The sequence below is a fragment of the Sciurus carolinensis genome, chromosome 2 (genome assembly GCF_902686445.1).
Source record: "Sciurus carolinensis chromosome 2, mSciCar1.2, whole genome shotgun sequence".
NCBI lineage: Eukaryota > Metazoa > Chordata > Mammalia > Rodentia > Sciuridae > Sciurus > Sciurus carolinensis.
The window spans coordinates 160,103,525-160,175,613 of NC_062214.1; the positions used below are offsets into that span (position 1 = coordinate 160,103,525).

At 36.0% G+C, this 72,089-nt stretch overlaps 2 protein-coding genes across 2 annotated transcripts; one reads left to right on the forward strand and one right to left on the reverse strand.

Annotated features, from left to right (window-relative positions):
- Positions 1 to 5,619: 5,619 nt before the first annotated feature.
- C2H14orf39 (chromosome 2 C14orf39 homolog) lies at positions 5,620 to 39,022 on the reverse strand. Its single transcript, XM_047542390.1, has 17 exons — positions 38,974 to 39,022; positions 38,831 to 38,887; positions 37,710 to 37,836; positions 34,731 to 34,820; positions 29,808 to 29,995; positions 29,679 to 29,721; positions 27,892 to 28,012; positions 26,790 to 26,881; positions 24,164 to 24,294; positions 23,286 to 23,362; positions 21,290 to 21,375; positions 21,045 to 21,103; positions 18,182 to 18,243; positions 17,538 to 17,716; positions 15,659 to 15,791; positions 11,530 to 11,587; positions 5,620 to 5,813 (listed from the first exon to the last, which is right to left on the reverse strand). Exons 1-17 carry the CDS (start codon positions 39,020 to 39,022, stop codon positions 5,620 to 5,622), a joined length of 1,746 nt encoding a protein of 581 aa, XP_047398346.1.
- Positions 39,023 to 65,012: 25,990 nt separating this feature from the next.
- Six6 (SIX homeobox 6) lies at positions 65,013 to 66,901 on the forward strand. Its single transcript, XM_047542200.1, has 2 exons — positions 65,013 to 65,644; positions 66,733 to 66,901. Exons 1-2 carry the CDS (start codon positions 65,073 to 65,075, stop codon positions 66,899 to 66,901), a joined length of 741 nt encoding a protein of 246 aa, XP_047398156.1. The 5' UTR covers positions 65,013 to 65,072.
- Positions 66,902 to 72,089: the final 5,188 nt, after the last annotated feature.

The window sequence follows — 72,089 nt, forward strand, 5'->3', positions numbered from 1 at the left end:
GGGGGCATTGTTTTGGCCTCTGATGAGGCTGGCAGATAGTGGCACATAATGGCAGGAACACATTTAGGAGCAAATGGTCACATCTCTAACAGGAACAGAGAGGGAAAGAGAAAAAAAGTCTCTCAATCCCTTTTCAGGGCATGTTCCCAATGACATAAGAATGTCCCACTCTCTTTACTTCCCTTCCTTCCCTTCCCTCCCTCCCTCCTCCTTCTCCTCCCCTCCCTTCCTTCCCTTCCCCTCCCTTCCCTTCCCTTTCTTTCCATTTTTTTTCTTTCTTTTCTTTTTCTTTTTTCTTTTTTATCTTTCCCTTCCTCCCTCTCTCCCTTCCTTCCTTCTTTTCTCTCTTTTCTCTCTTCTCTTCTTTCTCTCTCTTCTCTCTCTCTCTCTCTCTCTCTCTCTCTCTCTCTCTTACCAGGGATTGAACCCAGGGGCACTTAACCACTGAGCTATATCTCCAGCCCTTCATAATTTTTCTTTTGAGGCAGGGTCTCACTAACTTGCTTAGGACGTCCCTAAGTTGCCAAGGCTGTCTTCAAACTCACTATCCTCCTGCCTCAGTCTCCTGACCCACTGGGATTACAGGCATGTGCCACCATACCTGGCAAGAACCTCCCACTTTTAAAAGTTCCATCATATTAGTACTACACTGGGAACCAAGTCTTTAACATATGAACATTTGTTAAATGTTCAGCTAAACCATAGCATAAATGAATCTCATGTTGCTGGAGTTATCAGCATAAATTCATGTTTTGTTTCATTTTTATCAGATAGATAAAAGGCAGACATGTGTATTTATACATAGATAAGTATGCATACATATATCTCCTAGCTCTGTCCACTGAGAAGCAGTGATACCCCAGGAGCTATTGCATGCTCAGACATATACTTCCCTTGAGAATAAATCAATCTTAATTGATTTTGGAGTATTTCTCTTATATTCTTAGTTTTTTTCTAATCATATAGAGACAAAATTAGTCTAATATTAAAATACCTTATTTCCTTAAACATAAACAGCATACAGCGTTGATTTTTCTTCTACATGCTTTAGGGGGCACTGGGACTAGATCACATATTTTGAAATCTTATAAAAGTGGAGATAAATTCCTATTTTGAAAATGATAGCAGATTTGATTTGCTTTTAGAGGAATACTTCTTTTTAAATTATCTTTAGAAGGCTATTTGATTACAAAAAGTTATTTTTGTAATTTGTATTAGGAATATTGCATGTGCCCCCATTAGCTGAATGACCTATTATATTCAAACACAACTAAACAACTCTGATTCCTTTCTACTTTTACCTTATACCCATATAGTATTCTATAAAATACATTTCTTTAAGATATAATTTTCCAGTTTTAGGTATCAGTAGTTTCAAACTGCAAAAAGACCAATTATCACCTGGAACGTACCACCACAGACCTGGGCCATTGTAACTGACTCCAAATTCATTTATCTAACTCTAATTTCTCCTATCTTCAACTATATTATCAGTGTAATCTTCCTTAGCTATTCCTTTTCTCTTGCAAATCTGGCATTTAATATTTAAGTTCCTTTTTGGCCTCAAAAATCAATACACTTCAAGATCCTCACTAAATCAATCCTATCAGCTATATTAAACTCAATTTCCTATTATCCTCTACTCCAGCTACGTCTGTTCTTTAATTTCCTCCACACATAAGAAATTTGATTCCATTTCTCTTTTGCTCTTAGTATTTTACTTACCTAGAAAGCTCTGTTTGTCGTTTTTACCAATTCAGTTCAATTCTACTAAGTCAACAAATGTTTAATGAAATCCTACCAAATATTAGCCATTAGAGTTCAGCAATAAAAAAGTGCAAAGTTAAGAAGACATCAATTCAGGACTGGGGGAACAGTTCAGTGATAGAGCATGTACTTAGTATGTACAAGGCCCTGGGCTCAATGCCCAGTATCACAATAAAAGAAAAAGAGTCTACAAAAATGCTTCAGCATTTCGTTTAAGAATTTTACAATCTACGTATGTTAATGTACTTTTAAAGTCCCAATTAAAATTCTACCTCTTTAGTGAATCCTTCCAGACACTTTCCAGTTCACAATGATCTTTCTAATTCTTAGAGCAATTGGTCTCTTCTCTACCACAGATAAAGTTACAAACCACAGAATTTAATTACAACCTCATTGTAATGTGTTTTTGTTGTTTCTTGAGTTTTGTCTCAACCAAGTTCTAGGTTACGTGAATGTAAGACTGTTTTCTAGACATTTGATATTCTCCCAAGTTGCCATGTGCACCACAGACATTTTCCAAGTATTTATTTTAGGGGTTGTGGTTGTAGCTCAGTGGCAGAACACTTGCCTAGCATGTGCAAGGCTCAGCATTGCAAAACAAAAAAGAAAAATACTTATTTTCTCTCATTTACTGATGCATAATTTAACTATTCTGGTGTGCTAGACATTACTTTGAAGTAAAAATAAACCATGGAATCCCTGGGTCACTCAAGGCTAAAACCAGTTTTTTTTAAATTAATTTATTTTAAAAAACTTTTTACATCAAAAAGTACACAAAAATTGAAGTCTTTAAAAAAGAAAAAACAATAGGATTTTGAGTGTTGGCTAAAAAGAAAAAAATACTATGAGATGTAACATGCCAAGTACCCTGATCATTTTACATTGTGTGTATATATACGTGTATTGAAATATCACACTATACACCATAAATATGTAAAATTATATATCAATTAAAACGTTTTAAATCAAATAATAAAAAAATGCAGTTCATCAAAAATAAGGAGAAGAAAAAAGAAAGTGAACTATGTTGTATAAGAAATCTTTTAACAACAAAAAAGAAATTATGGGTCTCTTCACATACTTGTATCGCATTTACTTGTTTACAATGCTGGAAAGAACATCCTTACTTTTTGTTAACTTCAAGTGTACCCCTCATGGTTGTAAACAGCTTTGACTTGAAAAGGAGTTTGGGGCCAGTTGTTGAGAAGTCCTAACACGACTATACCTTACTTCATGGACCAGGCATGACTGTCCATGCTCACCAAGAGTTCTCTGGCTTCTTTTCTCTTCTCCGACTCAACCCATACAGTCCACCTTTCTCTCCAGTGTTGACCTAAACACTGTTTCTACCACATGATGCTGCCAGTGTCAATAGCTATTGTCTGCTCCCCCAAGTTGCAGGAGTGAGTACACAGGACTTGGTTCTGGTTGTTATAGGGAGGCAGGAGTAAAGAAAGTCTCAGAGCAAAAGGTCTTCAAACTTAAGACTTGTTCTTTAGAAAATATATAGATTGTAGCATTAACTGACTGCTATCTAAAATGCTTCTTGAAAGCCTCATATTTTGGTAAACCTATGATGCTTACTTTAAAAGACATATAAGCAATAGTTTTGTTGCTTTTCTAAGAGAAGTCCAGCAGGGCAAGGCACAGTGGCCCATGCCTGTAATCCCAGCAACCTGGGAGGCTATCATACGTGTATATAGTGTAGTAATGTCTGTTTCTTTCTACCTTCCTTCCCATCCCCACCACCCCACTCCTCCCCATATTCTCCTCTGCATAATCCAAAGTTCATCTTTCCTAACTACCCCATCCCCCCCGACTATGGATCACCATCTGTTTATCAGAGAAAACATTTGGCCTTTGGTTTTGGGAGATTGACTTACTTCACTTAGCATGATATTCTCTAGTTCCATTCATTTACCTGCAAATGCCATAATTTAATTCTTCTTTAAGGTTGAGTAATATTCCATTGTGAATATGTACCACATTTTCCTTATCCATTCCTCTGTTAAAGGGTTCCTAGGTTGGTTCCATAGTTTAGCTATTCTGAATTGAGCTGCTATAAACATTGATGTGACTGTGTCACTGTAGTATGCTGATTTTAAGTTCTTTGGGTATAAACTGAGGAGTGAAATAGCTGGGTCAAATGGTGGTAAAACAAGTTGTGAATTTCTTAATAACAACAAATAAACCAATTCTAACTTTTTTCTCCTTTCTCATACATCGTCAATATCTTTATTATATCAAAACCACCAATTAATTCAATCATGGGGTCATAAAATAAATACCTGATATGAGAACAAAAGCTTCAGCTTTTAAAAAAAATTTTTTTTGTAGCTGTAGATGGACAGAATGCCTTTATTTTATTGTTTATTTTTATGTGATGGTAAGGATCAAAACCAGTGCCTCACACAAGTTAAGCAAGCACTCTGCTACTGAGGTACAGTACAGCCCCAGTTCCAAACTTCAGTTTTTTAACTAGAATTTTAATCCTTGAACCAGTTGAAGATTTGTATTTTTTTTTAACAGTCTCAAGTTTTTTAAAAATCCTATCATTAGTTAGATTAGTCTTTTAAAAAGCCTTTTGGAAGGTTTATTTTAACACAATTGTGATGTTTTGGATAGCTGATGAAACAGGATAGACCCTCACCCAAAATGTGATTTGCATATTGAGACAGATGATGCCACACATCCCTACTCCAATAGGATATGAAAAGATTTTCTACTCACATAATAAGGTTTTCTGGGGCTGGGGAGGACAGGTATCCATACTGATACTAAAAATAGCTTAAGAAAGGAGACTGGCTCATGTGTTTTTATGGTGGTTGGGGTGAAGATGGGATGAGGGTTCTTGTATACTTCCTACTGACACCAAAGGAGAGAGCCCCTAGGTTTTCTTATCAGTTTGACCAGATGTGGGACCGTAAGGGAATCAGAAGGAATAAGGTTTAAAAATCTGTCAGCAGTTACACATCAAATACGGACTTATACTCTTTATTACTTGATATGACAACAAATTTAACAAGCACAAAATACAAAGATACTGTCCAATGTTTATATAATTTCATCAAATTTTAACTATCTTAATTTAAGTTATATATAATTAATCGAAAATACTGAATATAAAATATAAGTATGAAATTGTTTTCTGTTGAAGACAGGAAACAAACTTTTAAATGTTATTCAAAAAAGATTTAAACAAAAAGCAGGACCACCATTGATAACAACAATCCAATTTTCAGAAATCAGTCTTTCTCATTTAATTTTCTTCCATTAAAGATACTAACATAACTGATAAAATTAAAAACTTACTATTTGTTTTATTTAAAAGAAAACAACACCGATTTTATTCACTGTCAATAATAAATTCTCTGAAATGATTATTAGATACCGTTTGCATCCTGGAATACTGAAGCATAAGTGAAACACAGCAATTTGTGAAAAAATTTTTTTACACCTGAGCACTAATCCTAAACAATTGCCACTAAAAAGTCTTCTGATGGTCTGAGGAGTTCTTCCCATGAAAACAACTAAAATACAATAAGAACGAAATTTGGATTCCAGGGAGAAACGGGTTTAACATTTATAATAAAGAATAATGGAAAAAGTATAAAATTTTATTCAGATTAACAAAAGTTCTGCTTGGGTATGGCTTGCAAAATCGAAATAAATGACTAGCTAATGTCATAAATTAAAATATTCAATATTTAAATATTAAAATTAGTATAATCAAATAATATAACTATGGTAACCCATCTTATTTTAATTACCAGAAAAGAGTATCTTCGTGTTTTCAGTAATAATGTAAAGCTATTACAAAACGTTCAAATAATTAAAAAATTAATAACTAGTTCAAAAAAAAGTAAATTGTGTTGTATCTTGTGAAGATGTAAAACCTTTTAATGAAGAAGAAGGTATTGTTTGATCCTGTTCAAAAGAAAATGGAAAACTAAAATCATCTTTTCCAGTGCCAAATGTATGAGCTGAAGTGTCTGATGAAAAAGAAAATGTAAAGGTGTCTTCTTCCGGTTTCCCAAATAAGTTTCCTGAGAAAGACAAATATTACAAGATCATGCTCTTCATGTTATATAAAATGCATATAATCCAGAGTATTATAGTACAATGTATATAATACAGTACCACTGAATTGTTTATCTGTTTAACAGGCATTTAAATGTATTCCTCTCACATGCAAGGCACTGCCCTTGGCACTATGGAAGGATAAACAGAAATATAAGCCCAATTTGTAAGTAATTTGAACTCAAGTAAATAAAGAACTATTATATGTGGTAGAAGGTGGAGTAAAACACTTCAAATTAAGAGAACAGCACAGAGGCCCAGAAATAGGCATAGGAAGTATGGAGGGCAACAGAAATTAGTTCAACTTGGCAGGATACTGAGAAATAATAAAGATATATTAAGCAGGAATTAATGGAGATGAGCTTGGAAAGGCAGTTGAGTGTTCCACTGGAGAATTCAGGCTTTATGTAGTAGATAACAGGAAACCATTAAGCATTTTCAAGCACAATACGACATTATTTAAATTGTATAATAAAGATTCCTCAGGAGAGATGTGTAGAAAGGCTGGAACAGAACAGTCTAGATGTGGGGAAAACCAAAAGGAAAAAAAACTCTATTGTCCAGCAAAGAGATGGTGAAAATTGACCTTACCTATACCATCATAGCAATGGAATTGGAGGCAAAAAAAACTAGATCTGAGATACTGCATAAGTCAAACTTATCCAACCATTATTTATTGAGCAACTATAATATTTACTTGTAGCATTGTTCAAAAGAAGTTGACATAATAGTAATAGTTTTATAGTTTTAAAAATAAGTTTAAAATCAATTTTATATATAGACTTATTTAGTTTTTGACTCCATGAATCACCAGTAAAGAAAAATATTGTCTTTCACTTATTACATTATTTAAAACTATAAATATTTTTTCAACATCTTAAATTTAAAATCAATTATTATTAAATCTACAATTGAAAGACTTACCTAAAACAAGTCTTTGAAAGCACTTATATTTTTTTCCATAGAGAACTAATCAACTAGTTCATTAAGCAAAAGAAATGACTTTGCACCACTTTGAAATTTTCTTATATTCTTTAACATCTCAGTTACTCTAAATAAGCCAACTAGCAATTGAAGTGGCTAGCTGGCTGGATGAACTGATTACCAGACAGTTGTGTTTTGCTTCTCTCCCTTTCTCATTTTATTCTACTGACTTCAGCACACATCTATAAATCTTAAAGAGAAAATTTAGACATAGATCCAGAAAGAACTAAAATCTCGAATCTCCCTTTGCATAAATAAATTTGATTTTTTAAATTTCAGATGATCATATGTGGGCTTCATAAAACTATGCTCACTGTAAATATAGATTGCTGTGCAAGGCAGTATTATAGGTGCTGTGAGGAATTCAAAAGTGAATATAACCGGTCTCTACCCTTAAAGAACCAATAATCCAGAGGGTATCTTCTACATATATATTCACAAATAATTAATAATAGAAAGTAGAATATTAAAAAATATAAAAAAAAAAGAGATATTCACAAAAGTGAGGAAGAGATCTTTCTGGAATGCAAGGTTGAGGGAAAAATAAAAGATTTTTTTTTTTTTTTTTTTTTTTGCAGTGCTGGGGATCGAACCCATGGCCTTGTGCTTGCAAGGCAAGCCCTCTACCGACTGAGCTATCTCCCCAGCCCAAAATAAAAGGTTTTATGGAAGAGAACTTAGTCTTGAAAATAAGGCATATTTGGCACTTCAGTCGAGCCAAAGCACAGGTAATTCTTACAAAAGAAAAGACTTGAAAGCTATGTTGGAGCTATGTTAGAAATGTAGGAAAAAAATTTGAGTTAATGGAGAGCCACTGAAGGTATCTGACTAGTGCAGTTACAAAATTAACATTAGGCATAAGGAAGATTATTTAAGCTGTGATTTATAGGTAAGCTAAGAAGATGAAAAGACCAATTAGGATATCTTTGAAGCAGCATCATGATTGGTTATAAGAGTTTGAAATACAAGTTTCAATTTATATAGAAAAAAGGAAATAAATAATTCAGAAGAAGAACTGATAAAACTTGACAAGCTGAATTTAGTCACAGTCACAAGGAGAAGTTAAAGTTATCACTGAATTTTGGCCACCAGAATAATGGAGATAACATTAGGGACATTAGAAGGAGAACAAGTTTGATTTCATATATGGTGAGTTTTTAAGGTCAAGAGATATCTTAGATATAAAAGACTTCCATTACATGATCAGAAATAAGGTCCTAGAGTTTAAAGGCAGAACAGAAATTATCTGAAAGCACTGAAGTGAATATGAGTGTCAAATGAGTAACAGTGTCCAAAGAAGAGAGTATAAATAGATTTGAATTTTAAATGGTAGACATTGAATGGATGTCTACAACTGGTAGATTCATTCTGGTCTTACAATATTAAATATAATCTATAACCATTTCAAAAATCTATATTTTAATTCATTGAATTCCAAATCCATATGTACAATTTCCTACTTTATTTTTACTTAGATATCAAATAAATAGGTTTTTCAACTGTAACACTTTCAAAACTAAGCCCCCAGATCCCCCCAACTTCTTCTTTTATAAAGCCAAACACATTTCAATAAATGGCAATTCTGTTCTTTTTTTAAAATATTTTTTAGTTGTCAATGAACCTTTATTTTATTTATATGTAGTGCTGGGACTCGAACCCAGTGCCTCAAACATGCTAGGCAAGCGCTCTACCACTGAGCCACAGCCCCAGCCCACATGGCAACTCCATTCTTACAGTTTATTGTTGTCAAGATCTTGGCATCATCCTTGTTTCTTTCTCATCTTTACAGCTGATAAGCAAACTCTTCCAGATCTATCTTCAGAAAAATTTATAACCCAAATCCAATTCTTTCTTACCACTTCTACTGTCATTATCTTAGCCATCACCAATTCTTACTTGTATTATTTTAACAGCTTCCTAATCTGTTCCTTATTTCCATAATTTGTTCTCCATATAGCACAGTAATCCTTTAAAAACCTTTGATCATTTCAGTCCTCTACTCAAAACCCTCCAATGGTTTCCCATCTCAGAAAAACATCCAAAGATCTGAACATTCTAAGGTCCCATATGATTTGCTCCCTCTCCAGCCTCTCTGATTTAATCTTCCTCATGATTCTTCCTTCCTCATTCCATTCCAGTCATACCAATTTACCTGCTGTTCAGTGAACACATTGAGTATGTGTGCACCTCAACTTGTCATCCTTCACCTGGAATGCTTTCCCCAGTAGCTTGTACTGCACCTCCTTCATGTCTCTGCTCAACTGTCACCTCTTGGTGATGCCTTCCCTGACTCCCTTGTAACACAGCAACTACCTTCTCAATCCAAATACTTCTTATTCCCCTCGCTCTGCTTTACCTTTCTTTATATTAATTATTACCACCAGTAAGTACAGAGTTAACCTCAAGCTTAGATTGAGTCAGGCCTACTTGGAAGAATGATCTTGGAGTCTGATTTCTCACAGCACTGTCTCCTTAGAAAATACAGAATTAAGGTCGATGCAGAATGCTGAGTCTATCTAGTTCTGTGTGAGACTATACTTGAATTAGAGGAGTTGTATAGGCGTTGGGTCTCATAACTAGAGTGCTAAAAAAGCCCAGGAAAAACTGAGGCTGCAGCTTTTGTATGTCAAGGTAACCTAAATGCAACATGATTCATCCATAGCAGCCTGACATTCCACATGAATGAGGTGGCATAAGTAGGAGTATTACTTAGGTATTTGGTGAGCCTCACAATGAGAAAAGATGCTGTACCTACTGATATTTCCTATTCTTTCTCTTATAAAGCCATCTACATTTCAATAAATTCTTACAGTTATTGTTGTCAAAACCTTGATATCATCCTTGTAAGATATTGAGTTTAAAATGACTGATGTGATTCTACAGTATGTATAATCAGAAAAATGAGAGATTACATTCCATTTATGTATGATCTATCAAAATGTATAAATGCATTCTACTGTCATGTATAACAAATTAGAACAAATTAAAAATTAATTTTTTTTTTCACATAAGAGGGTTTATTAAGCAACAGAGTGTCTCCCTGCAGGGTAAGAGAGAAAATGAGAGGAAAAGAGAGAGTGTGAAAAGTGAGGAGAGAGAAAGAATGAATGTGAGGAGAAGAGAGAGAAAGATGGCAGGGAGCTATCCTTAAGCAGTCAAATTCCTCGGGTTAATGGGACCAATAATGGAGAAGGATACTTGCAAGCTGACTGATGAACCAATAGCTAGCTAGGATGTTCACAGACTGACAAGAAATTGGGAGGTGGGGAAATGACTGCAGTGTAAAGGGCAGGGGAGCAGCTTTATATTATATTCCCCTGTTTCTGTTTTTATAAGAAAATCTTTTGTTCTCCAGTTCTTTCCCGCCTTATCTCTCCTTCCTGCTTATGTAACTAGACCTGGTTTTGCAGGTGAGATGTAAAAAGTCCATTCTCCCAGGGGCATTCTTCAACTTCCAGACTTCCAGAGGCAGATGGCTTTCATGGACTTCATTTCCTTGATTTCACTGATACCCTATTTCTGCACTAACTGCCTGTCCCCAATTCTGGCTTCATTTCCCCCTCTAGCTTTAGGAACTCCTTTACTGCTGTAGGGAAAGGGGGATGATGACCACTCTGGCTTCTTCGAGCTGGAAGGGGGCAGCGTGGGGCAAGCAGTTTGGAGTTCCCTTTTTAGAAATCAGGTCAATTGAGGGGTCCATGGTAGAAGTCTGGTTGGGGAAGAGAAGGTTGTAAAGGCAACTGGGGATGGGTGCTTCAATCTGAAGTCCAGTGATGGATGCAGAGCAGAGCAGAGTGTTCAGGTGAATGGAAGTGAGGCTGTGTCCGGGGGGCACTGGGGCATCAGATGGGGTTCCACTTGCTTAAGAGACAGTGGAAGAGCCCATCTGAGTCATGGCACCAAGGTTAGAACCCAGAAACCACTCCAGACATGGGAATTCACATAAGAGGGTTTATTAAGCAAACAGAGTATCTCCCTGCAGGGTAAGAGAGAAAATGAGAGGAAAAGAGAGAGAGTACATGCAAGAGAGAGTGTGAAAAGCGAGGAGGAGAGAGAAAGAATGAATGTGAGAAGAGAGCAAAAATTCAAATTTTTTTAAAAGACAAAAAATTAAAAAATTGCAACATAAGATTGTTTGCCAATCGAACTCATAAAAATTGTTTAATGTACTACTTGCTATATTATATATTGATTTGTCTTCAGTCTCTCCCATCAGAAGATAAACCCTATGAGAATTTTGCAAGCTTGTTCACTGTTCAATTAAAACCAAAGCAATAACTGATAAAAATATAATATATACATATACATATTTATATTTTGAACAAATTAATCAAAGGATAAAAGAAGAAAATCCAATAATGAATTAAGCATAGAGTTAGGAAGAAATCCAAAAAGTCCAGAAAGAAGATGGGAACAGTCAACTCTATCAAATGCTGCAAATGGATTGAATACGATAAACAATGTAAGATATTAATAATGTTTGAAAATTGAGAAGTTATTTGTAATCTTGGAGAAGGCCAGTGTTGTCAAAGCAGTGAAAAAAGCAAGCTAAATTGCTAAAAATAAAACCAGTGAGTAGTATAGAAGTAAGAGTAATTTTTTAAAAGAATAAACTGATGCCTAAGAAAATGAATTAGAAACCAACTAAAATACCAAGGGGGAAAGTCAGTATATTTTTATAAGTAATAAATTACTTACCAATTCCTTGTTGTGATGAGGGAGGATTTAGATTGACTGCAGAATAATGTTCATTAAACTGGAAAATAGTTGCCATTAAATATTACTTGTCAAACCAGTAGAAAAACATACATAGTATTTATATATGAATCTAAAATCTGGTACTTCTAAATATGTAGGATTAGAGTAAGCATATAGTAATTTTCCATATAGCACACTACTACACTTTAAAAAGTTGTATTTTTAGGCTGGGGATGGAGAGAGAGAGAGAGAGAGAGAGAGAGAGAGAGAGAGAGAGACTTCTGTCTTCAAAAACTATCATTTACTTATTAAAATAAGGCCTACTGATTTTATTACACCAATAGATAAAGAATTAGGAGGCAACATATATTGCACTAAGGATAATTCCTACTTTAGAATCTTACAATGACATAAAATTTGAGTAAACTTTTGCTTTATTCTAAAGGCCTTTAACAAATCAGGGTCTTAGTATTACTCTTTTGACTATAAACGTAAAAGGATGCAGACAGTTGCATGTCCATTCAGATCAAATTCTGCTGCCAAAACGTCTATTTTCTCAGATGGGCTTTTAAAAATGGTATCCTGATGGCTTAGTTTTTTGTCCTTTTTTTCCCCATAATATCACCATATGAGCCTTTTCCATGTTGCTGTTCTTCTAAAACTTGACTCTTTCTGGCAGTATAATATTCCTCCACATAGACATACCATACTATTTCAATTATTCATTTTGAAAATTTGGATTGTTTTGATTTTTCTCATTATAAACATCACACTTAAAACACTTAAGCACAGAATCACATTTCTTTAACAATAACAAAAACTGTTTTACCATAAATTATGTCATTTAATTTTTTTTTTTCAGTGGACCATCTATTCACCAAATGGATTTTGCCCATTTCTATATTGAGGGAGTAATTTAAGTTCTTTATATAATAAAGATATTAATTACTTGTCATATTATTATAAATATTTTAGAAAACTTTTGTCATTTTGCCTGTCAAATGTTTTAACATGGAAGTCTGAATGTAATTAAACTTAATTTTTTTTCTTGTTTCTTCTTTCTCTGCTTTTATGCTCTGAGAATCCATCCTCATAAGGTCTAGTAAATATTCACTTATATTTCCTCTGAAATATATATGGTTAATATTTCATCATTTACTTTAATTCATCTGTAAATTTTACTGGTGTACAGTGTAAGTTAAGTGTCTCATTTATCCCTGTGTGGTCCCATCTTTACCATATTCTAAATTTTTTTGTATCATGACTTTTTAGCCCATACCAAGTATCGTTCTATCAATCCTTATATCACACCATTTGATTATTCTGTTTATAGGATGTTTTAATGTGCAAAAAGTGAAATTCCCTTCACCAATATATTTCATAACATTTAGGATTTACAATGATATCCTTTCATTTCTAATAACTGTCTTTTCTTCTCTAAATAGAAATTTATTAGTTTTGTCAATTATTTTCAAAGAACAATGTGGCTTTGTTTATTGTTCTGTTTTTTTGTTCTGTTTCATTGATGTCTTATCTTACTTATGTCTTCATTCTACTTACTTTGGATTTGTTTCATTGTTCTTTTTATAGTTTCTCAAGATAGAACCTTAAGTCATTAATTTTAGATCTTTCCTCTTTTCTATTAATTTAATTATTTACATTATTAACTAAATGATTTAAAGCTATAGTTTTGCTCTGGCTTTAGCAGCACCCCACAATTTTTGATAAGCTGAATTTTCGTAATAATTCAAGTCAAAATCTTTTCTGACTTCTCTCATGATTCATTCTTTGATTCATGGCCTACATATTTAGGAATATTTTCTAGATATCTTATTGTTATTAAGTTCTAATTTAATACACTTTAATTTCAATCCTTTTAAATTCCTTTACTCATTTTATGGTCCATAATATAGTCTATCTTGGTGAATGTACTATTAGTACTTGAAAAGAACATTTAGGTTGCAGTTGTGGGATACAGTGTTCTATAATGGTCAGTTAGGTATAGGGGACTGATGGTGTTATACAGATCTTATAGAAGATCTGATTGTGTTGTCTGATTCTATCAATTACAGAGAGGGTATTAAAAACCTCCAACTATGCTTGAGGGTTTGACAAATTTTATTTTATGTATACTGAAGCTGTTATTAGACACATATACCTCTGTGATTGTTATACTTCCTTATGAATTGGACTTTTTAATCCTTCTGAAATATCTCTATCTTCAGTAATATTCTGAATCTCAAGACTACCCAAAATATCATCAATACAGCCATCACAACCTTCTTGTGCACAGTTTTCATGATATATCACCCACGCCCACTTACTTTCAACCTGTCATTATCTTTATAAAAGCGTGTCAAAGTGATTATAAAAGTGTGTCAGTGTATCTCTTAAAGATACCTTCTGTGTGTCTGTGTGTGTGTGTGTGTGTGTGTGTGTGTGTGGTACTGGGGATTAAACCCAGTAGTGCTCTCCCACTGAGCTATATTCCAAGCCCTTTTCATTTTTTATTTTAAGATCAAATCTCACTGAATTCCCAAGTATGGCCTTGAACTTTCAATCCTCCTGTCTCAGTCTCTCAATTAGCTTGGATTACAGGAGGGTGCCACCATACCCAGTCTTTTTTATCCATTCTTACAATCTCTGCCTTTTAATGGAGTATTTGGCCCATTCATATTAAAACAATTATTTAAAAGTTCATTATTAGGTCTAACATTTTACTATTTATGTTTGTTCCCTTGTGTTTTGTCACTTCATTCCTTCTTTTGTGCCTTCTTTTGGAAGATACTTTTTCTTAGAATTCCATTTTAACCTATCAACAATCTTGTTTTTAAAAATTTTCTTGCTTATTCTTATATAATAAGACTTGACTGCTTTTCTCCCAGGAAACACAGTAAGTATCTGGCCCATCGCCTTCCTCAGCCCTACCACCACAAAAACAAAACATAACAAAAACCAAAGATATCTTGCCAGGACTCTAATTAGATCCATAACAGATTACATTTATAAATTATTTTGAGAGGAAATTTATCTTTACAATATTTTCTTTCTGTATAATTATAGCATGTTAGATATTCAATAAATTTCAGTAGTTCTCTGTTTTCAAAATTTACATGTTCCTTATTGAGATTATATACATTTATTTCAATATTGATGGTATTACTATAAATGAGAATTTAGTAACTCTAATCTACTTTTCCTAGGGATTACTTGTTTTTTGAAATAAGCATTTAAAGAAAAATTGAGACTAAAGTTGAAGACAAAATATGAAATATACACTACTATATCATCAATAAATTTGTAATTTCAACAATTTAATATAGTGAGGAATATAGTAATAAAATTCTAATAACACATAAAATGGCTAAATGTGACTAATTTAAATAAGTAATAATACTTACATTGATACTTATTTAGTATTATTGTGATTAAAACTTTTCTAAGTGCTTTATGTGCATAAACTCATCTAAATATTTACAAACTTCATAGTAATAATTATTTCTATTTTACAGATAAGGAAATTGAGAGTTACCCAAAATCCTACATATAGTACCTACCCAAATAATCAGGCTTCAGAGTTTTAACCACTATATTTATATTGTCCCTACTTTTCAAATAAAGCATGTCTTAATTTTTGGATTTAATTACTAAATACAGAAATAAGCTCTTTATTGCAATTTTTAGCACTGAACAGTAGCAATATTAATGCAGGAAATTCCTCAGGTTTTCTAAAATTAACCAATGATAATGTTGCCATGTACACACATGTAGTTGAAAAGACAACATGAAGCCATTATAAGTTCATTGAGAATATGGAAACTTTGTCTTCAGAATATGTAGTTTGGTAGTTAGACACATTAATTAAAAAGCCAAATTCATTTCAAACTGCCTTCAATTGCAATTTAAATCATCCCTATCTTGAAATTAAAAAAAAAATACATGTGAATTTGGGGCATCTGAAGTTAAGAGAAAAAAGATACTAGGGAACTTTGTTATACTATGGATATCCAGAATTTTTTAATTGCCTCTGTTGTTACTCTGTCCCAAGACAGTTTGGTACTATAGAACTAAAATTAGCCCCAAAGTTTCAGTGTACAATTATTAGTCAAACTTTAGTTTCTCATTTTACCTGATTTGATGAGACTTCTGAATCAAATATAGAAGAATCAAATAAATTCAATCTAGGTGATCTAGAAGTATAACTTGTAAGAAATGAAAATCCGGAGGATTCCTTTTGAACTTCAGGTACTGCATTTCTATTTCTGTTACAAAGAGATTTTTTAAAAAATCATCAAAATTTTAAAAATCTATCACTAAACACTGAAGACTGATCATAAGCAGTGCAAAGAAGTAAGAATTAGCATAGAAGGGAAAGGTAGGAAGTGGTTATCGAAGCAACCTATAGAGAGAAGATGGTTTGGGAGGACACTAATACAGAAAATCAACTTTGGGATGATTATTATGAATATTTACTCAGAATATACTGTCAGGCATTCTTCTAGGTACTTCCATAAACATAACTTATTCCTCTTAATAACCTTATAATACAGCTGTCACTTTAATTTTACAGTAAAGAATTTTTAAGCATAGAAAGTTTAAATGATTTGCTCAAAATAATATAGTAAGTTCCAGAGTTGAGATTTGAATTCAGCACTCCAAATTCAAAATCCAAGTTCTTAACCCTGACACTATCTTCAAGATCTTGAAAGCCAATAACAAAATATGTCTTGATGAGAAGCCAGCCATTACTAAGAGTTATATAAGGTAATTAAACAGTAAAATTAGCTGGAAAAAATAGACAAGACAGCATATAACACATTGGTCAGAAGCATGGATTCTAACACCAGAATCAACTCTAACACTGATTATTTGTATCACTGTTTCCTCATTTATAAAATAAGGATAATAATGTACCTAAAATTTATAAAGTTGCTGTGAATATTAAATGGTCAACATTAAAAGGTCTAAAGTTCTTAGAAAGTGGCTCATACATAGTGCTACATAAGTGTTTTTAAAATATAATAGGGGGAAGGGGAATAGCTCAACAGAAGATTACGTACTTAGCATTCACAAGGCCTTGGAGTCAATTCCAAACACCAAAAAAGAAAACAGTATATATATATATATAAATGTGTGTGTGTGTGAAGTGTAACAATACTGTCATAAACTATCTCTATGACCATACATGAGTCATTTAACTTTACAGATCATAATTTTCTCAACCATGGAGGGAAGTTTTAGCATATAATCTGATATTCTTTTACAGTTCTCAGATTTGAAAATGAGTTTCACTTTGAACATGCTGTGGTTGAGTCAATAGCATAGCATTCGTATACAAAACTTAACTTAAAATTCAGAAGTAGGGTGTAGGTGAGATATCCCTGATGAAATGAAATCTATCTGACATGTTTTAGAAGAACCTCATGTTCAGTGTTAAGGAAGAGATTGAACTAAAGAAAAAGGTTAAATGTAGCACTATTTCCTTGACTGCAAACCACATATCTGTGGTTTTGAAAATTACATATTTATGTTAGACATGTTTATACCTATGTTCTCTTAGCAAAGTGGCAATTCTTGCTTCAGACACTACAACATATGGAAAAGTGAATGTTGTAAACATTATTCAATGATAAGTCCACTATCTATCAAATATGGCAGTAGCTCTTTAGTTTAATATTTTAAATTTCTCTGCAAAATTTAAGCATTTGGAAAATTTTAATTCTATATACTATTGTCCTGGGTAAGTACTCAGCATCTACATCAACTTCAGCTAAATGCTGCAGGAAAAATGGGGAGGAAGATCTGTGAAACAAGAACAACAGAACAGTAATAATTCAAATAGGATGAGGAGACATGAAAGTTCATTATGCTAGTCTCTACTTTGCATACCTGAAATACTTTATAATAAAAAACTTTTTAAAGTTACAGGTATAAAGCATTTTACTATTCCTATTAATTTTATATAACTCAATGTATAAATTAGTTATAATTATCAATTAAAGTCCTACATTTCAAATGAGGGAGCTTTAGGAAACTGTATTTTCTCCAAAGATTCAGGTGTCTTCGCAGCCTCAGGAGCTTTTAAAAATATAGGAATTTCAGGAGTTGGTGGAAAATTCTCAGCTCTTTCTTCTACTTCATCACTATTATTTTCTATCGACTTCCCAAAATGTTCTGTATGTATAGGCTATAAAGTCAAAGTAACAGAAAACTAAAAATGAATGTTATTGCAGTAATAGAATGATATATATAGGCAGAAAATACCATATTAATCTGTGACTATTTCATAGATGAGTAAAATAAGAATAACTTGTGATATTAAACTACACATTCAAACAATAATTATTTTAATTATCAAATTTTTCTTTTCTTCCCAGCTCCACCTTCCTCACCTCCACCTGAGAAAAGTTTAACAACCACAAAATACTAAAATTGATTAAGAATAATGTTTAGGACTATAGTCTAGATGAAGAATTGTATATACCACCTCCTTGAAAGGAAAGAGTAATTTGGATCTGACAAAACCTGATTACTAACTAATAGCATCTTACATAAATAATCTTGATTGCACTAAAGTCAAAATTAAAATGGACACGAAATTTTAAAATTAGAATGTTTTGTTTAGAAATTAGAAACCAAACCCTTGACTTACTTGTGAAGTGCATTTCAAGTCTCTTACTTGTCTTACTGTCCCTTTATCTCCACACTCAGAATCTGTTTGTTACATGAGAACAAATTATTTTTCTTTTTGCGATTTTATTGTAAAATAAAACACGTTAATTTAACCATATGAAATTGACAATATTTAACTGCTTTAGTCTATCAAAATGGCAATGTCATGTTTCAATCCAATATATACAAATAAGAGAACAAAACAGAATGTAAAGTTTAACAAACAAAATTATAAAGAGATCACCCATGTAACCACATCAAGTAAAGAAATAAAACATCACAAGCACTCCGAAAGGTTCCATATTCTACATGACCTTCTCTTCAAGGTAATCCCTATCCATACTTTTGTGATAAATTTTCCCTAATTTGTTTTATATGGTTTTATCATATAAATAGTGTATCTTATTTTTCTGTTTTAAAATATTATATCATGAAATTAAATGTGTTATTATCTCTTGCTTTTTTTGTTTGCTTTATTTGGTTTGAGTAGCATGCTTGTGAGATTCCTACATTCTGTAGTACATGACATGGTTTTCTTACTCTTAGTGGTATAAAGTATTCCATTGCACAAAAACAACATTATGTATCTACACATTCTACTGCAAATGGGTATTTGGGGTGTTTCCACATTAAAATTATTACAAATAATGTTATAACATTCTTTTATGTATACCATTGTAAGTATTTACCTGTATTTCTTTAAGTATATGCCTAGAGGTGGAATTATGAGGAATAGAGGATGTGTATTTCTCAAGAGCAGATGCCAACCTTCTCTAAAGTAGTTGAACCAATTTCCATTGTGACCACTAGCCATCTTGGAAATCATTCAATCTCATCAGACAAATTAGTTCCAATTTATTAATGACAATTCCTACCAATAGTTTGAGAGTTCCTATTGTCTTATATTCTCATCAATATTTAGTATTGTCAGACTTTTTGAATTTGCTAATTTGGTCAATATGTAATGAAAACGCATTGTGAGTTTTGTTTTGTTTTGTTTTTGATTGTTTTCTTCAGTTTCATGATTTGCTGAGTATCGTTTCATATATTTATCTGCCACAAAAGTTTTTCTCTTTTTAAAGTGTGTAGTCATATTTTGCATGTATTTCTAATTAGGTTGTCTTTTTTTCTTTTGTAAAAGTTCTTTATACACTTTCAAAACTAATCTTTTGAGAGTTTGTGTATTGCAAGTATACCCTCTGGCTTGATGATCACTTTACACTCTTCTAGGGTATCTTTTGATAAACAGAAATCTTAATTTTAATGTGGCCAAATTTATAAATTTATCTTTTATAACTGGGCTTTTTAATTCTTTTTTAAAAATTTTTTTTAGTTGTCAATGCACCTTTATTTTATTTATTCATTTACATCTAACTCAGTGGCTCACATTTCCTAGTCAAGTGCTCTACCACTGAGCTACAACCCCAGCCTGGCTTTTAAATTCTTGTATAAGCAATCTTTTCCTATATGGAAGTCATGACGATATTCTTCTATCTGATCTTCTGAAAGCTTTCCAGTTTTTGTCTCTTGCATTTAAATAATTATTATTAATATAATAAATCACTATTATTTTTACTACATATTAATTTCTTCAAATTATGGATCTAAAGATCATTAAAAAGAATCCTTTTTACTTCAAAATAATTATATGCCTTCTTGGGTAAGAAGCCTCAACATATATGCTCAACAACAGGTAGGATTATGCCAGTTACATGCATTTCCCTGCATTGTTTGATTAGTTATTTGTCCTTATCTGTTGGTTTGGTATATATAGAGAATTATAAATAGCTGAAACAGATTACCCATTAAAGGTAAGATAATTTTTTATCTTTAAAGAAAGTAGGGAGACTATGCATCTGTGTGGAATAAACATATTGTATTGGATGAATCTCCTAGATGAGAGTAAGAGAAAGACTCTTAAGTATATGACCTTCTAAATATGCACAGATTAACAGAATTTTCCTGATATCAGAATAAGACATCTTTAAAACTTCAAAATAAAAGTCAGTAATCCAACAAGAAGAGAAAAAAGACTTCCATATAACATAATAAATTGAATAACTATTGTGTATTACTAGATTACCAAAATATGCATGTATGTATTTAGTATATGGTGTATACACTCACATGTCTATATTTATATGTACATGTGTACATGTACACACATGTACAAACATGCATGTTTGCTGACATATATATGGAGAGAAAGAGAAATGAATTAGTATTTTCAAGGGTATATTAAAGTTCCAACAGTTAGTTCATTTGAGAATAATGAACACATGAATATATACTGTGACCCTTCTGTGATTTTACTCAAAGAAAATTGTCCAGGATAGTAAAGTATTAGTGCAAAAGAATAAAATGACATTATTCATAATAGTAAAAAACTGGAAATTAAAAAGAATTCAATGTGAGAGAATGGCTAAATAATGGTGTATTCACACAATGGAAAAATATACAGTTATTACTAATAAAAACTATTTAATGACATGAGAAATAACTTCAATAATTTATCATAAAGGGAAAAGGATGCAAAATTATATATATAGTATGATTCAAATTTGGAGGGTAAAAGAACAAAACAAACATATATATAGAAAAAAGACTAAAACAATATCCACTGGTATATATAGTGTCAGTTTTTTCTGGGTGGTAGTTTTTTTTTTTTTTTTGTATTTCAAACTTTCTACAATAAAATATATTTATTTAATACTTAGAGGGAATCCGTTTTAAAGTGATGCATGGTCAATATACAGAGATGCAATCCAAATAATTGATGTAATATAAAAAACTGATATAATTTGTTACCCTTACTTCTTAGGAAAAATCTGAAGAGCAAATACCTGTATGTCCTTTTTCAAACCACTGATTGCTGTTTGATCGTTTCTGAGGAGTTAACAATCTAAAAGGCAATACATAAAATTTTTATCTTATTTTGAATTGATTTTCACAAATTTCAGAAATTAAAGCTTTTATTTTTTTTGCAGGGGGCAGGAAGAGCTGGGATTAAACCCAGGGCCTAGTGGCATGCCATGCAGGCCCTCTACCACTGAACTACATCTTCACCCCTTAAGCATTTTCTTATTACCTGAACTGCATAAAACTTTGTGAACTTTTAATAGCAGTAACATGTGAATATTTTGAATGGTTATTCACACCAGAATCATTGAACACCTGAAAGAAAAAAATAAAGCATTAGAATTGGCTACATATAATAATAAACATTTGCTAAAGCTATACAAGGCTCTCTCATTTCATTAGCATCACCATCATTAGCAATATAATGACTATTACATTAACTGAAACAACTAAAGTCAAATACTGGAAAACAAATTAAAGACCCTCATGGGATTTGATGTTTGTGGTAAATATAATAACAATTTTTGGTAGTATTTCTACATTTAAGGTAAACCTTTTAAAATTTTATTCCCTTCCTATTTATGACTAATCCAGAAAATCTTGCCATTTCTCAACTGATTACCTGATTTCTGTGTCCCTCTAGCCTCTATAACCTTTCAAACTAAATAGAGAAAAGTAAGACGACAAATTAAAAGTCTGAACTTTCTTTTTTATTTCCACATGAAAGAGCTAACATTTCATTTTTAACTTTAAATTATTTCACATTAACATGTAACTTGCTTTATTAATGTCTGTTTATGGCCTTTAATTTTCCCTAAAAATATCTTTGTTTTAAAGATATTTTTTCTTCTTATGACAGATGTTCTATCAATTTTTGCTTTGCATAATTTGGTACAACATGGTTTTTATGATTTCTCGATGAATGATTCTCTTTAAAAATATGAAATATATTTATATCTGTTAATGCTTTTCATCCTGAACTACATTTTATATGACATTGTTATATCTATATGATATTGTTACACCTGTTCTTTGTTTGCATTTGCCTGACACATATTTTCCATTTTTATTTTTAGCCTTTGTCAAATTGTTTCAGCTGTTCTGTTTTAATAGTATACAACTGTGTTTTTAAAAAATATGCTACAGAAGTACCTCTATATTTTAATAGGGGTTTAAACTGGTCCGATTTTTATGATTGCTGATCCGTAACTTTTTCCAGCATCTTGTTTGTTTTCTATCTAAATGCTTAAAATTGACAAATTCCATTTTTCTTCTGATAATTATCCTTAAATATTTAACATGCATGCATAAATGCACATTTTCTCAGCAATGTATAATCAGCATTTATATCTTCTCCCTACATCTACTGCCCCTCTACCACCAAAAATATTAAAATCTTCAGTAAACACTTGTTTTCCTCATTTATCTTTATACCTTCATCCCATATTAAAATTATCTGGGATTTTAGTAGTAGAATTTTAGATTTTTATAATATATATTTAGACTTAAGTTTCACTTAAGTCTCTGTGTGTATTAACTACAAATCAGTGGAAGGGAAATTTTTTTTTCATTGAGGAATTCCCTTTGGCCTGTTTTCAGGAAAAATAGGAAAAAATAAAGATGTACAACATCAGCAGTTAGTTATTTAGCTGGTATTATCCTTGTTTCTCATAGGCATCAAGAACCACCCAGGACACCAGCCTGTTTCTCTTACCCATACTCCCCTACTCACTACTTCCACCTGACATCGGTCATCCCATTAATGGGGCTTGACCAAAGGCAGAGTAGAGAAACAAAGATGAACAAGAGTTAAGTAACCTAACTCCCTCTGAAGATCCCAACACATTACCCTATTGATTGTCCCTGAAGCTCTATTTTGTGAACAGCATTCTCTTATGCATGTCCTAGGTTATAATTTTCTTCTTCAATCCAATCCTCTTTTCCTCTTGCAGAGATTTTTCAAGTTTTCGGTTTACTAGATACAGAGCTTGGTATTTCAAAATATTTTTTCCATTATTTTGAAGGCAATGGAGCAGACTATAATCTATGTTCAGACACCATACTAAAACTTGAATTTTTTAGACCCCAAAGGTTATGCTAAAGTCTGATTTAACTTATGCTAAAGTCTGCACACACACACATCTCTGTGTCCCAAGTAAAGTACATTTCTTATCTCATTTAACAGGAAAGTATTTAATCTATACTACTAAAAAAGAAATACCTACTTGCGAGTCATTTTCCTTTTGTCTGAAGTCAATATTGGCAATCTTTGACTGTTGCACAGAACTTTCTTCCTTTTTATCTATATTATAAAATAGTACTACTTAAAATCAATTCCAAAGATAGACTCCAACATCATCTCTAACTTTTTTCTTTTTTTTTTTGTACTGAGGATTGAAGCCAGGGCTTCATGTACACTAAACTTGCACTCTACCACTGAGCTACAACCCTAGCCCTCATCTCCACCATTTAATCTAACTTTATAATTTAGATAATCAAGTCTATATAATATTAAATTTAAATTTAAATGTACAATTTTTAAACTATCTAAAACTCTTTATCACTATGTATTTGTTATTACAGTAATTGAATATAAAATGACAAAATGATCAACTGACAAAACTACATTTTCAGAAAGGATAACCAAAGACTAAGTAGTGATAGTAATGATGGAGGGGTGACAGACAACATGGTAAATCTAATACAATTAGTTAACCTAATCTACAGACCCTTGAATGAAATCTAATTCAAATGTCTCAATGAACAAGTCTCAAACACTATTAATACAACATACTACTCATTTAAATAACACATATTGATAATATAATTCCTCAAATAAAAATATATAATTATGTATACTCCTCTGACAGCTATGCAACCCAACTAGAATGTTTTGTATGAAAAGTTTCCTTCTCAGAGGGAAAAAATAAGTAGAGAAGACATTTCTTGTTTGCTCTCAGACTCAAAGCAGTACTTTCCTGAGCAAGTCTCCAGTATTGTTTGTTCTTGCTTATGCCAAATGATAACTAAAATTTCTTTTTATTTCTCCTTCCATGGGTTTACCCAAACAAATGAAGTTATTGAATAATAAATAATTCTGTACCTGTAACTCTTGGCTCTGAAGAATGCATCTTTTTTGGTCTTGCAAATTTCTGAGATTCATAAGGAAGAAATAATTGAGTGGATTGAGGGATTTTATTCAATACAAGCACATGCTCATCTTTTTCAAAAATTCTAAAAAGAAGAGTGGATTACATTAAATATGAGTTAAGTAAAAAATAACATATTTTGAAGTAAGAAGGGATATCTATATATGATATAGTTAAAATCCTCTACTTTTTAAATAATGAAACTAAATTCCAGAGAATTAAACAGATTTTATCCAATATTATTGAATTACCTGGTAATAGTGTCAGAGCTAAAACATGCTTTTCCTGATTAAATCCAGTGGCTTCTCAGTATGACACACTTTCATTTTTAAAACATGATTGTTTTTGTTTTTGTTTGGTACTGGGGACTGAACCCAAGAATACTTAGCAACTGAGCCACATTCCCAGGTCTTTTTATATTTTATTTTGAAACAGAGTCTAAGTTGCTTAGGGCCTTTCTCAATTGCTGAGGTTTCTAATGTGTAATCCTTCTGCCTCAGCATCCCAAGTCACTGGGATTACAGGTGTTCATCAATGCACCTGACAAATAATTTTTAATGACTTGTCAAACATATCAAAAACATTTTAAACCAAAAGTTGAAACCATAAAAACAATGTTTTAGATTTCACAATACTTTAAACTTTAAGAAGATTTATTTGGAAATAATTAGCACAAATGCAGAAATCACTGAAGCAGTAGTACATCATAAGTGAGTCTTCTACGTTTTCTATTGGAAGATAATTTCACTGACTGCTTCCTAAATCAACAAACTAGAATAAGTGCTGTCAAAATGCTCCATTTATGTGTGATCTATTAAAATGTATAAATGCATTCTACTGTCATGTATAACAAATTGAAACAAAACAAATAAAAAAAAATACATTGGTACCCCCTTATCAGTTAAAGATACATTCCAAGCCCCCTAGTACCAAACCCTACATATACATAAATATATAGACAAATTTAATACCATTTTTATCTTACTAAGTAAAGTACTTATTACACATTGTGGCTTTTTTCCCCACTGTGGTGGATTTAATGCAGTACTCTAACCACTGAGCTACATCTCTAGTCCTTTTTATTTATATTATTTTAAACTTTGAGACAGGGTCTCCCTAAGTTGCTTAGGACCTAACTAAGTTACTGAGGCTGGCCTCCAGCTTGCAATCCTCCTGCTTCAGCCTCCTAAGTCTCTGGAATCACAGGTATGCACCCCTGCACCCAGATGTGGCCTAACTTTTGCAATATAAGGTATGAGAGCAAAACTAGCATAAATTTCTTTTTCCTTCTTCACAATTTCATGGACAGGTAATTGTTCTATTCATAGACCTTAGCATTCTAAACATATGATTTTTTTTCCTTATGTTAACAACTTTCACTTTTTTCACTTAAATAAAGAATTTTACAGTTTCTATTTGACTTATCCAAATTGCCAGCATCACTAATCTTTCACTTTGGGGTCATTTTTAAGTAAAATAAGAGTTACTTGAACACCACCATGATACTACAAGTCAATGGGATAATTGAGATGGTTACTGAGTAACTACAGGCATGTATGTATACAGCTTAGACATACTTGAACAAAGGGATGATTCACATCCCAGGTAGGACAAAGCAGAATGGTATGAGATTTTATCAGACTATTCAGAACAGAATGCAATTTAATTGTTTATCTCCAGAATTTTCCATCTAATATTTCTGGATAATGATTTACTACAGCTGAAACCATGGAAAGCAAAACTATGGGTAAAGGGGTACTACTGTATATACTGTGCAAAAAATGATAAATATTTATATATGTTCTCAATATACAGAATTTTATACTAAAACATTGTCAGTAAAGCAAAATTCTGTATCTTTGCCTATTTTTCCATTCAATTTCATCATAAAACTAAAGACATACTGCCATAGATATGATACATGAGAGTGCAGCAGGTTGGGGAGGAGGCCAAGCAAATAACAGATCCAAGGAGGTGGGATTGGGGAAATAAAACTCAAGAGAGGAGCATGTTGAAAAATCAACATAAAAGCAATGGAGCCTGAGGAATGGAAATTTAGGAAAAAAAAAAAAAAAGGGGGGCACTGGCAGAATGAAAAAAAAAATAGAAAGTAGATCACAAACAGCAAGAGTAACACTTCTATTTTTCTATCACACAGTAAGAGGCAAAATTAATAACTTTTTTTCATGCCTCCACCACTACGGTCTATTTTATCACCAACAGGACAAAAAAACAAGGAAACACATGATGCCATGGATTAAGTCACAATTGTGGACTCATCTACACTCTCTATAGTAAAGAAAGAACTAATCTAGCTGGTTGACAGGGTGATAAAAAGGTGAATAGTACATCAGATATGCTGTTGCTACCCTCTCTCCCTCTCCAATTATAATATCCTCAGCCTCACTAAAGCATAGTAAATAACAAGTATTAGTTCATAATATTTAAATTAATATTTTTTCATAAGAAATTAACAGAAAATAACTTACACAAAAATTATATTAGGACAGACTACAAAATCAAACTTTTAGATGCAGAATTTCTGTTCACATAAAATCCAATTTTAAAATTTACCTATACCTTTCTTTCAATTCCTTTCTCTTTTCTGTATATTTTTTCTTTTCTTCAAGAGTTTCTGAATGATTCTTGGTTTCATAAAGTCTCGCAATCAGCTAAAAAGAAAAATGGGAAAGCAAAACAAAATAATTACCTGCAAAGAAGTAAAGGATATATGTTTTATCTTAATTGATGAATATGATTTTTCGATAGAATCACAAGATTTGTATTTTTGGTAGTATTTACTATCTTCTATTGAAAGTTACCAAGAGTTACAGCAACATTAAATCACATCCCTTTAACTTTTCCTTACTACTAAATTTGCAATTATAAATATCAGTTTCTAGTTTTTTAAAAAAGAATAATCATAAACAAAATAGACATTGAATTTTTATATAGGGACATAGTTATCATATATTTTAAAGGAAATAACATCCATGTTTCTCTCATCACTAAAATTATATTGCTGTTATTTTGTACCTTGTAACTATGAATGATAACTATAAAATCTAATATAATTTTCAAAAAATTGAGGACATTAGGTACTATTTTCAATTTTTTCTCAAAATTTGGAAATTATGAGTTCTTGTATCTATGTGAATCAAAGTAACAATTCAATGGATGATACTAAAAACATTGAATAAAACCTTAAAAGCTTAACAGTTTCTAGCCTGGCTTTCTAAAGATTATAAACTACAGTCGTAAATTTTTTCAAGATTAAATTATTTAAACTATTTACTATCTTGTTCCCTTATTTAAAAACACTTGTTGCCTTTTAAATGCTTTTAAATTCCTATTACAGGGCCATAGGTATCAGGTACAGTGGATCAAACCCACCGCCTATTAATGAGGCCCTGGATTTGATCCACTGCACCACAAAAGCCGGTAAGTAAATTCCGCTACAACTTGCTCTTTCCTCAGGAGCCCCAAAAGTCAAACTATTCCCCAAAATTCAGAATCAAATAAAGTCCATACCCGCAATACATTTTGGTTTCAAAGTGATCAGAAGCAAATTAATTGGCCTCTCTCCACATTGAGGCTATCTTAAAATAGCTCTTCTAAGGTTGATAACTAACATGCTATTACACATTAATATATATTTTAGAAATAATAACAAAATATATACCTTGTTTAAAGAATTAATTTCTATTTCTGCTTCATCTACTTCTTTCTTCAATTCAGATGAACTTTTGGTAACCTTGTTGACATGTTTAAGGATATCTTGTGTTTTACATCTCAGGTTAACTCTTTTTATGTTAAGGAACTATGCATGCAAGTACTTTACATTTATAATACATGTACTATGTCAGAAATAGTTAATATCACATATCATTTATATGTGTGATCTATACAAGCAATTAAGTAATTTTAATAACAGTATCTGAAACAGGTAAGATTAAATATTTGGCAGACTAATGAAGATAATTTATTATTTCTATTATATATTGAACTTAAAAATAACATCCATCCAAACATTTGTTAGAATTTTTTCTTTCAGTTAAATATTTTCACAAGGTGGTATTTGCTTTTTATAACCCAAGTTCATTGTGTCAGTGGCATGATTAATAAAATATAATCAATTCAGGCCCAAATTTAACTTTTTATGCTTCCATCATGTATTATTCCAAAGGCAACATTAAAAATGCATCTGATTTCCCTTTTCTTGCCTTATAAGGTTCATCAGTGCACCCTGTAAAACTGAGAAGAATTTCGTCTGGACTTTCTGCTTAGAGGGGATTTAGACTCAAAGTCAAGTAGAGAATTTATCTGCATGGTTATTAATTAATATAATTACCTAAGTTCCTCCATGATCTATCTTAGATTAAGAAATGAATAGAAGAGTAACAGTGAACAAGAACTCCAGAAAAAAGTTATCAGAACTTTCTTCTCCGGCCTTAAAAATATGACTTATATGCTAGAACACAATACTTCAGGTGCATATGATTTATAAGGCTATGCTATTACCAAAAGTATCAGTTTAAATTTTTAGATATAGATATTTAACTCCTAATCTTTAATTCTTCCTACCTCCATCTACCTCTTCTTGTTTGTCATACAACTTTACATCTCATCCCAACTCATTTCTAACTCCCTTATACTTTCTGTACTTCATCTGTCTACTAACTTCTGCCCCTTCCCACTGAGAAGTTAATGCACAGATAAGCAAAAAATGATATATAAAAATATAATAGGCTAAAACCAAACATGAAGAAAAAAAGCAGCAGAGTTAAAAGACTGGTTTAGGATGAAACAGGAACAAGGTAGAATGTAGGGATAAAGAAGACTTAGTACAAATACAGGAGTTATAATCTGATAGAAAAGCATATAAAGGATTGTGAAGGTTGAAAGAGGATTAAAGTTTCAAGTTCATCATCAGGGAAGATCTCTCTGACAAATAGGTGAGACTTAGACCAATTAAGAATTACTTAAGCATCTATTACAGTGATACTGTATTAGAATTATTTATTTATGTCTTTTGCCCCTACTAAATTGTGAGCTCCTTGCAAGAGAGCTAAGTTCTTCAGTATTGCCTGACACAAGGTAAGTACCCACTGAATTTTTAAAATTCAGTGAATAATTGTTGACTCACTTCCTTACCACCTTCTATCCCAACAAGTAATAATTAATTTAATTAGAACTTCTTTGTTAAGACAGAGCAAGATGACATTTTCATTAGATTGCTAAGATATGCCACTTTAAAGCTAAATACATATACTATTTTATTCCCACTAAAATTACTTGCTTTTGATCACATGTCCATATGAGAATTAATCCCTGAAGACTTTAAAATAATCTTTAAAATCTGAATTAAACACAAAACAAATCCATGAGGCTCTCACCAGGAAAACAAAATAATAATACAGAAATAATACTTATCTAATAAATTATAAATAGAAATACCATTGAGGATACATGTGTAATGTCCATTTAGTAAGTGATGGAAAGGGAGCAGGCACTGGAAAAAGTTATAGTTGACATTGGTTTATTCTTTTTGGTACAAAGATATCATAATTAAAGCAATATATTACAAAAGATTAATACCTAGAAATTCCATAAGAATAGTTTCATTCATTTTTAGTTGCTCAGAACATGCCAACACCCTGTTTTGAATTTCTTCATGTTCTCTTTTCTTCTCATAATATTCATGTGAAAAAGGTGTTTCTGAGTATTTTAGTTGGTATTGCTTCAAAACATCTTTATACTGACATACATAATCATGATACATTTTTCTGTAAAAATTAAAAGAAATGATGTAGTTCTAAAATCCTAATAATTATCACTTGTTAAAGTCTCCTAAATTAAGCATAAAAGGCAATTCAAACATCTATTTGTCCCTATTTTCCTCATTATTGTGTGTACTTCAACTTTCTTTAAACCCCAGGACACTTCTCAACTATACTTTTTCTTCCTTACCTGGTTAATACTCTTCAATTTCACTTCCACTCCCACCAGGATAATGACACTATTCTTTCCATGGTCATAAATGATCTAAATTGTCCAATCAAATGATATCTTTTTAGTGTTCATCCTAACTGACACTCTAGAACTGGGTTCTTTTAATCACACTTTTTTAAAAAAAAAATTTTTTTAGTTCTTGATGAACCTTTATTTTACATATTTATGTGGTACTGAGAATCAAACCAAGCGCCTCACACAAGCTAGGCAAGCACTCTACCACTGAGCCACAACCCGTGTCCCAATCATACCTTTTTTTCCCCACATTTTTATTTGGTACATTACAGTTGTACATATGATGGGATTTGTTGTTACATATTCATACACGTGCAGGATATAACAATATAATTCGGTCAATATCTCTTATACCTTCTTAAATATCTATGCTCCCTGGGTTCTGAGTCTCTTGTTCTGTCCAGCTACCTCTGTAACCATGCCTTTTAAATCTCCTTCAATTTTCTTTAGTTGAAACCATTACATAAAATCACATTCTACGTGTTAAAACTCTGGGTTCATAATCATTCATGTATATCCAAGCATTTAAAAATATTTTCAGTTGTAGATGCACACAATACCTTTATTTTATTTATTTATATGTGGTGCTGAGGATGGAACCCAGTGCTTCGAACATGCCAGGCACGCGCTCTACCACTGAATTACAACCCCAGCCCTCCCACAAGTATTTTTATGAAGAAAATTTGAGCAGTTTGGGGGAACTCCTCCACACAACTCAACTAGTAATGAATGGTCATCCATTTAGACAGGAGTTTTAAGGGAGATATTACTCTTACAAAACAATATTAAGACTTCTTTCTTATTCGACCCATACTTGATGGACAAAAGGAGTTGATTAGTATTGCCTATGTGCCAACACTTTGTGATGGGCCTGGGTGGGAGATACTAAGGACTGAACACAGGGTTTTGCACATGTTAGGCAGGTGCTGTGCCTATGTGCCAAATCTAATCCACATTCTGTTGTCTATGAACTAAGAATGGTTTTCAAATTATTGAAAAAATTCAAAAGAAGAATACTCTGAGACATAATAAAATATATGAAATTCAAATTTCACTGTCCATAAATAAGGTTTTATTAGATCATATCTCACTTATTTATATATGGCCTAAAGTCATCTTGTGCCACACAGCTGAGTTGAGCCTACAATACTTACCATTTAGTCCTTTACCAAAAAAATGTTTGTCAATCCTGATCTACTACATTGAAAGTACTCTATACAGTCCTTCACAGAAAATATACCCTCAACCCCAGTGCTTGAGATTGCACTGAGAGCTTCACTCTCACCAGATCTGTACTCGATATCTCCAATCCTACAGAAAATATATTCTTGAATCCTCTTTTTACCAAATTCTGGTAAATACTTAGTTTCAAAAATAATATTCATGGAAAACTTTCTGAAAATACATAGTCCTTACATTCCTCAAGATTTTATTTCTTAGATCAATAAATTTCTTAAAAGATGCCATAATGATTACTCTCCTTAGCAGAGAAGAAGAGCAAGTATTCTTAAAACTTCTGGTTAATAACATAAGTAATGATGAAAGTCTTATACTGGGTCAACAAGTATGAATTTTAAGAATGGTCTAATTTTTTAGTATTACTAAATTCTGTCCCCTTTAGCAAGATAAAGTAGTTGAGCCCAAAGTAAGTTCCTATTCTTCTACAAGTATATTTACCAATTAAGACCCCACTTATGTAATAACTTGGGAAAATGGTCCAGGGAGAAGAGAAATACCATAAAATAATTAGGCCTGAGTCACCAGTTTCAGAAGAGATTAGCATACCATATCCACCTTGTTCATATTGCATAGTCATGTCCACTCTTCTAACATTTTCCATAAAGGAATTCTGGCAGAACACAGCAGAGCTAAGTCATGATTCAGAAAGAGTCATTTTTATTTCATTTATTCTATCAATACCAGTCTTCATGAATGCTCATGACAAGAATGGGAGATCAGAAATAAGCAGGTAGTGCCTCTAATTCCTTCATTACCCCTGCTACCAACAAATGGATTATTTTCTTTTTATAAATGCCTGGTACTGAATTAATTTCCCTATGTGGCTAGTTGAGGAAAGAAATAGCTATTTTCACTTTAATATCTCTGATTAGCTCAGAGAAATCACCTACAACAAACACTATCATAGAGGTACATATTAGGACAGGTTTACTTTAGCCTATCACCAAGAATCATTTTTTAGGACTTAATGTTTTAAAATAGTTATGGCATAACACTGAGAAATTTTATAAGAAGCAGTTATAGAAATAAAGTCAACTCAGGAAGTCAAGGGTCAGGGGCTTAGTGGGGTTGTAGCTTAGTGGTAGAGTGCTTGCCTAGCATGTGTGAGGCACTGGGTTTGATTCTCAGCACCACGTGTACATAAATAAAATAAAGATCCATTGATAACCAAAAAAAAATTTTTTTTTAAAAAGTCAAGGGTCAAATGTTTCCTCTCATATGCAGAAGCTAGAGAGAAATAAGGAATTTTTTTTTTTAGAGGATGATTGCATGAAAATAGGGGAAGGCTAGTGGAATAGAGGAAGGGCACTGAGGGAGGGCAAAGGGAGGAACCACAAAATGAAGTTGATCAAATAATGCTATATGCATGTATTAATAAATAAAAATTAATCCCACTTTTATGTAAAACTATAATGTATCAATTCAAAAAACAACAATAATGGAAGGAAGATCAGTAGAATAGAAGAGGATGGGAAAGGGATGAGGAAAGGGAATGGGAAGTACTGGATATTGAAAAGGAGGAAATTATATGTATCTATGAATATGTCAAAATGAATCGCATTATTATATATAACTGTACTGCATTAATTAAAAACATTAAAAAACAGGGGGTTTTTTTGGAAAGAAGTCACAGAAGATACTACTGCACTCCCCATTTCCCCTTTATGAAGAACCTGGAGAGAAATCTCTCAAGCCTCAGGAAAAACTTCACAACCTATCCTAAGCAAGTAAACTGCTGGGAATTAAAACCAGGGCCTTGAGCATTCTAGGAAAGCGTTTTACCACTGAGTCACACCCTCAGCCTCTAATTGAACAGGTTTTTAAATGAATACTCTGAATTTCAAACTGATCCTATTTCTTGATCAATGCCTTGACTACTAAGAATTTCAAAGTCTAATCTGTATCTTTAACAAAAAAATAAGCAGGATCACATGTAGCCTTGGTTTTTATATTTAGGTTTCTTTTTAAACACTATAATATTTTTATACAACTATTTCAAATTCTTTTGGGAATGAAGCAGGATCTGTAAATGACAACCTAACAGTCTCCTTCACCTTTTTCACCTTCTTATTCTTTGAATTGTAGTATACTTTAGCTTTCTTCTCTTTGCTCCATATATTTTCCTGAGAAAGTTCATCTGTTTATAAGATTTCTAATGCTATTAAGTTCAAATCTTTAACTTTAGTTTCTATCTTAAGACTCATCTTTGAAAATAATGGATCATAGATTTTACATGTATGGTGTTTGTTTTATTTTAAGAGGGTTGTTTTTTGTTTGTTGGTAGGTTAGTTTTGTTTTGTTTTTTATACTGAGGATTGAATTCAGGGATGCTTTACCACTGAGCTTTATCCCCAGCATTATTTATTTATTTATTTATTTATAATTCTTGAGACAGGGTCTTGCTAAGCTGCTTAGGGTCTCACTAAGTTGCTGGGGCTGACCTTGAACTTGTGATCCTCCTATCTCAACCTCCAACTTGTTGGGATTATAGGCATGTACCACCAGCCTACAACATGTGTGTTTTTTAAGTAAAATGTAAACATTGATACTATTCTCATCTAATTATTTTAAAAACAAATCATTTCAATTTTTAAAATTAGGTGAAATTTTAATGCTACAGATCATGTTCAAAGTTTTTAACCTTGTTTTATTACATTCACTAATTACATTTATTCCCTAAGATGATGTGATTTTAAACATAATAAAATAAATTCACACAACTATTGGTGTTTCCCCATAGAATATAACCACTCTACTAAATTAACAATCTGAAAATGCCCTTAAAAAAACAAATACTTCAAATTTTTCAAAAGTTAATTCTACAAATAATTATCCCCCTAAATGTTTGCCTAAACTGTTTAGTCATAAATACCATTAGCTGAAGACCTATGCTATAATTGCTGCTGATAAATGGTCTATAACTAAGGTAATATCTCAACATATTCAAGACTTTACAACAAATAGGTAGACCTTCAATATATCACATTTACTTAAAAAAAAAACTCCCTGAGGATACATACTTTCTAAATTTTTCAATTAATATTCTTTTTAAAAAAATATTTTTAGTTGTAGATGGATTCAATGCCTTTATTTATTTACGTGGTGCTGAGAATCGAACCCAGTGCATCACACGTGCTAGGTAAGTACTCTACCACTGGGCCACAACCCCAGCTCTCGGTTAATATTCTTACAAAGCATGTTCCAATAATACTAAGTTATAGAACTAACACACTTAAGTTAATATAAATACCATACTTGTCTTTTTCAATGGTTTCTTGATAAACAGTAAATTGGTCCTGCATATAATCTTCATGTTTATGAAAAACATCACATGTTGGCTTCCAGCTATGGGAAAAAGTTATAGTTGTAATTAGCATCTTAGAATGATAAATGAATTGGCAAAGATATTAAAAAATGAATAAAATCATTTAAAGAGAAATGAATGTCTCTTCCTAGAGAAAACAAATTTACATCAAGAAAAAATATTCTCTATGCCACAATGAAACCCACTATCTGTATAATTAATATGCACCAATTTTTAAAATAATAAATACAAAAGTATAAAAAAAGAAAAAATTTGCATTTCCTATCACCATCACTATCAGCATCCATGCACTTATATACTCCATAAAATTTGTTTTTGAGTCATGGCAGGGAAAGAAACAAATATAGCACAGCTGAATTATGTGTTGCTATGATATTTCCATTATACACCCTGAACACTCCTCAGTCCTTCTTTCTCATCATATTTCTAAGATGTTGGCCAAGAAATTATTTTGTAATAAGCACTCAAAAGGCTTGGATTAGGGGCTGGGATTGTAGCTCAGTGTACATGCTTGCCTAGCATGTGTGAGGCACTGGGTTTGATTCTCAGCATCGCATACAAATAAAAAATAAAGGTTCATTTACAACTAAATATATATATATGTATATATATATATATTTTTTTTTTAAAAAAGAAGCTTGGATTAGGCTACAGTGTCTTTTTTTTCCTCTGTTACTATTATACCCTCCTGAGTTGCAAAGAAAGAAAATAAGCCAGAATGAATTATCAAATCAGATAGTGAAAATAAAATGAATATTCATCTTATATATATATTTTATTGTATAACTTGAAAAATATTATCAATATGAAAAAACTAAAATTATTAATATATACCATGGAAGCTTCCATTGTAAGAATTGTTTGGGTATTTCCTCTGTTTTCTTTTTTTTTTTTCAGATTCAAAAAGTACATATGCCATTCTGTTTTGCTAATAGACCAGTAATTATTTAGGCTTTTAAAAATGCCTTAATGTGTTTTAGTGCTGGTCCCACTTCTATGTTTAGTTTTTTTCACTAAATTTAGCATCAGGTGATATAGCTTAAAACTGTTAAGTTTTCATTGAGATTTTGTTAAATTTACAAATTAATTTACACAATAATATGGTCCTTCCATTTGTAGAAAGACGATTATTTTGCCTTCAGTAGTATTTTAATTTTTATTTTTAATAGGTCTCACTTTTTTGTTTTGTTTTGTTTTTGCGGTGCTGGGGGTTGAACCCAATGCCTTCCGCATGTGAGGCAAGCACTCTACCAACTGAGCTATATCCCCAGCCTGTTCTCACATTTTTGTTAACAAACATATTAATACATTTTTTGTTACTGTTATATATGAAATCTTCTCTTCCATTAAACCTTCCAAAAGATTGTTTGAAAAAATGTAAGTATATATGCCCACTTTGGAAGCACAGGAAAGTATATATAAGAAAATAACTATCATACATATTCTCAACATTAAATTACTACTATGATTTTAATAAATTGTTTCTAGATTTTGTTATAATTATATATTTTAACATCACTGAGATCATATTCACTTATAATCTATCCTCCTTCATCACTTACTGAATAGAAATTGTACTTAAAATAATTGTCTGAATTTCTAATGTCTTAAAAATATTCTCCAAAAGAAAATTAACAGGCCAAAGATTATACATGCACATATTCTGAGCATTTAAAAATTCCGTAAGAAACATATGCTCACTGAGAAGATATTCACTATAAGCATTTCAATGTTCATCCTTTTAAGTTCCTCTACTTAAATATAGGTATATTATTATGCATTGGGTTCATACTATGAATAATGATTTATAAGCTGCTTTGTTCAATTTGTAATATACATTTTTTTTTTTTTTTTTTTGGTACCAGGGATTGAACTCAGGGGCACTCAATCAGTAGGCCACATCCCCAGCCCTATTTTGTATTTTATTTGGAGATAGGGTCTCTCAGAGTTGCTTAGTGCCTTGCCATTGTTGAGGCTGGCTTTGAACTCTCCATCCTCCTGCCTCAGCCTCCCAAGTCGCTGGGATTACAGGCTGTGCCACCATGCCTGGCCAATTTGTAATATGCTATTAACATTTTCCCATGTCAAACATATTCCTATGTCATAATTTTATTGGTTGCCTCATCTTCAGTCATATGGATATACCAAAATTCATTTAACCAGTCCCCTAATGTTGAACATTTAGAGTTACTTCCAATGTTTTTCTATCATAAAAATGGTTGAAGTAGAATTTACCCAGTTCAACAGCAAGAAAACAAATAACTTGATTAGAAATAGGGCAAAAGACCTGAACAGACTTTTCTCAAAAGTAGTCTTTTACTTTGAAAATTTTTAAAAATATTTTTAAAATATTTTTTAGATGTTGATAGACCTTTATTTTATTCATTTATTTATATGTGGTGCTGAGAATCAAACCCAGTGTTTCACACAAGCTAGGCAAGTGCTCTATCACTGAGCCACAACCCCAAATCTACCTTGAAAATTTTTAGGTTGGATTCCTTTAGATCTAAAGCCAGGGGTGTAGCTCAGTGGTACTTGCCTATCATGTATAAGGCCTTGGATTTGATCCCTAGCACCATATAAACAAAAACACTAAGATCTTGAAAAGCAAAAGATGGAAATTATTTCAGACTTCTCTAATAGGAATGACATAGACTATATTAAAAATTCTTTATTTAGACTAACTAGATCTGAGTTAGTGAAATCTCATTATTCAGCACTTAGGTCAATGGTAGAGCACCTGCTTACCATGTATAAGTCCCTAGGTTCAATCTCCAACACCAAAAAAACAAATCAAACCAAAACAAAACAAAAACTATTTGAAAGCAATGGTGTCGTCAACTATAAACCCAGAAATCTTGATAAAAAAATCAAATGACAATTACTGAAGATTTCTTTCAAATACTCACTTACTACAGTTGTCTTTGATCTCATTACTATGTTTACAGTAATGAGCAATTTCCTCATCTGTTGTATTTATAGTTTCATGTATCTTACAAATAGTTGATTTGTTTTCTTTTATATCTTCAAAGCATTCTAAAAGAGGAAATGTTTATTTTCTTAAGGGAGAAATCATAAATTCAAAATAAACAAATACAGTAAGAAAGAAAAGTTTATGGCAATTTACCTAAAAGGAGGAGAAGCCAGAAAAATGAGAGGAAGTGAGGCTTGAGAAGGAAAGGCTCTTATACTAAAAAGCAGAAAATCGGAGCTAGACCTGATCCTAGAACCAGAAACTAAGGAGGATTTGTATTTACAATTGAAGAAAAATAAATGTTCCCTGGGCTAGATTAGGTGACCCTTAGGTCAAATTACCTTAGGATGCTATGAATTCATGTAAATGTTTACTCATTAATGATATTAACATTTTTGTTTTTGACACATGTATAATTTCTATTCAACAATTCCACATCAATTATTAAATACACCTTCAACTAACTTACTTGCCAATGATTAAATACAGATAAATATATAATTATTGAAAGATTAATTTCATAACTGTTTTTTGATTGCAGAAAAGATTACCAAATTCAACCTTTCTGTGAGTTAAAAATAGTTATATATTTAGAATGAAAATATTTTTATAACTTAAAACATTATATTTATTTAATTTGCCTAGCCATTTCACTTATATTCACTAGCCAATTCACTTATTTCAGAACTATTATTCCTGAAAATGTCACATCAATCCTGGTTCCTAATTTTTGATGATTTCTTTAAAGAGAAATATTTGAAATAACTGCTATTTGAGAAATATAGTATTTTCTAAACTGCACCCAAGGGGTCATTGCTGCTTAAAGCAAAATTCTTCACAAAATAATTATATATTGGATACACAAATATTACTGAAAAACGGGAGGCGAGTCACAACTATTTTGCCTAGGCTAAAAAGCTCATTATTAGCCACTAGAAAGAATTTCCACAAGAGTTACAATACCAACTACAGGTTGCCCTAAATAGGGCAATTATTTATTATTCCATGTCATAAAAATTTAAAACTAAAATATCTTTAACATGCAAAACTACTTACTATTAATTCTTTGAAGTATGTCTTCTTTAGTACTTATGTCTTGCTCATACTGGAAAACTAAAACAATTCTTTTGTGACTTTACTTCATTGTTAAAATGTCAAATAATAATACAGTTACCTGTTTATTTTCACTTTCTACCTACCAAATTCTAACAAGAGTCTGTCCAAACTGAGAAATAGGTTGTCATTCATCCTGGATACTACGTAAAGAAAATAAAAATAAAAAGTCATAGGCAAAACACACATATTCCGTAACAACTTTTTTAATATAACATTCCTCACAGAACAATGTGGGTGCAATCTTCCACCATGATGTTCTGCCTTACCTCAAGCCCCAAGGAATGGAACTGGCTATCTATGGACTGGAAGTCTGAGACCATAAGCCCCCAATAAACTTTTCCTCCTTAAGAAAAAAAAAAAAAAAAAAAAAAAAAAGAACAATGTGGGTGGAGCAAGACAGAGGGTGAGACCCTTTCAGTGCACAGCCACCTTCCTAGCCAGGTACTGCAGAGCTCTAGGAGACACTTAAGCAGCAGCTGAATGCAGTTGCATGACTGAGACCTGGGGCAATGAGGACGCGCCTTGCCAACTGTTTATTCCTGGTACTGCAGTAAGTCTTGGAATCTGCTGGGATCCGGACGCCTACACTTCTCAGAAGGACGTGCCCTGTAAAATAAGTCTCTATGTCCCTTCTTGGCGTGTGTACTGCCCGGCGCAGCAGGATTCCTAAGGCAAGTCCTTCACCAACAGCGAGGTGAAACCTAGAAAAGTGGTGCAAGTCCACATTTACCAATTTGCTCCCCCGCCCCGAGAAGTAAAAAGAAAAAGGGGACTTTTTTCACGAGAACCGACTCGCAGTACAAAACACGCCAGAGGCGGGTTCGCAGCTGGCTCCCCGCAGACCCACGGGCAGGGCGCCTCGCAGCCGAGATTTGTGGCGGGAATTCACTCGCCGGTCCTCCCCTCAGGCCGCGCGGCTGGACTCAGCCCGTCACGCGCCAACCATGGCGCTGTGCGTGTCCTGCGCCCGCCACGGGTAGTTCTCCAAGGTAGGGCCAGGCAGCCACTCCCGCCACCCTCCTCAGAGCCGCCGGCGCAGGGACGAACCGCCCCACATGGTTCCCTTTCTTTTCCACCCACCTAAACGGCCCGTCTGAACCCAGACGTCCACGCCCTCTCTCCCTAGGGTCCCAAACTCCACTTAGGGTCCGGGTCACCAGGAATGCCACCCCAGATCCTGACTCCAAAGGCCAGAGCCTCGTCCTGCCCTCGCGCCCTGGCGTCAGCCACGGTAGACCCCGCGGAGCTCGCAGCGAGCAGCAGATCGCGCGGAAGAGCGAGATCGCGCTCTCGGCGAGAACAGGGTGGCGATCGCGCCATCCTCGGCGCTGAGGCCTTGCAACGGCCCAAGTGGGTGCTGGGTGAGACAGAGGTAGCCAAAAAAAACCCCAACAAACAAACAAACAAAAGGGACCTGTCAGGGACGTTCCCGCTGCCTTGCAATCTAGCGTTAACTTTAAAGATTATTCAGTCCTCTTGTAACCTAATGGCTTTTGAAAAAATGTGTGTTGGAGAATAGCGGTAAAATAGATATTAACTTTAACATGACAGTAAGAAGCTCAACAATCAAAATTCAGTTTTGAATTCAGCGTTTTGCTTCTTTGAAAAGCAAGCATAATTCAAACATGTTTTATGAAATATTTTAAGGCTACCTCATTTGTGGTTGCAAATAAAGCTTATTTTCCTCCTAACAAACTCTTGTTGATAGATAATTTATGCTTTTAGAATCCGCATGTTCAAAGTGAAGAGTGAAGAAAAAATAATTTAAACGATTTACCTCAATTCGTCGTTGTTGTTTTGGGGATTGAACCCAGGGCCTCACGTATGCTAAGCATGTCCTCTACTACTGAGCTAGATCCCTGTTAAATCTTTTATTTCTGGTGGAAATGTTTTTAATCCTAAATGATCTCAATAATTGCCTCAAGCCGACACATACTAAACTGTTTAATAGATTAAGATGAAAAGCAAACTTTGAGAAGTTTTTCTTAAGTACACATTATATATTTTATTATATTGTGTTGTGATGTTGAGAACTAGTATTAATGATAGTAAACCATCAAAGTAATTTAGGTTCTGATCTTTTAAGAACTTATCATATTTATTTGTGTGTGTGAGAATGAAAACCTTTATTTTTTCAGCATTACTGAGGTATGATTAACAAATAAAAAATTTTATATACTTTCAGAGTACAACATAGTACATTATTGTGATAGTCTGTTTTCTGTTGCTAATAAGACATGCCACAAACTGGGTAAGTTACAGAGAAAAGCGGTTTATTTTGGCTTACAAGATCTCTCCAAGGTTGAGGGGCCACATCAGAGGACAGCCTTTTTGGTGGCAAAAGTCCTGAGGCAGCACAAGGTATCATGTAGCAAGAGACAGGCAGTGTGCACATGTGTGAATGTCTCTTCTGTCTCTCAACCTCTTCTTACACAGCACCAGGATTGAGTCATGGGGACTCTATTACTATGACCTTATCTAATCCTAATCACCTTCCAAAGGCCCAATCTATGAATTCAGTACTTGGGATTGTTTCCACCCTGTTAATACTTCACAATAGGGAGGAAATGTAACCTATGAAGGCTTGGGGGACAAACTCAAACCATATCCAAGCCATAGCAATTATGAAATAATTATCAATCAAATTAATTTATATAACATATTCACCACCTCATATACTTATCATTTGTGTATGTAGCATGAATATTTAAGATCTACTCTCTTAGCAAATACCAAGTATACAATTTAGTACAATTAATTATAGTCAGCATGCTACATCATAACTTTTCACCTTCCTAACTCAAACTTCATACTCTTTGACCCAAATCTCCCCATTCCCGCTCCCACTTCCCCTCCCTCTGGCCGCCAACATTCTACTCTACCTCTATGAATTCAACTTTTTAAGATTCTACCTATAAGGTGAGATCAGGCAGTATTTGTGCTTCTGTGTCTAGCTTATTTTCCTTAGCATAATGTCCTCCAGGTTCATCCATGTTGTCATAAATGATAGGATTTTCTTCTTTTTTAAAAGCTAAATAATATTCCATTGTGCTTGTGCATGTATATGCCTTACATTTTCTTTATCCAAATTGTCGATGGACTCTTAGGTTGATTTCATATATTGGCTTTTGTGAATAATGTTGCAATGAATATGGAAGTACAGATATCTCTGACTGATTTCATATCCTGTGAATATATACATAGAAGTAGGATTTCTAGATCTGTTACAATTCTTTTTCCATAATGGCCATACTAATTTACATTCCCAACAACAGTGTACAATTTTCCTTTTTTCCACATCATCAGCACTTGTTTTCTAATGTCTTTTTTTTTATATATATAATAGCCATTCTAACAGGTGTGAGGTAACAGCTCATTGTGATTTTGATTTGCATTTTCCTAATGACTAGGGATGTTGAACATTTTTTTTCATAAACCTATTGACCATTTGTATGTCTTGTTTTGAAGAATGTTTATTCAGGTCCTTTGCCTGTTTTTCATTTGTTTGTTTGTTTGTTTGTTTTAGACAGGTTCTTACTAAATTGCCCAGGATGGCTTTGAACTTGTTATCCTCCTGCCTTGCCTACTGAATAGCTGGAATTACAGGCATGGGCCACCGCACCCAGTTACTTTGCCCATTTTTAAATCAGATTATTTGTTCTCTTGTCACCAAATTATTTGGGCTCCTTATTTTAGATAATAACCCAGTATTATTCTTATTATACTTGTTTCTGCTATATTTATATACCTTTTCAGGAAAGCATGAGCAATAGACATGAAGGGTATAATTGCTTAGTTTTGTGAGCACTACATTGCTATGGCTGTCAAGAAAATTTGATAGATCAAAAGAGTTGATTCACTTCAACTGAACACGAGATTTTCTTAAGAAAATTTGTTGAAATCTAGAAACATCACCTTTTTGAGATCTAAAAATTAATGTATTTTCATTAAATTTCACATCTATGCAAATCTTAATTACTGTCATGAAAATATACCTGAGTTTTACCAACACCACTACTACCTATCCCATTCCAAAAGTCTCTTCTAAAAAAGCAATGAAGATCTAAACATCCTGGAGATGTTTAAATAAAATTTGCTCCCCCTCTCTACCTCTCTCATGAAATATAGGACTCCATTTGAAATATTATAGAACTTTGATTCATATAAACATTTAGCCCAATAAATCATTTTCTGAGAAAATACTCCCATAAGACAAAAATCTCTTTTTACCCATTATTAGCACCTTTCTCCTGCTCCATATATTCAAGTCAGAATCTGAAGAATTCTCCTGTTCAATCCTGCTGCACATTCTAATTGCATAGTATACCTTTTCTTCCTTTTTCTATCTAATTTATTCAACAGAAAGTGTTTCCTACCTACAATTTCTCTCCATTTCTTTCCTCATTGGCCTTTTCAATTCAACCACCATCCCCATCACATTTAACTACTTTCTCAAATAATATTTCTATTCAAAATGGTGTTTTCTCATTCTTATCCTGCCCCACCCCAATTTTTCTCTTTTCTATATTTGGCTCCATTAAAATTCTATGCACTCCTGATTTCCAAACAACTGTACTCTTCCAGTTCTTCTAAATCTCCTATCTTCCTCTCTTGTTCTATCTTCTACTTCTTTCCCTCACCATCACAATAGACTTTTTTAAAAATTTATTTTTATTGTAAACAAATGGGATACATGTTGTTTCTGTTTGTACATGGAGTAACAGCATACCATTTGCGTAATCATACATTTACATATGGTAATGATGTTTGATTCATTCTGTTATTTTTTTCCTTCCCCCCACACCTTCCTCTTTTCCCTCTATACAGTCCCTCCTTCCTCCATTCCTCCCCCCCTCCTACCCCCCATTATGTGTCATCATCTGCTTCTCAGTGAGATCATTTGTCCTTTGGATTTTTAAGATTGGCTTATCTCACTTAGCATGATACTCTCCAATTTCATCCATTTGCCTGCAAATGCCATAATTTTATTATTCTTTATAATAATAAAGAATATTCCATTGAGTAATATTCCATTGTGTATATATATATATACATACCACAGTTTCTTTATCCATTCATCAATTGAAGGACATCCAGATTGGTTCCACAGTCTGGCTATTGTGAATTGAGCAGCTATGAACATTGATGTGGCTGTATCTCTGTAGTATGCTGATTTTAAGTCCTTTGGGTACAGGCTGAGGAGTGGGATAGCTGGGTCAAATGATGGGTCCATTCCAAGTTTTCTAAGGAATCTCCACACTGCTTTCCAGAGTGACTGCACTAATTTGCAGGCCCACCAGCAATGTATGAGTGTACCTTTTTTCCCGCATCCTTTCCTATTGTTGCTTGTATTCTTGATAATCGCCATTCTAATTGGGGTGAGATGGAATCTTAGTTTTGATTCGCATTTCTCTTATTACTAAAGATGGTGAACATTTTTTCATATGTTTGTTGATTGCTTGTAGATCTTCTTCTGTGAAGCATCTGTTCATATCCTTAGCCCATTTGTTGATTGGGTTATTTGTATTCTTAGTGTAGAGTTTTTTGAGTTCTTTATATATTCTGGAAATTAGTGCTCTATCTGAAGTATGAGTGGCAAAGATATTCTCCCACTCTGTAGGCTCTCTCTTCGCATTGCTGATAGTTTCCTTCGCTGAGAGAAAGCTATTTAGTTTGAATCTATCCCAGTTATTGATTCTTGCTTTTATTTCTTGTGCTATGGGAGTCCTGTTAAGGAAGTCTGATCCTAAGCCAACAAGTTGAAGATTTGAACCTATTTTTTCTTCTATAAGATGCACGGTCTCTGGTCTGATTTCAAGGTCCTTGATCTGATAATGAACTCTTAATTAAGGTTTTTCTTCAACTCTGCCCTTCTCTGTGCTCTCCTCCTTGGGTTATTATCCATAATGGCTTTAGTTATTACTGCTGTGTTTATGACTCCCCAAACAGTATTTCTAGTCTTATCCTATTATCTTAGAGCTATCTAAGTTAGATTTTCATGCTTTTTTAGCAATTTAGGTTTAACTTGATACAAATCCAAAATGATATCTTCCTCTCTAATATTCCTGTCTTTCTGACACCTCCTAATAATCAACACATGAAAATGTTATCTTATGTGACTATTCTCATTCTCATAAACAATTATTCACAAGTCGTTGATTTTTTTTTCTTTTATATATTCTTTGGATACATCCAATCCACTCTATACACAGTCTTTGTAGTCAGACAGATATGGATTTAACTATTGGTTCTGTCATTTGTTAAGTCAAAACTGTGGGCAAGTGTCTAATCTAAGCTTCATTTTTCTCAAGAGTAAAATGAAAATCGTTATAATGCCAACATGATAGGATGATTGTGAAAATTAACTTATTTCTGTAAAGTCCCTAATATAATGCCCAACTGTGATGACCAACACACAGTATATAGAAAGTTAAAAAGGCATCAGAATGAAACTTTTTCAAAATTTCAGAAGCCAACATATGATCCCACTTATATCTTCATTCTAGAGGAGGAAAAGTTTATTTGGGTTCCAGAGGTCTCAATCCATAGACTGTAAGCTCCATTTCTTGAGGCTTGATGTGAGGCTGAACATAATGGAGGAAGAATGTGGTGGAGTGAAGCAGTTCACATGGTGATCAGAAAGCAGAGAGAGACTCCACTTACCAGATACCAAGTATATGCCAATGACCCACCTCCTCCAGCTGCACCCTACCTGCCTTCAGTTACCACTTGGTTAATTCCATCAGGGGATTCATTCACTGATTGGGTTAAGGCTGTCATAACCCAATCATTTCTCCTCTAAACTTTCTTGCTTTGTCTCACACATGAGCTTTTGGGGAACCCCTCACATTCAAACCATAACAGGAGCTATCTCTCCTTTTCCCTAAAGCCATTTCCTCCATCTGTTTTGATCTTTGAAATTTTGAAAAAGTTTCATTCTGATGCCTTTTTAATTTTCTATATAATGTGTGTTGGTCATCACAGTTGGGCATTATATTAGGGACTTTATAGAAATAAGTTAATTTTCACAAAACATCTCCTTTCCATCTCCTTTCATCTCCTTTCACCTCCTCAGGAATGTTAAAATACCGAGCATTCTTTTCCTTTTAGGTATATTCAATCTCTTCCATTCAATTAGATATTGACCATAAGTTTTGAACTTGATGAAATCTTTACCAGTAGAAAGAAAAGGCAAGAAGAGAGAAAGGAAGGGAGGAAAAGAGGGAAGAAGAAAGGAAGGAAAGAAAGATGGAAGGAAGAAAGGGAGGGAGGGAGGGAAAGGAGGAATCTTTCCTAGACACTAAAAATCTCTATTTGTCAACATATTTCTCTCACCCACCCATCTGGTAATGCTAACCAGAATACAAGTTAGTTCCACTGGAGCCATGGGTATCCACCTGGCACTGGAACAAGTCCAGAGGTTCCATCCATGGGCACTGCCTGGAAACAGGGGACACTGGAATGTACCAGATGTTGGGTTTTATTGACCTGACACTGAATTCCAAGACAAAATTCTGTACTTCCTTCTTCTCTTCCCTAGCAGATGGAGTCTGCCCAAGGTTTTGGCAAGGAAGGGTGGAAGCAGACCCATGGTGGTCAGTCTGGAGTGTGTCCAAAGGCTCCATTCACAGGCACTGACCTAGGGCTAAGAGTATGGAGCTCTGATTGGTACTGGGTTTCACTGTGGTAAGCCAGGATTCCAATTATTAGGCTGGACTGTTCCTCCCCAAGAAGAAGGCATCTCTCTCCATGCTGTACTGCTTGGAGTTGGGGAAAGGTAATAGGAGCAACTCTACTTCTGCCCTTCTTTGATAATTCTTTCATTATTATGCTGACATCTGGTACTGGTTTCCTTAGCTCTCGTGAAGATAATTTCTGAGCATGAGTAGGTATTCAAATTGATATTCCTGTGGGAAGAGGATTGCTGGAAGGTCTCATTCCATCACCATCTTGCTCTGTCTCTAACCAACCTGATTTCTAAACAGGCGTCCAAACTTTTACTATTACCCACTTACCTCATTTCTCAATTTAATTCAATCTGCCTTCCAACTCCATTACACCATAAAACTTGCTCTTGTTAAGGATGACAATGACCACATATTATTAAACCCAATGAACATGATTTAATCCTCATCTGACCTTACTTCTCCACAGCATTCAACAGTATCACTCTTTAAAACACAGTTCACCTGATTTTCCCCCTATCTACACTAATTTCTCTATCTCTTCCTTCAGGTTCATCTCCTCCTACTCAGCCATTAAATGTTATAAATTTCTCAGGGTCAACCCTGGGTCTCTTCTCATTTTGTAAACCATGTGCAAGGCTTCCAGTACAGCCATTACACAGATGACTCACAAATGTGTATCTCTAGCCCAGGCCTCTAGGACCAATCCAAGTTGGTTATTGCAAACAACTTTTAACTTCTAAGTTAGACATTTATTCTGGTCAACTTAAAAAAAGTTAGAATTTGTTAAGGTATGGTGTATTGCAAAACTGCCTAGAATGTCCAAAGAGCCAGACTCAGAGGATAGTACTATCTAAAGTTGTATCACAGATTTGGTGGTCAAGATACCTTCACCACAACCAAGCCCTAAAGACTGCAACTCACACCACTGCCATGAACACTAACTACCACAACTACCCCAAAAACTCTGTCTTACTTCAGCTGCTACCCGTGGCAAAGAGGATTCTTTCTAGGGCACACTTCTTTGTGCTACACATTTCCAACTCAAACCCTTGGGTGGGTACACTTGTTTAAAAAAGTTTAGAATATATACTCAGTCTCTCCTTCCTTCCAGACTATTAAGATAGGTATTTTCTGGGTTCATACCCCAGCACCACCAAAAAAAAAAAAAAAAAAAAAAAAAGATAGGTATTTTCCAAATAAAAGAGTTACATATAGGGCTATGGTGGTGGCTCCAGTGGTAGAGCACTTGCCTAGCATGTGTGAAACACTGGGTTTGATCCTCAGTACCACATTAAAATAGAAAGTTAGGTTCAGCTACAACTAAAAAAAAATTTTAAAAGAGTTACATATAAACAAATAGTTGAAAAGAATAACTTTTTATCTACCCTCTGAGTTCCAGACCCACATATCTAATCACCAACATGAGAAGCTGTCTTAGTTCATTGCTTCTGTTATAACAAAATACCAAAGACTAGGTAATTTATAAATAATAGAAACTTATTTTTCACAGGTTTAGAAGCCATGAAGACCAAGATCAAGGTATTAGCAGATTTGGTGTCTGGTAAGGGCTTGCTCTGTTTCCAAGATGGCACTCTGTTGCTGTGTTCTCCAGAGGAGAGGAATGCTGTGTCCTCACATGGTGAAAGGGACAGAAGGGATGGAAGGGATGAACTTGCTCCCCTGAGCCCTTTAGTAAGGCAATGCCCTTATGGTCTCATCACCTCCTAAAGGCTTCACCTCTTGATACTGTTGCATTGGGGATTAAATTTCAACATGAATGCTGGAGAATACACACCCAGTGTAACTCATTTCCCCCCCCCACCCCGACTAATGCTGGGCCTCTTTCAATATTCATTCTCTTTTCATGTATAAGCTCATCATCCATTTATACATACCAGAAACAATCTTCCTCTCCTATCATCCCCCATATCTAATCAACCATAAATCCTACCAATTTCACCTCTTAAATATAATTCAAATTCATCCATTGCTCTCAATTTCAACTGCTACCATCTTAGGCTGAGATACCATCATTCATTCTCTTACCTGGATTTTTGTAATAGATTTCAAACTAGTTTTGCTGCATATCTACTTTGACCCTCTTGTCCTTTCTCTATCCATCCTCATAGAGAAGTTCTTAAATGCAAATTTAATACTCTATTCCCCTCCATACATACACATACACCTTAAAATACATCAATGACTTCTATTGTTCTAGGAATAAAGAACAAAACTGTTATCATGACCTATAGGGTCCTTTATAGTCCTGTCCCTATCTGTCTTGGTATCTTCATATTATACTAACTCCATCTTCCTCTCTGAAATCCAGCTTTATTAAAAACCTTTTAGTTCTTAACATGCTCCTTTCCATCACAGGGACATAGTACTTGCCAGCTACTCAGCCTGGACTGCTCCATCTTTCTTCATTTAATAACCTCTTTCTCATTCTTCGACTCTCAACTCAAGTATCACAGACTCTGCAGTGTTTATGCACTTATCCTTCATAGCCATTAAGACAGTTGTAATTCTCCACCATTTGTGTAATTATTGTATAAATATCTACATCATCCACTCTATTGTAGGTGCCATAAGAAAAGGCTCAACCCACCTTGCCTCCCCCACTCCTTGGTAGCCACAACAAGTAGGTTACAGCAGTAGTTTTTCATAATAGCTACAATCCCAATTCAATTCATAAGCACTTGCAAGAGAATGGATGCCACTTCACTGTACGAATAGTCTTTACAGGAAAAAGAGTTACAGAAGAGGAAGTGAAGCAATGTGAATTTGCTAAGACCAATTTATTTACAGATATGGCAGTCAAATCAATAGGGAAAACAACAGGTTTTAAATGTGCGAGGATTTTCAAATAGCATGATTGGATTTATACCCAACCCTTTTTCTTTGTCTCCTCATTTGATCTAAGTGTGGGTCAGTAGAGCTGACTTTTTTGGCCAAATCACACTTGTACCTTCATCATTTCCGTAAATTATCATGTCAATAAAATATGGGTAACTGACAATTCTTCCTTCCTTTCCTGATAATAATCTTAATGCTAGTGGATTCTTCCTTCTGTGTATATGCAAACTATATTAGACAAATGCAAAAAGCAGACTTTTTCATTACAATAGATCTCAAAGACACCACCAAATGTTAATCTAACCCATTCATTCTTTTACTTTTTGATTCTGTTCTTGGTACAATCCTATTTCTCCTCAAATATGTCTGCTTACTTCTAAAATTCATTTCAACTTATCCCCCCTTACCCCATCCTTTATCTCACATAATTCTTTAACTTTACTTCTCTTTTTTGCTCCATTATATCCTCAGCACCCAGCACAGGGCCTGATTCATGATAGAAACTCAACAAATACTCATTTGTGAATAAATGAATGAATGAGATATAGGTGTCCCCAAAATGTATACATTTTTTTCAGGTATGGATCACTATAGTAGACTGGAGATACCCTCTATTTGACCTACCTTGTGTATTTCTATTCCATCCAATAATACTGATTTTTCTTATATCAATTCCATCACATTACTTACCTAATTCAAAAGAAATATATACATTTTCCTTTGCTTCAAATTGGAATGCTTCAGTATTTCTATAATATGACTTCAACTTTATTTCCCAACAAAATCTTCCACTTTAATCAAGAGAGCTCCTTCGATGATCAATGAAGATATTGTGCTTATTGAAGCCTCTGTGGCTTTGAGTTCAAGTTGTTCCACTTAACTGGAAAGTTTCTTCTCCTTTACTTGATCAAGATCTACTTATTCTTTAGTGTTGAAATCCAAACCTCCCCAGAAACCCTGTCCTAATACACATATCCCTTTCACTAAAGTCTATGGCACTTTATAGAAAACTGCATGCACTTATGTAGTATGCTAAACACTGGGATTACAAAGATGAAGAAAGTCCTCACTCTCAAATACATCATCATTTAACAGTGAAGACAGATAATAATGGTGATGAATACCATATGAAATGTACACATGTAATTGGGATGATATTGAGAGAAAATCAATGATCTCAATAACCTTTATTTTGAAGTCAGCCAGTAGCTTAGGGCAGAAAACAAAATTCACACCAAAGGATTCAAATGATAATACATTAGTAAAGAGGCTACTTATAGAGAAATGGGTAAGCACAAACTAAATGGTGTTTCCCTCCTGAAGGTAAATGTCTAGAAGTCCAGATGATAGCACTGAATGCCTGCATAACACTTCAACAGGCTAGTCACAGACCAGTCAACACCGTAAAGTCATTCATTCCACAGCAGAGACCAGAAAGGAGCCAAAGAACATCAAAAATACCCAAGGTACAGCCTACCCAACCATGAAGACACATTTGCCCCATATCCCACGTATAAAGATGCCATTTTAGAAAGGCAGAAGAAATTTTAAAGATTTAGCATTTAACTGAAAAATAATGAATTACCTAAAAGAAACTTGTATACTGGCAGTAACTAAGATGTCTCTGATTGAGAAGTTTAAAGATTTTCCCATCTACCCCTCTGTTCCTGAAATATAGAAGAGTGGAAGATCTAAAAGATTAGATCAGTTATAGAGAAATAAAGACTCATGACATTCAAAAGTCATCCTCAAACAATAGAACTCCTTTTTCTCAACAGGAACCAAATCATATCTTGCTCCCACAGGGTTATGATCTTTTGGATAGACATGTGAATTGGTCTAGTCAATCAGAGCACTCCATTCTTGAAGTCAGCATTTTCTTAAATGATTTAGAAGAAAACTGTCAACTAGTAAACTCCAAAACCTTGTATGCCTGGAGCTGTTAATAATTATGTTTCATATCAAATGGAAAAAGCTTGTTCTACAACACAGATGGAAGTAGAAGTAAGGTATAGAAGAATCAACTACTTCCAGTTCTATAACACGATAGATTCCCTTTTTGTTCAAGGTAGTCTAATTTGGGTTTCTACCACTGGCACCTACAGAGTCCTGTTTAATGCAAAAAATGTAGAGATGATGAAATTCTCTATCACTACACATGCCACTTGAAAATCTACTTGCATCAGATTTCCAAGCATCAGAGTCCATTACATTTTCTTTGTTTAGTCTCCATCAATTACATATAATACTACCATATTTTAGGGTTTTTTCACATTTAATCCATGGCTTCTTATATAAATTTTGTTTTCCCTGGAGTTTCTAATTGCATTTCTTTTTTACTATGTACAGAATCCTATATACTCATTATAGCATCAAAACCTTTGGCTTCTTATTAGTTGTTGAATGAACTAGCATACAATTTATTGTCAAAGGAGCTAACATTATTTCTAGGCCCAGAATAAGTATGAACACTCCATTTAGAGAGACATATACCTTCCAAGACTAATCACTCAATGTCATTAGTTACAATTTCTCAGGCCCATCTTGGGTGATCACAGATTAGAAAGGCATAGGACAGGCCAGTTATCAAAGCCCTATTCCAGATGGCTTTTTAAGCTTTACCCTCATTTTCTGCTCATCTTTTCCTCCAATTACCTGTATCTACCTACCCAGAGAACTCAAGGGAAAAACCTTCTCATTCATTTAAAACTATACTAAGTGTTATTGTACTATACTAAAATACAATGATAGTATTAAAATCTACAGAGTTTTATAGGATTTAAGGCCTTTACAATAATAACCTCAAATGGAGATACTTTTTCAATTCTCATGTCTGTTTTTCCTATGTGAGAAAATTATAAAATTTAACTGAAGGGCATACAAGACCATTTGAGTATATGACACTCCTTGTGCCTGAATTGAAACATTCAACGTGGTAACGATTTATCTCAAATCAATCTATGTATGCAATGTAATTCCATGAAAACCCTCAGTGGATTCATTGGGGTAGTAGAAAAGAAATTTGACGAACTGTTATGGTTTAGATATGAGGTATTCACCAAAAAGCTCATATGTGAGACAATGCAGAATTTTAGAGGTGAAATGATTAGGTCATAAGAGTTATAACCTGATTAGTGAATTAATCCCCTGATTGAGATTAACTGGGTGGTAACTATAGGAAGGTAGGGTGTAGCTAGAGAAGGTGGGTCATGGGGGTGTATCTTTGGGGTACATATTTTGTTCCTGGTGAGGGAGAACTCTCTCTGCCTCCCAACTATCATGTCCTCTGCTGGATACCTCTGTCCCACCCTTCTTGATGTTCTGTTTCACCTCAGCACAGAGCAATGGAGTTGGCCATCTCTGAACTGAGACCTCTGAAACCATGAGCATCAAATAAACTTCCTCTTCTAAAATTGTTCTTGTCAGGTCTCTGGTCACAGTGGCAAAAAAGTTCACTAAAACACAAACCGATTTGAAGATCATGGAGATTCACAGAACAAGGAATTTTCTTTAAAAAAATTATTAAAGAATCACTTGGTCTACCTGATATTAAAATGTAGTTCAACTATAATACTGAAACCACAAGAATAAGTAGACATATAGACGAAAAAGGATATGAGGTCCAGAAGAAATTGTATGTGTATATAGAAATTTAGCATGTGATAAAGGTACCATTTCAAACGCCTGGGGAGAGAACAGATCAATAAATAATGGCAGTAGCATTAGAAAATGGTATTAAGATGGGAAATAAAACCTGTTTGATTCCAAATTTACATCAGACACCAGAATAAATCCAGATGGAATAAAAAGTTTAAAATGTTTTTAGTCTAAGAAGAATAGGGGGAGAATATACAGATTGTTTCTATAATTGACAAGAGGGCCTATACTTAAACATGACACCCGAGGAAGAACCAGACTTGGTTATATAAAAACTATAAATCTATTGGGCAAACACCATGAAGTTAAAAGGCAAGTGAAAAACTTGGAAGAAGTATTTGCAACATGTGACAGGAAAAAAATGTATCTATTGTGGTTTAGATGTGGAAGGTCCTCCAGCAGCTCATACGTTGAAGACTTGATCCCCATAGTCAAGTGTTTAGAGATGAGACTTTTGGGAAGTGATGGTATCAGGAGAGCTCTAACCTCATCAGTGAATTAATCCATTGATGAACCACAACTGAATAGATTACTGGGAGGTGGTAGAAACTGTAGGAGGTGAAGCCTAGTTTTAGGGAATGAGTCCATGTAGGAATGCCCTTAAGGACTATATCTTGCGCTTGGCCTTTGGCTGCCATGAGGTGAGCAGCTTTTCTCTATTACACCCTTCCACCATGGTGTTTTTTCTGACCACAGACCCAGAAACAATGGAGCTAGCTGACCTTGGACTGAAATCTCTGAAACTATGAGCCAAAATAACTTTGGATCATAATTTCCTCTTATAATTTTGTTTTTCTCAGGAATTTGTCACAGCAATGGAAAGGTGACAACAGTATCCTTAAGATCAGAAGAGATCTTACAAATAATTTTAAAAGAACGAAAATTCCAATCAAGGAATATAATTGGGAAATTTTGAAAAGAAAGAATATATATGACCAATACTTACATGAAAATGTATAACCTAATTAATAATAAAAGAAATATCTATTTTAAAAATTGAAAAATCATTTTTTACCTATCAAGTTGGCAAATATTTATGAGAAGAATAATGGTCAGGGTGTGGGGAGAATGGGTTCATATGCAGTATGGGTAGACATAAAAACTAACGAAAATATTTTTGAATGATAATTTGGAAATATGTATCAATTTGTTTTAATATGTCTATTCTTTGGCCTACCCATTTCACTTCCAAGAATTTGAAAGAAAGAACTGAAAGATACATAAAGATGTTCATTGTTTTATTGTTTACAATGGTGAAAAGCTGGAACCAATTTAAACATCAATAGAAACTAGTGAACTAAATTACAGTATTTATGCAGTGGAATATAACCATTCAAAATGATAACATACATTTATTACCAGAATTTTATCATGAAAAAGGATTATAAAACTGTGAATAATATGGTATTTCTGTTAAAGGGGAAAAAAGTGTGTATCTCTAATCCCAGTGTGGTCACCCACACATGTAATCTCAGCAACTGAGGAGGCTGAGGCAGGAGGATTGTAAGTTCAAGGCCAGCTTCAGCAATGTAGTGAGGTCCTAAGAAATTTAGTGAGACCCTGTCTCACCCTGTCTCAAATTAAAAAGAAAAAGGACTGGGGATGTGACTTAGTGGTAAAGCACCACTGGGTTAAATCCCTAGTACCCACCCCCAAAGTGTAGATCTCTAGACAAAGAGAGAAAAATCTGCAAAGATATGTACCTAGTACTAGTAGGTTCTTGTTTTCTCTGGAATAATAGCACTACAAGAAACTTTCAAGTTTGACTTCATATAATCTTAGTGTTTGGGTTTTTATTTCAATGAGCATATATAGCTTTTATAAGAAGAAAAACAAGAAGATATTTCCAGTAGGGGAAAAAAATGAATATTCCAGATGAAGAAAATATATGAGAAAAGAACCTAAATATTAACAAATGAAGCAGAGCAAAGTGAAGAATGGAGAGTGTGTGAGTGTGTGGTTCAAGAATAGACTGTCTAGGCTGGGGTGTAGCTCAGTGGTATGAGAACTGGCTTAGCATGGACAAAGACCTGGGTTCAATTCCCACCACCCAAAAAAAAACAAAATGAAGAACAGAGTATCTAGATACATGTGACATAATTACTAAAAAGTATTCTTGGAACAGAAGGGACACCCTAGAAGGAAAACTCCAGTTAATATATTGTTTTAGAAAAATCTTAGGGTTAGAATAATGAGGAAGAAAGTGGGGAAGTAAAAAGTCTGACCATATTTGGGTGATAAGAATTGGCAAAGTGGGAGTGTCCTGGAAGGAAAAACAGCACATTTTGATGTGGGAAATATTAAGTGTTTGGGTTATCAATAATATAAGTGATGATCTTGTCATATGGAACAATTATGAGAACAGGGAAAAAGAAGATAATGAAAAGTGAAAAAACACAATAATGCACAATGTGTTAAAAGGAGTTAACTGTCTGAATTATGCCCGGGGGGAACTCTTTTGAATCAAACAAAGAGTTTTGAAGACATGCCTTTTTGACATCTAGTTGTTTCCTACATGGTAAGATCTAAATAGAAGAGTTGTTGCTATAATAATAACTGCTAAGAATGGAACAGGAAAATTAGAGGAAATAAAATAGAATATTATCTGATATGGATTTTTACAAAACCCAAATAGAAAGCTCATTGACATACATTACATTAGGTAAATTATATTGAAGAACTAAATCACGTGTGTAAAGTCTTTACTGCTACAAGGTTCATTTGACTCTTGTTTTATAAGACTAGAGGTCACTTCTATATATTATCACTACAAATAGGAAAGGGCTCTACTTCAACTCTGTGAAATAAGAAAAATACAAATAAGCTGCAAATTTCTTCGTATATCTGTGAATTGTACTTCAACATAATACCATAATAGTTCTTCACTGTATACTAGAATAAAATATGCAGAGAGGGATGAAATCTTCTTTCACTTATTCTGTGACATAAATCTAATACTTTAGTTTTCATTTCTATTATTGTCCCAAGGGAAGCTTTAAAAGCAAAACACAATATTTTACACAAAATGAAGAAATTATTGAAAATTCTCCTTTGATTAGACTTTTACCAATCTTAACACTGAGTAATATTGAGGTGAAAAGTCTACAATTTATAAAAAAAAAAAATCAAAAGGATTTATTTTCCAGCTTCTAGACTGACCACTCACAATGTTCTGTTCTTTCAATTCAATTCACTTCCAAGAAACATTTGAGACTACTATATTTGTCATATAACTGGGTATGGTATCTAGGGGGAAAGAAGGACTCCAAAGGTGTATTCACTTTTGATTCCCAGGATCTGTGACTATAACTTTATGTGGCAGAATATGTGATTAAGTTAAGGATCTTGAGAAGAGAAGCATACCCTAAGTAACACAGGTGGTCCCTCATGCATTCACCTGGATCCTTGTAAAACACAAAGCTGTCATATACAAGTTCTCCTGTGAGGAGGGAGGCAGAGACTGGAGAGAGGCAGTCACAAACAGAGAAATGCCAGCAGCCCCAGAAGCTAGAAGAGAGAAGAAACACTGCTTCCTAGAGTCTCTGGAAAGAGCACAACTCTGCCAAAACTTTGATCCAGATTTGTGACCTCTAGAACCGTGCAAGAATAAATTTCTGTTGCTTTACACCACCCAGTTACAACAGCCACAGGAAACAAATACAGTGGGCATTTGAGGAATTTCACATAAACTATCTATTAACTTTTTAAGATTAACTTATTGCAACACTACTGCATGGAAATAGGAAGGCCTACTTCAAAAGAACCTATTGCTTGCAAAGTTTTAAGAGACCCAAGCAGAACACTAAAGGATGATGAGCCCAAGGACAAGATGGAAAATGAGATATCACTAGGACCACATAGGAAGCCTAAGACTGGAGATATAGCTCAGTTGGTAGAGTGCTTGTCTTGCATGCACAAGGCCCTGGGTTTAATCCCCAGTACCATAAAAACACACACATAGGAGGCCTAACTGATATATTAAGTGGATGATGGCTCACAAGAGGGGAACTAATACTCCAGAATTTACATATACTAGGTACCATGCAAAGAATAGTTGTTCAAAATCTCATTTAGTCACCACACCCAACTTATAGCATAAGTATTGTATATCAGATAAGGAAACTGGGACCCAAAATCATGTGATTATCACAATAATTTAGATTTAAAATATCTGAAGCCCTCACTGTTTCTACTACTTTACTTCCATAAAGCTTAGTTTAAGAAGCATCACAGCCCTAAAATATCATTATATTGACTATACTCCTATTTCTGAGATGCACACCCCTTCACTCTCTCTTCCTTTAGGAGGGAGCTTTTTGTCTTTGTCTACCTCACAACTTTGAGAGGTCTTAAGTCCCAGACTCATAAAATCAAGGGAGGATTTCTCTCATATATGGAAGCTAGAGCAAAATAAGGGGTAAGGATAAAGGGATCGGGGTCAGCTTTCAAGAGACATAAGAAAGATGAGTGAATTAGAAAGAGATTGAGAGGAAGGGAGGAGGGATGGAAAAGGGCAGAAAATGTGGAGTGAATTGGATAAAATTATATCATGTGCATGTATAAATATACAACAGCAAATTCCATCTTTATATATCTATAAAGCACCAATCAAAAATAAATAAACCAGCATGAGGAAGACCAGTAGAGGAAGGATACTAGGGGGAGGGAGAAGGGAGGAGAGACTGAGGGACCAGAGACTGAAATGGAGTAAATCAAATCCCATGCATATATGATTTTGTCAAAATGAACCCAACTACTGTGTATAACTATAATGCCCTAATAAAAGAAAGAAAAAGAAAACTTAAGTCTGCTGAGGAGGTACTGGCCAATGGAGACTAGAAAGGAGAAGGAAGGAGTTGTGGAATCAGAACAAGCAGAAAAGAGATTGTAAATATAAATTATTACAATATTGAAATATAATCATTAGAAAATAAGATATGAATCAGAAACCCCCCAAAAGGACAAATAAAGATGAAAAGATGAAGAAGCAGAAAAGAGATGTGTGGGATAGAATAAAATTTAACTGAATGAAAAAATAAAAATCAAAATTTCAAACAATCAATTCAGCCCCCAAATTTTAATATCTGGAATGACGAATTTTCTTTCATTAATTTCATCAAAACCTAGGCACAACAGAGAAGGTAATAACAAGAAATTCCAGAAATGAAAAAAATGAAGGTTTAAATTTTTGTAATTTGAAAGGATCTGAAGAAAAAAAAAATCAGTTGTTAAAGGAAACATGCACACATTTCTCTGTTCCTTAATTTTTTCTAAATCTCTTCCCACTGTCTGCCCATACAATTCCCTGCCAGAGCTTTGCAGCTGGTCCCCACTGGGGCTTAAGCAGCCTCCTCTCTGTGTTTCCATTTAAAAATCTTTATTTCAATAGGTGGGCCTAGAGCATCTGCACTTCCAAAATTACCACACAACTGATCCAAAATGATTGAAACAAAATTGGTTTCAAAAATTGCCCCTAGGCTGAAAAGAAGATGAAGGCTAACATTTCAGACCTAAAGAAACATTTATCACAATTCTGAGGTCTGTAATAGACTTCTGTAGTCATAATAGAAATGTTGACAGCTTGTTAATTATAGAAATGCTTGTAAGCATCACTGTTATTCTTTAGAAAGACCTGACAAAAGAGTTCAGAGTTTTTCCACTTAAACCCAGCTTTACAACAAACACCTCAAGTCCAATCTCTTCTCCCCCACAGGCTGCATTCAGTTCCATTTTTCCTTTTAGTGGACAGTGTGCTGACTCAGGGAAGAGTCTTCAACAGCTTCAGACTCCCCAGAGAAAACAAAGAATGTCCCTGAATCACATTTTGAAACAGGGACTTTTTAGGGGTTGCAAGGGTCACACCACCTGACAAGACTCAGGATAGTTTAAATATCTCTGAGATCCTTGAACTGAAGTGCTCTAAATTATGAAGGTCACAGCAGCATGAAATAATTCAGAACCTCACATATGGCAGGCATCAATAAATATCTGTGTGATTCAGATCTTCAACCCTCAAACTTAACTGAAATTAAATCATCTTTCCTGGTTGAGGAAAACAAGGCATCTAACAGACGTTTGAATCTCTTTTACACCTACCTCTGTCACTAACTAGCTATGTAATACAGGTAATCATTTAAGCTCTTTATTCTTCATATTTTATTCATTTGTAAAACAGAGAAAGACTGATGCCCATTGTTGCCTGTTTCACTAATTATGCAAACACACACACACACACACACACACACACACACACACACATACAGATTTCATCATGATAGAAACAAAACTCCCACTTTGGTCACAGATATTTATGGGTTTATAAGTATTCAGTTACCAGTACCACTTATGGTAAATTCTAAGAAAGAAATTAACAGTATATTCTTAGGAATAGATTATATTAGTATGGCCTAGACCCAAGGTGAAGTTAAAAGGGTACTGATTCCTTTGAAAACATTGTAACTCCAGAATAAATAGAATTTTAACAGGTTTTGTATATGCCTTAATTATTTTGAGATCCTGTGAGGCAAAGTTTCTTAACAGCAATGCTATTGACATTTGTTGTAGGGAGCTGTTCTTTTCCATTGTAAGATGTTTAGCAGCGTGTCTGCACCCACTAGATGCCGGTTGTGACAACCAAAAATGTCTTCAGATATTGCCCAATGTCCCTGAGAAGTGGGAAAGGAGAGCGAAATTGCCCTCAGCTGAGAATTGCTGCTTTGAAGGGTAAGATGATATATTTTTTATAGTGCAGTTTTTTTAAAAAGTATTTTCTGTTAACCAACTACATCGACTCAGAAAAATTAAGATACTTATTAAAGGTTACTGTCTCTATTTGACTTTACAGTATGGAAAAGAATTATGACTTACCAAAATAATATATATAGTTAATATGTACATGATGCATACAATTTAATGTAAATAATGTTTGGCTAATCCCAAAGGACATTAAACAAACTAAAACCCTTTTTTATCATGGAATTTTAAGGTTTCTATGTGTATTTTAGAAAGTTACTTTGACCTTAGATTTGAAAATGGTAAGAAAAAATAAAATAAAAATAACCTGCTGGTAGAAAAAATAATGTTTCAGTAGAAAGCTATGAATTAATCATTTTTTTCAGTCATTTAATTAATGGTTCATTACTGATAATAACATGTTCATAAGTGACAGGTTGGTTACACTTCTAAGCATTACTCCCTCAGACAAGAACCCATTGATACATAGCTCTAAGCAAGCAATACTGCAGTGTGCTTAGTCCTGTGCATATTTAGTCTTACCCTAGGGAAGCAGGGGAGAAAACAGTGAATTTAAGACCACAGCTTATATTATAAGAGTTATAACTTAATCAAGACCAGGAGGCCAAGGCAGGAGGATCACAAGTTTGAGACCAGCCTCAGCAATTTAGTGAGGCCTTGTTTCAAAAAAATAAAAAGGGCTAGAGGTGTGGCTCAGTGGAGAGAAGGCTAGGGTTCAATCCCCAGTACCACCAAAAGAAGAAGAAGAAGAAAAAGAGGAGGAGGAGGAGGAAGAATAACTATAATTATTATAACTTGTAATATATTCTTGTCTTAAAAGGAAATTCTCATCCAAATATCTTGGATTCACCACAAACTAGAGGTCAAAACAGGGTTGTAGAGGCAGCCTAACTTTTTAAAGTTAACTACTACTTAATCACTACTTTTAATAGTACATTTCCACATTTGAAGTTATAAAAATGTCCTCCACTTAGCAACATAAAAATTTTTGCATCATTTTTAAATGTCACTTAAAAACTGCTGGTGAATAATCACAAAATACCCTAATCTCAAAATTAGACCATTATTTTCATTGTCATGTGTTTTTTGTTGGTTAATTTTACTGTGACAGGAAGTCTACAAAATATTTTTCAAATAGCGTTTGTTCTCACAAGAATGCAATAAAAAGTCATCTTTGCTCTTTGTTACAAGGTACTTAGTGGCTTGGAAGAAGTTCGTGAAACACAGCAGCATACCTTGGGAATTTATTAAGATAGTTAACACTTTAAAAATAGGATAATGAATTCATTCCACAATCTTTAAATCTGGACTACCAATAACTTAAATGTTTTGAACATATATCTATATGCAGGTCGTATCATTTGAAAATCAAAATACTAAATTAACGAATAAATTACAGTATGAAATCTTCATATAGTCCTTTCAAAGTCTGCAAATACCTTTTGAATTTTTCTACATTATCTTTTTGTAAAATATTTTCAATAATTATTTTTAAAATTAGAGTTATAAAAACTTAAAAAATTAGTTCTCACCATCAGCATCCGGCTTTAGGCACGGGAAAGGGAAAACAAGATCTCTTACAAAAGTCCAAACGGACATTCAAAAGACTTGGACCTCATTGTCTTTCAGTCTGTAACTTTCAGATGCAGTACAAATGTCTTCATCAAGGAATTCAGATGGATTTGATTACTACATTCTTAAATTCCTAACTATTCAAAATTGCGTGGCAAAGAAAACAAACAAAAAAATCATTATTTTGAAGGCATTTCACTTAGGATAAGTCAATGAAAAGGTAAGACAAGATTGAAACCCAGAGGTAAGAATGTATTGACTTCAAAAAGGCACTGCTCTGAGCGAGTTCCCATTATGCTCAGACATGACTTGGTGAACTCCAAAGATTTCTGGCATGAGCCTCACAACTTCTGGAGGTCACTCTACCCAAGTCCAAGTACCCACTGAACAGTTAGACACAGAATGTGCCCGTAGGTATTATCTTTTACATGCTTCCATGTCCACACTTTTTCCCAATATAACAAAACCCTTGACTTTGGAGAGTTGGAAAATACATTCGGTGAAAATTGAGCATTTGCCCAAGTCTTCACGTATCTACCAGTCGCAAACGATCTGTAGAAAGTTGCAAAACCACCTAGACAGGCCTGAGGCCAAAGGCTGTTGCTGCCCTTTCTGGATTTCCTGGCCAAATGCGGGAGTGGGGTGGGGGGAAGAAACGTGGGGGTGAGGAGTGGAGGTTTGCCTGGAGGGTTGGCACAGAGCCCCACAATTTTTTTTATACTCTATCTTTCCGTAAAATTAAGGAAAACAAAAACAAAAACAAAAACCCTGAAGGTGCACCATTCTCCTGGTAAACCCGGAAGAAGGGCGTTTTAAGGATGGGTTGAAGGTCACTGCCTTTTTCACAAAAGGGTTATTTCTAATGAACCCGGGAAAACCACTCTTTTTTCCTGTTTGTCGCCGCATGCATGAAGCTAGAGAACAAATAAGTAATTTCTAGGTGCCCTGGGAAAGGTTATTTCCTTAGAGATAATAAAATTAAATCAAGTTCCTTATAGTGGCGAAGATAAGGTCTGGTGTAGACCCCAACCTCTCAGGACTTTTGTGTCGCACGCAGCCCCAACCCTTTCTGGTGGCTCTGGCTGTGGTCAACCCAAACCCTGGGTCAAAGGGCCTCAGACACGCAGAAGTCAAAAAGTCCCTCTTACCTAATATTTACAGAACTATTGTTCACGAAGTGGGCTATAGGATAAACACTCCCATTTCCCAGATGGGGCGCCTAGACTCGGAAAATTTAAATGACTTGCTCACAAAGGCTAAGGGCAAAAAGTCAATTCTCCCCTAATCTGCCGCATTCAAACTGATCATGTGCAGTAAAGGGACGAGGGGGAGACATGATCGCCTGCGATAAGGGCAGCCTCTTCCATCTCCAGCAGCCAGGCACTGGCACTGGAGTCCGCTCTGGGTTTGCGAGCTCTGAGGTCGCGGTGTGACTGTGGCCTCTTCCAAGGAAGGGCGAGCGTGATGCTATTCTGCCACCGTGCGAGAGCCGGCAAGGAAGCCATCCCCAGAGAGAATAAAGAAACCTCGGCAAAGTGGAACAAGGGGATGCTTTCCTTCACCCCCACGGCCCCGAAAGGCCCGCCAGGCTTTTAGAGCCGCGAATTCTCCTCCGCGTACGTGTTCTGGGCCGCTGTGTGCGACGTTTCTCCCTAAAAGTTGTCCTTCCGGCTGATTCGGAAGTCGCTTCAAGCTAGAGAAGGTTTATGCTTTGTCATTATCCTCATCGCCCTCTTTATTTTGCCCCTGCCCTGTCGCATTTCAAGAAAATGAGCTCTTAGAAAAGAAAGCCTCTCCGTTGAGGCGGCTGGCAATCTCACAGAAATGATGTTAATAGTTGCAGGGCTTTTTTCTTCCCCTCTGCTATTTTTTTCGAGTGAACTGTGAAGATCTGTGAAAATAATATCAGGGTTTTCCGTCAGAACGAGCTTTGCCTTGCACTCAGGCGTAGCGTGATCTGACCTGACACCTCCAACCATCTGTGCTATCTATCTGCCTTCTGATTTACCAGATCTGTACAAGCCACATACAAATTGTACTTGATACTGAAGAAAAGACAGCCAGGCCCAGTCCAGTTCGATGGTGAACTTTCCATTTGATCCCTTTCTAAAGACCGGCCTCTCCAAAGTCTTTCCTGGCGTTTTCGTTGGACACCCCCTCACCCGAGCATTTTCTTCAAACTAAAGAAACCTCCATGTAAGACCCAGATGAGATCGTGGTTTCTTTGACTGAGGCCTCAGAAAACGGTATGATGTGGATGTCAATTGGGAATCAATAAAAGTTGCCAATTCAATCTACTGGCCAGAAGGCAGAACCGCCAAGAAAGCCCTTCCTCTCTGCAGGAGGGGTCAGGGCCCAGCAGCTTAGGAAGTCCTTTCTAGCCACCCCCACCCCATGCACACGCACATTGTTGTGGATCCTCCTCGTCTATTTTATTTTTACTCAATTGCTTTGGGGCTAGAAAGTCAAGATTTCTATCTCCCGTTCCAGTTATAGGTTCTAGCACAGAAGGGGGCAGGGATTAGCCCTCAAGAAGAGGTGCAAATCAATGTTTTTAAAAATGTTTCAAACAAGCTTTTAGGTTGCTGTTCTGACCTACCAATGACTTCTCGCTCTAGATGTGGCTACGCTGCACATTTGTTCAAGTCCGTTAAAATGGAAAGAGGGGATTCGAAAGTATATTTATTTGGGTGAGAGTCCTCTAAAGCTTGATGTTTTACTTCATGGCCAGCAACTGTTAAAAAGTGTAAGCAATGTCTTTGCTCACGTTTAAAATTATTGCAGGAGACTTTTGAAGGGAGTGGGAAGTCCAAACTGATCACTTCTACAGATCCCGGTCCTGTTCCTTCTGATGCAGATTTGTTTCCCACCCAGCTGCTTTGACAGCTGGAAAAGGAAAAGTGGGAAGTAGGCAGGGATGGGTGCTTTGAAGAAATGAGAAGATCCACTTTGCCACCCTCTACCCTTCGTGCGTGCACACCCCGCAGTGTTTGCTGTTCGGTTATTACAACTAAATTTTCGAATGCTTGGAGGATTTCGATTTTGCCCAGTCCTCTTTTTGTCCAGTCTGGAGACCTTTTGACTGCGGCATCCGCATAACCCCAAAGTGAATTCCTGTAGCATCCCTGCCTCTTTGGTGGGGAAAAAAGAGGGAGGGCCCAGGCAGGGGGAGGGGGGAGAGTGAAACGCTGCCGCTCTCGCTTGTTTTCTTTCCAGCCACTCAGAACGTCTTTTCATCCTCCGGGTTCGGTGAAATACTGAGGAAAAGTCCACCGGCGAACGGCGGGCGCTGTTGAGAGCTGGGAGGTGCTGAAATGGCCGGGGCGCACTGGTCGCAGCCTTGATTGGCAGAGCCGGCCAGTGACTGACAGGGGGTCTCCATGGCGCCTCCACCGCCAATCCGCCCACCCCAGTAGTCGCGCCAGCTAGCCTGCCTGCGTGCCTGAGCCAAGCGGAGCCGAACCTGAGTCCCGCAGCCTGCACCTCCTCCAGTCCGGGACGCTGGCTCCTGGCCGTTGTGCCGCCACTGCTGCCCCGGCCGTGTAGCCCCAAGTCGCCTAGCTAAGAAGAGTCTAGCGCACCCGCCCGGGCCCGCGGGCATCTGCTGCGTGTCCCGCCCCGGGCTCAGTGTCCCCACAGCTGCCGGCGCTGCCTCAATGTTTCAGTTACCCATCTTGAATTTCAGCCCCCAGCAAGTGGCCGGGGTATGTGAGACGCTGGAGGAGAGCGGCGATGTGGAGCGCTTGGGTCGCTTCCTGTGGTCGCTGCCCGTGGCCCCTGCGGCCTGTGAAGCCCTCAACAAGAATGAGTCGGTGCTGCGCGCGAGGGCCATCGTGGCCTTTCACGGTGGCAACTACCGCGAGCTTTACCACATTCTGGAAAACCACAAGTTCACCAAGGATTCGCACGCCAAACTTCAGGCACTATGGCTTGAAGCTCACTACCAAGAGGCCGAGAAGCTACGTGGACGGCCGCTGGGGCCAGTGGACAAGTACCGCGTAAGGAAGAAGTTCCCGCTGCCGCGTACCATTTGGGATGGTGAACAGAAGACACACTGCTTCAAGGAGCGCACGCGACACCTGCTCCGAGAGTGGTACCTGCAGGACCCATATCCCAACCCCAGCAAAAAGCGCGAGCTCGCCCAGGCAACCGGACTGACCCCCACGCAAGTGGGCAACTGGTTCAAAAACCGCCGACAAAGGGACCGGGCGGCTGCAGCCAAGAACAGGTCGGTACCTAGCGGCCTCCGCGCGAGTGCGCAAGGGAAGGGGGCGGGTGAGGAATTCTTGGCGCCGGTACCTGGTGCCTGGAGACTCCGACTCAAATCTCAGGAGTTGGGAGCGCATTCTCTCCTCGGTTTACGAGTCCATTGCGCTTTGGGCGTCGTGCGCGGGTTCCCTATGGTCACCTAGTTCACTATCGTTCACGGGACCTGAGGGTCACTGCAGCAGCTAGTCTCGGTCACCAAACTAAAGCCTCGTGAAGTGGGGTGGGCAGGAGAGAAATAAAGGTTAAAATCCTAGAAACGATTGAAGACCCCCAGGCCCAAAGTTAATTCTTGTCAGCCTGGGCCCAGGCTCCTATATTAAGTAAATCCTGGCTTATTACGTATCAACTTCAGGTTGTCATTTTTAAAGCCCAGGTACATCTTTCTCTAATGGTTTGAAAACGGTTTTCGAAAGGATTCCTGTTCCTAAGTGCAAAGTCGAGTTTTCTTTTTCCCATGCACGACTAGTCTCAAGAGAACAAACTAGTTGGCCCAGGCTTTTCGGTACCGGGCATGCGGATCTCCCTTAAGCCAAACATTTTGTCCAAGGGTCCAGCCTCGTCCCCCAGGCCCAAACTCTCCGTGAGACCCTCAGGCAGCAATGTTTGCCTTTAGCTGGAGTCGACCGGGCCTCAGGGGTACTGACTCAGAAGTTAGCCCGAGGCAGATGCACTAGTGGGAAGGGGGTCCCAAGTCCCGATCCTTATCTGTCCTAAGTCATCCACACCTCTGCTATTTCCTTAGAGTTCTCTAAGTCTCCTAAAGGTAGGCAACAACTGGGAAAGCCCTTGCGAGCCCAGCATCCCAAAGATAGGGGAAGTGGAGCCGAGAAAGGGAGCGAAGGGGGCGGGGGCAACTGCAGGACTCTGCCAAGAAGCGGCCGCAGACTCCTGCCCGACCTCGGTCGCCTCTCCTTCCCTCCTTAATTGCCCGGGTCTGAGGAAGATCATCTGGTCACGGGGCTGAAGAAATGGGGCCAGGGGGGAAAGGAGACGACGGGCGGCGGCAACTTTCCGCACTGTGACCCGTGTCCCCTTCCTTCTCCGTAGACTACAGCAGCAGGTCCTGTCGCAAGGCTCCGGGCGGGCTCTACGGGCCGAGGGCGAGAGCACTCCGGAGGTGTTGGGCGTCTCCACCAGTCCGGCCGCCAGTCTATCCAGCAAGGCGGCCACTTCGGCCATCTCCATCACATCCAGCGACAGTGAATGCGACATCTGAGCTGCCCAACCAGCACGCTCAGAAACAGAATCCAGTGTAAAATGAGATAAACAATGAAGGGGAAAAGAGGATGAGAGACCAATAAATACATCACCGGCGGAAGCCAGGTGGCCAGGGACCCGCGGGCTTGGGTTTCAGTGTCGGCACCACAGTCCACACGACTCCAGGAGCGCCACTATCACAGGCGCCCGCGGTGAGGCCTGACCGCAGCGCCCAGTTCTCCTCGCTTTGCTTTTTCCTAAGGATTTTGCTGCGAAGAAGCCTTCGGAACCCGAACTGCACGCTGAGCGTCTGCCCTGAGTCTCTTGTGGGTATTTCACGTCGAAAGAACGATGTTATATATGTATAACTTTTGCTTTAAAGTTTTTTTTTTTTTTTTAACAAAACATATATATGCTGTTTACTTATTTAAGAGACTGTCATGGTAGGTTTCTCTGTAGCTTGGGGAACTTGCTGTTTCTAAACGCAAGCTGGTGCATTCTGTGTGGAGAAGCCAAACAATAAAACAACTTGGTGGACAACCTTTCTTAATTAAGGGAGCTGCTCAGATTTTTTAAAAAGATCATTCTTTTTCCTTTACTAGGTATGCAGGGATGGACTTTACTGCATATAGTTTCATCCAAGTCTTCTCTGTATCTTATGCCATCTCTGGTGTTTCCCAGTGTATTTTTGAAACAGCCAATGGTAGGTCCATAACCACCTGCCACACTAAGTTGTAATATATATGTGTGTATATATACACATACACATATATAAACATTATGGTTTATTTAGACCTAGAAATTGGCAACATGAGGGTTGGGTTGTGGCTCGATGGTGGAGCACTTGCCTAGCATGTGTGAGGCACTGGGTTTGATCCTCAGCACTACAGAAAACTAAATAAATAAAATAAAGGTATTGTGTCCATCAACAACTAAAATTAAACATTTTAAAAAGAAAAATTGGCAACATGAGTACGCTCTGTAAGGTAACCCCCCACATCCCCAGCTCAGGTAATTAGGGTTTGTCCACCAACATTAATTTTTATGACGCATTAATGGCTTTTAGGAACAATTTGGAAAACCAAACTTTGGGCTCTAGTAATGGTTCCTACTTTATAAAAAAGCAAAATCATCCTGACACAGACTCCACAACAAAAGGCTTTCCATCTCCTTTGAGGCCCCTCCTAAGTAGTGAGCACTCATCATGCCAAGTGAGCATATACTCCATTTAGAATTGAGCTTTTATTAAAATAAGACCAAAAAATAAGGAAGATAGGAGAGGTTATAGGTAACTAGACTAGCATCTTCTTGCTGCAGAACTTAGGTTTAATCTAACGAATGATTTTCAACCAGAGAGATATCAAGATGGAGGATAATATAGAATTGTGTCAAACTGAGGGTAAGACAAGGCCGCAGAGAAATGATAAACATTCTAAAAATCTGATCTCCACATTAAACATGAAATAAGTGATCACGAGCCTCACTGTCCTAGTAATAGCCTCAATTAAAAATACAAAAAATATTCTTAGCATTAATTTTTCTTTCTGCGCACACAAGTACCACACACACACACACACGCACACACACGTACTACTTACTATTCTGACACTAAGTAAAGCTATCTATCCAAAGAGTCTCTAAGCTTTTTACCTAGTGAAACAGATTGCATATTATAAAATTTGACACTGATCTTTAAATCACTTGAGCTGGACTTCCCTCCCCACCCCCTTAGAGTCCTTTCAATTTGCCTCTCTGTCCTTAGATGTTCTTTGGGTCAGAAGCCTGCTAACTTATGGATAATTTAGGCAGAAATGTTGGACTGCAAACCAACAAAAATAACTGAAGTAATGGAAAACAAAAAGCAGTCAAATTGTACAATAGACTTTGAAAGCCCAGGAAGGATTGATTTTTGATTTCTAAATTACTTAAACAGATTTGGTTCATTTGAACTTTATAAATGACTGTCATTACACACAGTGGCCCTTTCTGGAGAATTTTTGAAAATCAAAACTCTTTTTTTTTGCACAAGAGCCCTAGACAGAAGCATTGAGGAAATCTTTGTGATCAAATTGGTGTTTTCTTCCCAAAAGCAAGCAAATGACCTTCTGTGGATCCTAAAAAGCTAAGATGGTAGAGTTCTTTCCAGACTAAAGTTTATTTCCTAGAGCACAGGGTAGTTCCTCTAGTTCTTCAAATGCCAAGGGGCAGGACAGGACTACAATAAGGCATGGGAGGCACACAGAATGCAAATTTTAAGGAGGCACTCACTCTCAAGGTCAGGTAAGTGCCAGGAACCTGAGATTGAATGTTTCCTTAAATTTTGAACCCTAAATGCCTCTATTACCTCACCCTAATCCTGAATCTACCAAATAGTATTGCACTTCAATGAAAAGACCCAGTGATTTCTAGTCTTGTGTCCCAGTTCCACCTCATCCTAGCTTGTGCCCCAGTTCCACCTCATCCTAGCTATGGAGTTGCCCAGAACCAGCATTTGGAGAACTTTGTTTGGCAAATTTTATGTCTTAATTTGATGATTCCAGGTCCAAAAAGGGAAAGGAAAGAATTAATGAGTGGGGTGATGTAAAAGAATTTGAGATTTGAAAATTGCCAACCCACTTATCAGTTCAAATGATGCCTAGAAGCAGAAGGAAATGCCCATTCTGCATTTTAAAAGAAAATAGGGTAACAGTTCTATGAACTAAGCTTTCTCTTTAGAAAATATTTTTAAAATGACACTTACTTGTTTGTAGAAAACAAGAAGGCAAACAAGGATGGAAAGTTTTTTGTTTGTTTGTTTGTTTTGTTTTGTTTTGTTTTAACTTTCTGCTTTGGTGAAAGCCTTTGAACTACATCTATCATTTACTTAAATTAACATGCTCCCTAAGGATTACATTCTAAAGTGGCTATAATGTTTCAATAATCTGGAGATTTGTTTCTCTAATTTCAGTTTAGAATCTTAAGTGGTTAATGCATTGTTTAAAGGTTTTTTAAAAATGTTTATCTGAAATCTGGTGACACCTAACTGCCTTTGTGAATAATCAATTCTTTGGTGACCACATGTTGGAGATTAGGCCAGCTCTTCACAGAGATTTATTTAAAGGTTCAAATTTTCCCATGAACATTATTATAAAAGATTTCTTTTTAAGCTCAGCACCCCCCACCCCGCAACCCCATATCAGTTTCATCTTGTTCTAGGGAGGGTTTTAAAACAATAAAATGCAGAAAGGCTTAAGTTTCTGAATTTCGAGATATCTCCATATGATGAGTTTCCTTTCTTCTCCAATTCTATCACAGTTACCCCCAAAGCAGTTACTCAGGTGGCAGAGTAGAGAGAAGCATTTTTACATTTCAACAGACCTGACCAATGTCAGGATTTTACCCCAAGTCTGCTCTCAGGCTCTTTTACCGCTTGTAACTATTTCAACCATCCTCCAGTTCCACCAAAAAGAAAAGAAAAGAAAGAAAAAGAAAACCGATGGCCCCGCTCCCCAAATGCCGCAGTTCCTGTCGCCTCCACTTTAATGACCCACTCCGCTTCCACCCGCCGCTGCCCGCCCCCTTCCCCTTCACCAGTTTGTTTATAAAAATCTGGGAGGGTGGGGAGGAGAGGCTTGGGTGGGGGAGGACTTGCTCTTTGTTTACATTAAACAAATGACAGGCAAAGAGCTCAAGCTAAGTCTTCCTTGACCTCGTTCTCTCTCCCTAATTTTAACAAAAAGGAAAAAAATATTGTATCCAAAGAGAATGTGAATGGGGCGGGAGGAGGAGAGAAGCAGCTTTTCGCTCTATTCAGCGGGGACGCGGGAGCGCGGACGATTTCCGCTCCCATTGTGAGGCGGGGCCGGGGGGCGGCGGTGAATGGGGGGTCTGCCGGGCGGCCCGCGGGGCTGTCAGGCGGCTCAGCGTAATCAGGGCTAATGACAGCGGCCGGGCGCTCGGCGGGACAATGCGCGGGGCCGCGGGGTTTTGTCGGCCTGAATGGCTAATAGGTTTGCCTGCGGGCAGCGAGGGGGCGGTGTCAGGAGAAGGAGGCGGAGAGGGGAGAAGGGGTCATTGTCCGCGCACTGGCCGGGGCGCCGAGGCGCGGCCCTCCGTCGCGCGGCCGCCCCTGGAACCCGGCGCGGGGGACAGGAGGCAGCGGCCGGGAGGCCCCCTGGAGGCCCGCTGGAAAACGGCCGCAGAGCGGCGGGCGCGTGGGTCCCTTCGGGGAGGCGGCCCTGTGCGAGGTGGTGGGGCCCGAACTTCATTCCCAAGGAGAAGCCTGGCCCTGACCCACAGTCGCCGGGAAGGTGCTCCTTCCTCCGGACTCGGATCGCGGCTCTAAGGGGAGGCAACTCGGTGCACCCACCTTTTCCGTCCAGCGCCCCGGGAGCTCGCATACCGTAGGCCTCGAGTCACTCCTGTTGTGACTGCCACACTCAACTAGCTCGAGGAGCGAAGCCTCTCAAAACCTGGGGACAGGGTTAAATGAAAACCAAGGTGCGCGAAACACACACCCAAGTGAGCGCTCCCGCAGCCGCGGAGGCGCGCGCTCGCCCTCGGGTCGCCGACGGCTGGGCTCTGCGACAGCGACAGCGAAGCCATGCGGGGCCGCAGCGCAGGTCTGGGCCTGCGCAAGTGTCTGCTCGCGCGTCGGCCTAGGCCTGCGCGTGTCCGGCCTGGACCGCTAGCCCAGCAGCAGCAGTAGCCCCTGACTCTAGGCGGCGCAGAGCTAGACGCCGGGCAGGGGTGGAAAGGCTGGGAGGCTCCAGACCCAGGGAGCGGGATTTGCAGGCACTGGGACCTCCAGGGGGATTTACGCAGCCGGCAGAGGCTCAGTTCTCCGGGAGGAGACAGGGAGCAGTGCACTGCAAGGAACAAACGTCCGCGACGGCACGATTAAGCCTGGCAGGCCAATGGGACCCCCTTCTTTTCGGAAACCTCGCGACTCCCATTTCCCATTGTGAACTATTCTACACCTGGAGCTACATCCTGCCTTGCAGCTCTCTCTGCTAGGATTTATTTTCCCAAACATCTTTAGATGTACCCTACCGAGAGAGAACGAACTGGTTTCCTTTCCCTTTTCACCGCCTTGTCTGCAACAAAGGGTTGTGACGACGATCCCAGAACAGCACAAGCAGTTTCACGCCTCCGTGCCTCTGCTCTCGCTGTTTCCGCTAGCGGGATAGTTTACTCTGCCCAGATGCCTCTACCTGGACCACTAACCT

What these genes read in the sequence shown, in the direction of transcription:
- C2H14orf39 (XM_047542390.1), bottom strand. Translation starts at nt 39,022, where the DNA reads ATGAATGACAACCTATTTCTCAGTTTGGACAGACTCTTGTTAGAATTT. An exon ending in GAAACCATTGAAAAAGACAA is followed by an intron (nt 29,996 to 34,730) that starts GTATGGTATTTA and finishes TAATTTTTACAG; the next exon opens with AAAAATGTATCATGATTATG. An exon ending in CAAAGTTTTATGCAGTTCAG is followed by an intron (nt 21,104 to 21,289) that starts GTAATAAGAAAA and finishes ATTGCCTTTTAG; the next exon opens with ATTGTTAACTCCTCAGAAAC.
- Six6 (XM_047542200.1), top strand. Translation starts at nt 65,073, where the DNA reads ATGTTTCAGTTACCCATCTTGAATTTCAGCCCCCAGCAAGTGGCCGGG. An exon ending in GCGGCTGCAGCCAAGAACAG is followed by an intron (nt 65,645 to 66,732) that starts GTCGGTACCTAG and finishes CCTTCTCCGTAG; the next exon opens with ACTACAGCAGCAGGTCCTGT.